This window comes from Scleropages formosus, chromosome 2, assembly GCF_900964775.1.
Source record: "Scleropages formosus chromosome 2, fSclFor1.1, whole genome shotgun sequence".
Lineage (NCBI taxonomy): Eukaryota > Metazoa > Chordata > Actinopteri > Osteoglossiformes > Osteoglossidae > Scleropages > Scleropages formosus.
In genome coordinates, this window is record NC_041807.1 from 5626286 (window position 1) to 5698374 (window position 72089).

At 43.6% G+C, this 72089-nt stretch overlaps 2 protein-coding genes across 2 annotated transcripts in view; one reads left to right on the forward strand and one right to left on the reverse strand.

Moving 5' to 3' along the window:
• The window catches only part of il10 (interleukin 10), a 3038-nt gene extending 2537 nt beyond the window's left edge, over window positions 1-501 (forward strand). The window contains exon 5 of the mRNA XM_018758557.2: window positions 1-501. This exon is cut by the window's left edge and continues 497 nt beyond it. The gene's annotated coding sequence lies outside the window, so the exon portion shown is untranslated.
• Window positions 502-20629: 20128 nt separating this feature from the next.
• On the reverse strand, window positions 20630-58118 carry mapkapk2a (MAPK activated protein kinase 2a). The gene is made up of 10 exons (XM_018758717.1): window positions 57473-58118; window positions 30596-30735; window positions 25189-25253; window positions 25017-25096; window positions 24745-24871; window positions 24575-24650; window positions 24264-24388; window positions 23501-23586; window positions 22803-22883; window positions 20630-22570 (listed from the first exon to the last, which is right to left on the reverse strand). The coding sequence occupies exons 1-10, from the start codon at window positions 57689-57691 to the stop codon at window positions 22421-22423; spliced, it is 1149 nt and encodes a 382-aa protein (XP_018614233.1). The 5' UTR covers window positions 57692-58118; the 3' UTR covers window positions 20630-22420.
• Window positions 58119-72089: the final 13971 nt, after the last annotated feature.

Sequence of the window (72089 nt, forward strand, 5' to 3'; positions counted from 1 at the left end):
CGAGAGTCATATTGACAAATGTTTTGTGTGCATGTGGCTTATTGCCTTTCAAAGGAGCAAACTTTTTTTTTAACTGCTGCAATTATTATATTTATTTAAAAGTTTACTTTTAATGTCATTATTGTTATTCCTGGGAGATTTCTTGGATATACTATTTTTGTTCCAACTGAATCCTTGAACAGACATAAGCTGTGGAAAGAGTCATATTTTAAATTTTTGTTTACAGAACTGTACATGTAACACTTCTTTCTTTGCAACTTGTAACTTTCATAGGATGCATTTTTGAACAGCTATGTGGCAAAAGAGTAGGGTCATTGAGGCTAACCCTAGACCACACTTTGGTTCAACAGAGTATTAGAAGGTGTGTCTTAGGCTTTCCAGCTGCCACAATGTCTACTAATTACATTTTTATTTAATACGAATTTTTATTTTTCCAACAAGTTCAGTGTTTATGCATTTAAGTGTTATGTTGAATATGGATGGTTTTCATGGATCTTTAGATGGGCATTTGTGTATAACATTGTTCTGTGTCTGTAAATTATATATATATTATGTTTCAATATTTATTTAAACACAAAATGACAATGTAAGTGCTAATAAATAGCTTTTTATGACAGTTTGTCTCACTGTCATGTTGTTGAGCATTTCGTTAAGATCAAACTTTGTGGTTTCATTTTTAGCAGACTTTTGGTGTTAAAACACACACACTCTGAAACGGCTTGTCCCAAGTGGGGTCACAGCAAACCGGAGCCTAACCCAGCAACACAGGGCGCAAGGCTGGAGGGGGAGGGGACACACCCAGGACAGGACGCCAGTCTGTCACAAGGCACCCCAAGCAGGTCTCAAACCCCAGACCCACCAGGGAGCAGGCCCCAGCCAAACTTGCTGCACCACCACGCCCCCCTTTCAGTAAAACTTTATCATTAAAAGTTATGTACTGTAGCAGGAATATAAGATCTTGAAAAAAATGGGAATGAGTGTGAACTTCTAGATAAGTCTTGCACTGGGTTTGTGGTGGGAGGTACAGTTATGCTTAATGACTTTGATTTAATATAACCAAAAGTTTGTGGATACCTACCCCAGAAAGAGCCTTGTTGTTGTGATTCACTGACTGCTTCAATGCAGTATCAGTTGTGTAAGTGATTTTTTTATTGTTAAATTAATTGTGAATGTACAAATAACTTTAGCAACATCTAAAACTGGGCAGTACACATTTGTACTTGCAGCTTAAGAAGGGTATAAGTTAATATCTTCATCCAGCCATTTTCAGAAACTGCTTTTTCCAGCAAAGGGTCACAGTAGTTCAGAGCCAACAAGGAAGCATGAAGCAGTTCATATCCTGTATGGAATGTCTGGCCAACACAGGGCAATCACATGCAGTTATATATTACATTTATTCATTTAGCTTTTCTCCCAAGCGACTTCCAATGAATAGTGTGTAGTAGTATCAGCCCACACCTTTTCACCAAACGTGACTTACATTTCTAGATAGACTACATACAATGAGTCAGTCATCCACACACCAGTGAAACACACTCTCTCCCACATACAATGGCCAACTGAGAATCACCAGTACAGTTCAGAGTGTCTTTAGACTGTGGGAGGAAATCCACATAAGCAGAGGGAGAACATGCAAACTCCACACAGACTGAGCAGGGATTGAACGCTATGCCCTCCTGCACCACCCAGGTGCTGAGAGACAACAGCATCACTGCACCAGCATGCCACCTTACATGAAGGATACTTAAGATCTGGCAATTCACCAAAAGTACAACTTTAGGAGGACTCGAAAAACATTCAGAAAAAAACTGTGCACTGAGATTTAAAGTGAAATTTCAGGCAAAGTGAGGCAGCGGTCTCATCCAAAAGTTAATAGCCACAATATATAGAGAAGCTGTCTGTTTCAACGGGAACTCTAGATCTGGTACGCTCCGTTATCAACGTAACACAGTGTATGATCTATGGCAAATATTGCTTTAAAAAGCCGTGGTTCAATAAGAAAATTATTTAAATTTTTTTATAGAATTATTTTGTTCAGTACACAGTTTTACAAGTGGAAACAAAAAGATAACCGACAACATATTGGGTTACTGTTCGCTTAGCTGTACATGTCTCTGTGTCGTCACCAACCCCAGGCACAAAACAACCGAGGCACACTCAGCTGATGAGCCTTGATGCAGGAGTAAGGGGCAGTGGCATAGCAGTTTAATGGTGAGTCATCTGCTTAGTTCATCTTGTCTTTTCCTACCTGAAAGGGTGTTTTCTGTTATTTCCAACTTTTTTGTTATATTGAAAAAATACTCTGAACAAGACCTCAAAACTACCTCAACAGTCCTACTCACCACAGTGTCACAGTCCACATGACAATCATTCTCAGCAGCAGGAAATTATCACACCAAATGACTGAAAATGTTTATACAGGCAAGCGCTGGCAGACTACAGTCCTTCCTCTTGAGACGAAAGAGTGACTGCTAATAATGCCCACAAAAATCACCTGCCTGCAAGGCACAAAAAGCACGTGCAGCCTTCCAACAACCATAGTGCCATGGGAAATAACACTTTTTGGGTTTTTACAGGCACATTGCAGTTACACAGTGGTCATGTAATATAAAACATTAATAAAGTTACATAATAAGTAATAAAGTTGCTAATAATAATAATAGCTGGTAATAAAGTTGCTCAGAAAAATTTTGGTTAAGCTGTCTCTGCTTAAGATTAATTTTTGAAGGGTAGTAAGTAGCACACGCACACTTTGTCTGAAACCGCTTGTCCCATGCGGGGTCGCAGGGAGCCGGAGCCTAACCCGGCAACACAGGGCATAGGGCTGGAGGGGGAGGGGACACACCCAGGAGGGGACACCAGTCTGTTGCAAGTTACCCCAAGCGGGACTTGAACCCCAGACCCATTGTAGAGCAGCACCATGCCCCGCCATAGTAAGTAGCGACATATGTAAATTTGTATTATAATGAGCTCTCTTCTGAAAAAGCTTTGAATCTCATACCCTTCAGTGTTACTATAGCCAGTGATGGAATGGGAGGACTAGGAGGGTAGTAACTGCAAGTTAGCAAAGCCTGGCTTTAACTACAGTTTTATTTTTATTTTAATGCACTTTATATCATTTGTTTACCTGCCCATAATATCCTTTATCATATTCTAAATGTGTTTTATTGAGACTGACTTTTTAAGCTGCCCAAAAACTCCAGCAAGCAGCTGACAATACAGTTCTGACATACCTGTTAAATGTCTCGTTGTCAGATAAGCCATTTCTGTGACAATGAAGCAGGCAATGTGGTCGGACCACACCACCAAAATAGCAACAAAGCAACAGAAATGCACCAACCACAACAGTGACCTAAAAAGGAGCAGTTCCCAGCAGGCATGCAGTCCTTCTTTTACAGTAAAGTCAGCCTCACACAGACCAAATGAAGTTTTCACCATAAGAAAGTAATGGCGTGTGTTTAAATCCACCTGCCACAGCACTGAGGACACAGATCATTGTGTGTCAGTAGACACCTACAATCCCTATAGGAAGAACCAAGGGTTGCTGGAACCATTTGATTTTGGACAGGATTTTGCAACAGATTAAAAATCCATTAATTTCTAGGTGTGAAATTTGCATGTTGTCTGCACGGGTTTCCTCCTACAGTCTAAACACATGCAGTGCAAGTAAATTGACAACACTAAATTGGCTGTACCATGTATGGCTACTCTGAGACTGACTAGGTTTCCATGCAGGGTGTATCCCCCAGCCATGGACACAGTGATTCCAAGACAGCCTCTAGACCACTGTGACCCTGCTCTGAAGAAGTGGTTACTGAATGGATGGATTATTATTTCAGTATGAGTACTGATACCACACTGTATTAATGCCATGTGTTGATAGCAAGTTGCTTACAATGAAGATATGATGTTTGTAGAGTGCAAAGGCATTACACTGCATGCTTGTGTTTTTACTGGTGTACACAAACACACTGTCTGAAACCACTTACCCCAAGTGAGGTCACAGCAGTGGGAGCCTAACCCAGCAACACATGGCACAGGGCTGGAGTGGGAGGTGAGACACACAGGACAGGACACCAGGTCATCACAAGGCACCCCAAGCAGGACTTGAACCCCAGACACATCAAAGAGTAGGACCCAGCCAAACCCACTATGCCACCATGCCTCCTTTTACTGGTATGGGGTGTGTTTAAATAAGAACTATAGCCACTCCTACCTCACACTTCCTACCCAATACATACAAACAAACAAAGAGGACTTAAACTAGGGGACAGCTGATAGCATAGTGGGCAGAGTTGCTACCTTTGAATACAAAGGTTACAAGTTTGATCCTCACGTTTGCCTGTAGTAACCTTGAGTAAGGTACTTACTCTAAATTGCTTCTGCAAAAATTACCCAGCTATAAGAATGAGTAAATAATTGTAAGCTTACAGTAATAAGTTCTGTGCTTGGCATAGCAAATAGTGCTGCTGTCTCACAGCACCTGGATGGTATGAGAGGACATGGGTTCAATCCCTGCTCAGCCTATGAGGAGTGTGCATGTTCTCCCTGTGTCTGCATGGGTTTCCTCCCACAGCCCAAAGACATGTTGTTCTGGTTCACCCATAGTGTGTGAGTGACAGTGTGTTCAACTGATGTATGGATGAGTGACCCATTATAAGTGGTGTATTAGCAGTGTACGTCACCTTGGTGAATAAGGTGTGTGGGCTGATAAGACTACATGGAATTCATTGTAAGTTGCTTTGGAGGAAAGCATCTGCTAAATAAATGCATGTAGACATGTAGTCCTTGAGAGGAAACACAATGTAGTCTGGCACCAGGGCCCCACAACCCAACTTCCCAAAAAGATACAGGATGTGGTGCTGACTGAGTTGTTGTCTTATCTTTGCTCAGAGAACTTCCTTCCTCATATCAGGTAATTATGGTGTTGGTTTATGGGGCAATACCCAATGAACAGAAAGCTAAGACACTATAATATAGCTACTGTCAGTTAATCATCTGCTTCCTTTACAGACACCTGCCATACTTCCTGGAACTTTCATTTCAGAACCGCTTGTCCTGTACGGGGTCACGGAGCCTACACGGTAGCGCATAAGGCCAGAGGGGGAGGGGACACACCCAGGACGGGACGCCAGTCTGTTACAAGGCACCCCAAGCAGGACTTGAACCCCAGACCCCCCCGAGAGCAGGACAGTGGTCCAACCCATTGCGCCACCGCACCCCCATACTTCCTAGAACTCTCTTGAGAAATATATTTCTTTAAATTTCTAGAGTAGAGTAAATCTATTTTCAGGGAGGCACTATTACAAAATAAGAGTGTGGGACTGCTCAAGTATTAACAAATCACCCATTAAATTAATCTGAAAATAAACAGATGATTTCCTTTGACAACAAATACCAGTGTTTAATGTCATTTTCCAGTTATATAACCCTCAAAATGGTATATGAGTTTTGAAAACATGAGGTGCTCGTGCTAACAAAAAAGCCATTCATATGAATTATCCTTTTTTACATGTGTAGCCCTGTAGCGCTACTAGGTTGCGTGTTTAATTTTGAAGGTTTAAATAAAGCTTCATTAATCGGAGTCCTAGTCTGGTTGAAGCCCTACCACCATTTGTTGGGACAGGTGCAACCTACCCGTTGTGCTAGTTCTGCCTGCACTGTGAGTTGATTGGGGGGTTCAGTTTGTTGCCGAACCAATGAGAGAACAGGGGGGATGGAACGAATGGGAAAAGTTTCGAGACTTTTCTAGAAGGGTCGGGAGAGAGAGAGAGAGCGAGATGGGTGTGTTCGAAAGAGCGCTCCAGAGTGTCAGGAGGGGATATTTTTCTGGTTGCTGGATGAGTAACCAGAGAGAAAATATCGCTTCTCCGCAGTTGGATTGTGTTGGCGAGTTTAGTTTCTGCGGTGTCCTCGTCGTGGTCCGACGAGACGTCCAGTTAAACCGGCAAGTTTAGCTCAGCCCGTCTCGTCGAACTGCTACGCCGGTGTGACGGAGGAGGACTGAGGAGAACCGATAGCGCTTCGTGCTACCGGTAACGCGCGAAGTTCCTCGGGCATCGCTGGAGTTTTCATCCGCCCCGAACGCGAGTGGACGGGGAAGGTAGACTGCGGGTTTTTTTTCTCCTCTTTTGCTCGTAAGAGTGAAGCGACCCATAATTCGGGTCTCAACGCACACGAGCTGCGTCCAGGCCTGCAACGAGGGGTTTTTACGTGTGTTAAATACTCCGGAGCATTTAAAAGTGTGTAGCACCAAGGTTATTCGTGCTTGTTGTAAGATATTGAGTGTACGTGTGTTTTCTGTTTGGTTGTTTTATTTATGTTTGCATTCGTTTTGAGGGGATTTCCAATTTGGGGTTAATAACTTTGAATATTTGGGGGTTTGGAGAATTTATTAAATTTGTTGTTGAAATACCTGAGTTTGGGTTTTCTGTTGGAATACTGAATAGAACCCAGGGCACCACCCTCATAATTAGGTGAAATGGAGGGTGGCGCTACATAAAATGGAGGCACTGCTGGGATAAATTAATTTAGGATGAACAAGTACTGGAAGCTAAATTGACTAGTTTATTTGTGTAGTACACATACATTTTTTGCAGTGTGAGGTTAAGGGAATAAAAGTGTGTTAGATTCCATAACTGGTTATTGGTGATAATTGGTACAGGCTTCTTAGTTTTGTAGTTTGAATGTTAAATCTAGTTTAGTACCAGACAAGGCACAGTGACCACAACTGAGACATGGCTGAGCTCCGTAATTGGTGTAGGGGAGAGGCCATTAACCCTGAGTACGCTCTGTTAGTGAAGGATATTCCTGAAGATGCGGGGATTACTCTTATTGAAGAGACTTTGCAATCCATCAAGGCTCTGGGACGAGTTAGAGTGCGGGGACGAAGGTATGATCCCCAGACTCAACATCTGATGGCTCTGTGTGAATGCCGTGAGCGAGTAAATGTCAAGGCAATTCCCTGGGACGTGTTGCCACAGGGCAGTGACCAGCCATGGAGAATCTTAGGAGTCTCAGATGAGGTTGCTGGAAGTCAACAATCTTCTGAGTCTGAGGAGAACACAAAGGTGCCCATCGAAGCCTGTTCTCCTGAAGCAATCATCCGTGCTGTTGGGGACTTGATGGAGAGGCAAGGCAGGCTGTCTGTGGATAGCAATGTGTATAGGAGGCTACGCACTTTCTCAGGAGTTGTCCTGACTCCACTGGGTGAGGAACAGCTTGAAAACTGGCTAGAGCAAGCACGTCTCGTGGTGGATAACTGTGAGAGGCCAGACAGAGAAAAGAGGCTAAAGATTATAGAGAGTTTGAAGGGTCCAGCAGCGGAGATTGCTCGGGCAGTTCGATTTAGCAACCCTGATGCATCTTCGGAAGAGTATATTGAGGCTATTCAACATACTTTTGGGTCTGCTGAGACTGGCGAGGAACTCTACTTTGCATTCAGGCTTCTGTGTCAGCATCCAGGGGAGAGGCTCTCTGAGTTTCTTCGAAGAATTGAGAGAACTTTGAGCAGAGTCATACAGAAAGGAGGTCTTGCAGCAAAGGATGCAAACGCCGCTCGCCTAGATCAGCTCATCAAGGGAGCTGTAGGAGCCGATATGATGCTTTTGAATCTTAGATTGAGAGAGCGACGAGACAACCCACCTGATTTCTTACAACTGTTGAGTGAGATTCGCACTGAAGAGGGATATGAAGCATCTCGAGAGAAACTGAAGTCCACCGTGAAGCCTGTCCAGGCCAAAACTGTAGTGGCACATGCAGACAGTGGAATGCAAGAGCTCCAGGCTGAAGTGAAAGCTTTGAAGCTTCAGTTAGCTGAATGTTCTGCTCTGCTCCCTGCTCATCCTGTGGTGGTCCAGAAGTCCAGCATGGTAACAACTGACTCCACTGAACATCCAGAGGATGATAAAGATGTGAAAGCCCTGAAAAAAGAGGTGAGAGAACTCTGAAAGCAAGTCAAGATTATGTCAGTTAAGCCTGCTACTGCAGTCATCGAGAAGTCAGATCCCAGACCACCGTCCTCAGCTATACCACAGCGAGGCTCACTTCCATGTCGTAGACAGGGTGGGTTTTTCTGCTATCGCTGTGGTGAAGACGGGCATACAGCCGCAAAATGCGACAGACCAGAAAACCCACAGAAAGTGATCCAAAAGTTCATTCGTGCACAACGCACAGTGAGAGTCACTAAACAGGGATCAAGTGTTTCAGCTGAGGGAAGCCCCTCAGATGTTCAAGTGAGTAGAGGTTTCGCCAGTACCCAAGCTGGTTCATTACCTAAAGGATTGGTGGGACCACCCTCCACTGTTCAGGTCAAGGTGGAAGGGAAGATCTGTACAGCCCTGTTGGACAGCGGGTCCCAGGTGACAATTATTTTTGACAGCTGGTATCATGAGCATTTGAGACATGTACCACTGTGTCCGGTAAGTGGATTAGCTATCTGGGATCTGAGTGATTCTGATGATAGTTATCCTTATCGAGGGTATGTGCAGGTGGAGTTGGCATTTCCGCAGAAAGGGATGACTGATGGGAATCCCATTACTGTTCTTGCTTTGGTTTGCCCCGACCCACGCTGCTCTGATAACATTCCTGTTTTGCTGGGCACTAATGTGAAAAGGGTACGCCCTTTTGTTTTTGGTGCCCAAGAAAATACGAGTGCTGATCCATCGTTGAGTGTGCGCACCCTTACGTCTCAAGTAATGACACCAGCTCAGGTGGGGCGTGTTCCCCCCGACGCTGGAGACAAAGTGGCCGATGTCAGATGGATGGGTCCTGACCCTTTGATTGTTCCTGCTGCTGGTGAGCGCGTTGCAGTCTGTAAGATTGCAGAAACCCAGCCTATGGGGAAAAGCATTGTGATTACAGAGCGTGCTCCCACTACTGCTGTATCTTCTGGTGTTCTGGTACAGCCCACTGTGATACTTTCATCAGCTGTTGATAAAGAGAACTTCCTGGTTATGTTGCGCAATGAGTCATGTAAAGATGCTTCCATTCCAGCTGGCACAGTCATCGCACATTTGCATGTTGCTGACACAGTGACTGTTGCAAGGAGTAGTGATGCCAAGGAGCCCACAAGGATTGATCCAGCCTTGTTTGACTTTGGGGAATCACCCATTCCTGAAGAGTGGAAGAGGAGGCTATCACACAAGTTAGCTGAGCGAGCCAATGTGTTCTCAATGAGTGAGTGGGATGTTGGTCTGGCGAAGGGGGTTGAATATATGATCAGACTTACTGACAATAAGCCATTTCGAGAGAGATCTCGGCGTTTGGCACCCGCTGATCTGGATGACTTGCGGCGTCATCTACAGGGATTGTTGGCAGCAGGTATCATAAAGGAATCCAGAAGTCCTTATGCATCCCCCATAGTTATTGCCCGAAAGAAATCCGGTCAGTTGCGCATGTGTGTGGATTATAGGACACTGAACCGTCACACTATCCCTGATCAGTATGCTGTGCCACGCATTGACGATGCACTTGATTGTCTCAATGGAAGCAAGTGGTTCTCTGTATTGGATTTGCGTAGTGGATATTACCAAATTCCAATGGCAGAGAACGATAAAGAGAAGACCGCTTTCATCTGCCCACTGGGTTTCTACCAGTTTGAGAGAATGCCGCAAGGAGTCACAGGGGCTCCGGCGACATTTCAGAGACTCATGGAGAAGGCAGTGGGGGACATGCATCTATTGGAAGTAGTCGTGTATTTAGATGATCTAATCGTTTTTGGAAAGACGTTAGAGCAACATGAAGAACGCCTTTTCAAGGTTCTAGATCGACTGGAAGAGGCCGGTTTAAAATTATCCATAGATAAATGCCAGTTCCGCCGCACACAGGTGACATATGTGGGACACATTGTGTCAGAGCATGGCATTGCGACAGATCCTGCTAAGGTTGAAGCGGTAGCTCAGTGGAAACAGCTAACTGATCTTCCATCCCTTCAGTCCTTTCTGGGGTTCTGTGGCTATTACCGTCGTTTTATAAAGAACTTCTCCATCATAGTCCGACCTCTCACTGAGCTGACCAAAGGCTATCCTCCATGCCAGAAGGGCCGGAAAGCTGCTGGCACTAACAAGAAAGACTATTACAAAGTGAGTGAGCCATTTGGTGATCGATGGGATGAGTCATGTACAAATGCTTTCAGGCAAATCATTCATTGCCTTACCAATGCACCCATTCTGGTTTTCGCTGACCCGACCAGGCCCTATATATTGCATATTGATGCCAGTTTCCGTGGACTGGGAGCAGTCCTAAACCAAGAGTACCCAGAAGGTCTGAGGCCCGTCGCATTTGCGAGTCGAAAGCTCAGCGCTTCGGAGAAGAACTACCCTGTCCATCAGCTCGAGTTCCTAGCACTGAAGTGGGCTGTGGTAGACAAATTTCATGATTATTTGTATAGAGTGAGTTTTACAGTGAGGACTGATAACAATCCTCTCACGTATGTTCTCACTTCTGCAAAGTTGAACGCAACGGGTCATCGCTGGCTTGCTGCGCTCTCTACATATAATTTTACCGTTCAGTACCGACCAGGTTGCCATAACATTGATGCTGACACATTGTCACGAAATGTGTTCTCCAAGGAGATTGGGGAGTGGCAAGAGTTCTCTTCTGAGAACATCAAGGCTCTTTGCAAACAGATTCGCTGTGGTAAAGAGCATGTAAGGTCGCTAACATGTGCCGAGTTCATGGGAGTTTCGCCTGAAGCCATCCCGGACTGTTATGCTTTTCCAACACGTCTCGATGTCGGGCGTTTGGAACTTGTAAGCAGCACCAAGCTGGGAAAGGCTCAAGACTCTGACCCAGTTATATCCCCAATAAAGGAGTCTGTCAGGAATGGGCACATATCTCCTTATGTGCGGGGTGAAGAGTGGCAAGTGTCATTGTTGCGGAGAGAGAGTCCAAAGCTGCGAATGATTGGTAGCCTGCTTTATAGAGTAGTGCAAAGGCCATCTGGTACTCAGGTACAGCAGCTTGTGTTGCCCAGACTGTATGTTCCAATGGTACTCCAGTCTCTTCATGATGACTGTGGCCATTTAGGATCGGAGAAGTCGGCAGAGCTCATCAAGGACCGGTTTTACTGGCCAAAGATGAGTGCGGATATTGAGGAGTATGTCCGGAATTGTGGCAGGTGCATTGCACGCAAGACTCTTCCTCAGAGGGCAGCTCCACTGAACAAAATTACAAGTAAAGGGCCGCTTGATTTGGTGTGCATTGATTTCTTGTCACTCGAACAAGATTCAAAGGGATTTGGGAATGTGCTTGTTGTGACTGACCATTTCACTCGTTACGCTCAAGCCTTTCCGACAAAAGACCAGAAAGCTTCAACTGTTGCTAGAGTACTGTTTGAGAAGTACTTTGTGCACTATGGACTCCCTGCTCGCATTCACTCTGATCAGGGGCGTGACTTTGAGTCGAAGCTGATCCGCGATCTTCTAGGGATGTTGGGCATCCGCAAGTCCCGCACGACACCCTACCACCCTCAGGGAGATCCCCAACCAGAGAGATTCAACAGGACTTTGTTGTCCATGTTGGGAACATTGGACCCTAGGCAGGAACAGAATTGGAGTCAGAAGATCAGTCAACTCGTACATGCCTATAACTGCACGAAGAATGAGGCGACTGGTTACTCTCCTTATCTGTTGATGTTTGGCAGGGAAGCTCGTCTGCCTATAGATCTGTGTTTCGGGGTGCCGCTGGCGGGTGATGACGAAGTGCAATATCAGCGATATGTCACAAAGTTGAGAGCAGATTTAAACAGAGCTTATCAGTTAGCTAAGGAAGCTGCTGAAAAGAATCATGAGCGGAACAAGAGAACACATGACAAATTTGTCAAGGACCAGGTTCTGGAAAAGGGAGACCGTGTGCTACTGAGGAATTTTGGTGTCACAGGAAAGCACAAGTTACAGAATAGGTGGAGGTCCTTACCATATATTATGGTGGGGAAAATGGAAGATCTGCCAGTGTACCAGATCAAACCTGAAAGTGGCTCTGGAACAATCAGGACAGTCCACTGTAATCATCTACTTCCCATTGGGTGCTTAGTGCGACTGCCAGGGAGCGTAGATGAATTGGATCCTCCGCAGAGACGAGTAACAAGGCTGCAGAGTCTCTCAGAGACGAAACAGTTGAGTTACAATCCGAGGAGCGATTCCAGGACGAGGACAGCTGTATCATCCTCCTCAGACTCAGATTCCGAGGTGGTTACTCAGCCCTTCACGTTCGATGGACGGAACTGAGAGAATGTATTACCATTAGCCGGAATATCTGGGGTGAGCCAGGCCCACTGTGGAAATGAAAGTCACAGTTCTTCATTAGCAGGGCTTGGAGGTGAAGTTGAGGTGGAAGAGGTTGAAGCTGCCAGTTCAGCAAATGCCCTCGAGATCGAGGAGTCCCCTGCTTCAGGTTCAGCGGTAGAAACCGATCTAGAAGGGGGAGCAGGTGACCAGGATGGTTGTGAGGCGTTGCAGGATGACGTGTTAGCTGAACGACCAAGAAGGGAGAGAAGACCAGTGGTACGGTTTACCTACGACGAGTTTGGAAAACCTTCAGATCGACCACTGGATATTCTGAGCAGAGGAGTACTTGTTGGCTGTGGAGCTTACGGAGATAACCGACGCTGTTCCAGCCACACTGTGTGGTGTCACCCTATGGCACTGTGTTCTTGTTGTGGTCTATTTAAGTAATTTTTATGAAGCCGCTATATGAGTTGATGAGGGCATCAACTTATTAGAAGGGGGAGAATGTAGCCCTGTAGCGCTACTAGGTTGCGTGTTTAATTTTGAAGGTTTAAATAAAGCTTCATTAATCGGAGTCCTAGTTTGGTTGAAGCCCTACCACCATTTGTTGGGACAGGTGCAACCTACCCGTTGTGCTAGTTCTGCCTGCACTGTGAGTTGATTGGGGGGTTCAGTTTGTTGCCGAACCAATGAGAGAACAGGGGGGATGGAACGAATGGGAAAAGTTTCGAGACTTTTCTAGAAGGGTCGGGAGAGAGAGAGAGCGTGGGGAGGAGAGTGCGAGATGGGTGTGTTCGAAAGAGCGCTCCAGAGTGTCAGGAGGGGATATTTTTCTGGTTGCTGGATGAGTAACCAGAGAGAAAATATCGCTTCTCCGCAGTTGGATTGTGTTGGCGAGTTTAGTTTCTGCGGTGTCCTCGTCGTGGTCCGACGAGACGTCCAGTTAAACCGGCAAGTTTAAGGCTCAGCCCGTCTCGTCGAACTGCTACGCCGGTGTGACGGAGGAGGACTGAGGAGAACCGATAGCGCTTCGTGCTACCGGTAACGCGCGAAGTTCCTCGGGCATCGCTGGAGTTTTCATCCGCCCCGAACGCGAGTGGACGGGGAAGGTAGACTGCGGGTTTTTTTTCTCCTCTTTTGCTCGTAAGAGTGAAGCGACCCATAATTCGGGTCTCAACGCACACGAGCTGCGTCCAGGCCTGCAACGAGGGGTTTTTACGTGTGTTAAATACTCCGGAGCATTTAAAAGTGTGTAGCACCAAGGTTATTCGTGCTTGTTGTAAGATATTGAGTGTACGTGTGTTTTCTGTTTGGTTGTTTTATTTATGTTTGCATTCGTTTTGAGGGGATTTCCAATTTGGGGTTAATAACTTTGAATATTTGGGGGTTTGGAGAATTTATTAAATTTGTTGTTGAAATACCTGAGTTTGGGTTTTCTGTTGGAATACTGAATAGAACCCAGGGCACCACCCTCATAAATGGAGGGTGGCGCTACACATGTATTTCTATTATTTTATTAATTATGTCTAATAATACTATGAATTTACATAGTACTGCACCTTGGTAGCCCACCAGGCTGGCTAACTGGCCAAATATAACTGAAGCACTTAGAACTCAGGAGTCCAGAAAAAAAAATGATGTGGGCAAAGATAAACTTTATGTTTCTCCACGGCTCGTTATGGGAATTAGAGCTAAAAGGTGGTCTTCTCAGAAATACTGCCTGTAGCATGTGTAAACCTATTTTTAATACAAAAAAATTATAGAAGTCCAAGGCATGAGCCTACCATAAAAAATCCTTTATATGTGGCTCAAACTGAGATGCATAGAGAAGGCAGACTGCTACGCCAGGCTTTGCTACAATTGGCTATATATGACATTTACTTATTTACCTGATGATTTACTCCAAATTAACTTTCAAGGTTAAGCTAAATAAAACTATCTCATAATTTATACAGCTGGGCAATTTTACTGGAGGAACTTATTGTAAGTACCTTGTTCAACTGTACTACAGCTGGAGGTAGAATCAAACCTTTGACCTCTGGGTACAAAGCCTGTAGCTGTCACCACTACACTACCAGCTGCCTGTATTATTACAGATAACTGAGTTTGAGGCAAGGTGAAAAGGCTGGGAGAGACAGTGAGATTTTTTTGTCATTTAGCCAATGCTTTTAGGATTTAGGATTTTGCTTTCAGGAAGGATTTGGAGCTGTAACTGCGGAATACAAAGGCATTACCACTACTCAATACAATACCTACAGGGAAACTCTTATTCAAGACCACATACAGATATGGTTGACCCAAATCCATCTATCCATTTTGAAAACCATTGATCCTGTTAAGGATTGCAGTGGCAACAAGCCCAACAAGGCAGACCATATTATCCTTTCCATAGGAACAGTCTCCAAATCCTTGGGATTCACAAGCATTTCCAGGCCGTTACCAAGATGCAAAACTCTCCGGCATGTTCAGACACTGCCTGGTACAGTACGAGAAATATGTAAGGGGTACTCTAACCAGATATGTAAAGCACCTCAGCTGGGTCTTCTCAATCTAGAGGAGCAATAACTCTACTCTCAGGGTTTCCCTGAGTGCTAAGCTCAACATTTTGTAACATAGTGTGTCCCCCAACACTCTGCAGAAGAACCTTATTTCCGTAGCTTATACCTGTGATCCTGTTCTTTCAGTCACTACCCAAAGCTTATGAATTGAGGATGGGGGATGAAAGCTGAAGAGTAAACCTCAAGGCCTGCTTGAGGACTGATGTCCTACTTCACATCACAGTCCTGTACAGCAGTTGCAATACTGCTGGTGCTGCACCAAGCAGCTGGTTGATCTTGCAATTAACCTTGCCATCACTCATGAAAATGCACCCAAGTAAATTTCTCCACACTGGGCAGCAGCTCCCCCAACTTGGAAAGAACAGTTTACCTTATATCAGGAAAGAACCATGGCCTCAGCTTTTGAGGTGCTGATCTTTACCCTGACAACATCATCCCCGGGCTGCAAACCACCCCAGTCATGGTGTAATGATGCTACAACCACATCATTTGCAAACAGCAACAGCCCCAGGGTCCCCACCCTGGACACTCTCCAAACCTCAAAGTGCACCTTGTTATCTTGTCTGTGAACAACACAGAGACAAGACAGGTCACAACACAAAACTGCAACTGCAGTTAGATTGTTTTGAAAAGCACTGTTTGCTGTTGTAGAATTCATTAAAGGTAATTTAAATAAAGGTAATTTAAATATATCATCATCACACTAAGCTATGAGCTGAAAGCTAACATCTCTTGGTAAATTCAAGTAATACCCTCATCAGCTATGTTTCTGTAGCTGATTGTGGTTTATTAACTCATTTTAGTTTTAGTGATGATGGAATTGAAAATAAGATGGTTGACACCCACTTCCACAATACTGTGAGATATGAAGACACAGGTACTCCTTGGGGAAAAGAGACAATGAAATTTCCAGATGGTGCAGAAGGAGGAGCTAATTGTGTGTGTTGCATAAAGTTAAATAAGTTTTTTGTATTACTTTGTACTTTTATGTACCTTAAATAGCTTTAGCATGAGATGCTTCTGTCATCTGTCACGTGAAGCAAAAACACAAAATGGTAAGAAATTATCAGAAAGACAGTGAGGCAGTATCAAAGTACATACAAGGTATTGCATCCAAATCAAATTTTACTATGAAAAATCCTTTCTATGAAGCTTTGCAGATTTGAAGCCAACAAATCATAGAACACAAGCCTGAGCTATAGCTGATGTCAGTGAATTCTGTGATCATGCTGTCTAAGGAAAAACAGTTGCCAGTTTAAGGTTCATGGCATACAGCACTTTTAATGGGGTATATTGTAGATAATCAGATGTCTCTCAGATTTACAATATCATATGCACAGCCTAAATGTATTTACATTTACACAGTTTCATGTAGTTAAAGTGAAAATTTGGTAAGAAAACAATAGAATTTGAAGTAAAAACATTTAAGAACTACATCAAAATTATGTTTATTTTAACATTATTGGTCAGGGATGTGGTGGCGCAGCGGGTTTAGTTGGATCCTGCTCTCTGGTGGGTCTGGGGTTTGAGTCCTGCTTGGGGTGCCTTGTGATGGACTGGAGCCCTGTCCTGTGGGTGTCCCCTCCAGCCTTATGCCTTATGTTGCCGAGTTAGGCTGCTGCTTGCTGCGACCCTGCTCGGGATTAGCGGCTTCAGCAAATGCGTGTGTTAACGTTATTGATATAGGTTCACAAATACTTATTACCACAATATTGTAGCTAAAACACCAGAAAATGTGACAAAAACAGCAGCAGCAATGAAAACAGGAGTGCATGCAGATGAAACCATGTGATTTGAAGCGTCATTATGATTGGGTAATAATGAGAGCTCTAAGCAGAGCATATTAAAAGTAAATTAGCACAGAGTTTTATCCTTGTAGGTATATTGATACATGTAAGCTGGGTTTACGAAAAATGTTTTGTTATAACTGACCACAGGGATATTTTTTATAAAAAAAATAATACATTTCTGCTGAAACACTGCACACAAATTTTATAGATAGTCATTTTGGTGTTATCCCCTCTGATGGTGTCACCTGGTGCAGTCCACACCCCCTGCAACCCCCCAGTAATGGCACCGATTGTCAGTAATATTATTCAGAAAGCCTCCAATTACTCATGAGATAAAACTTCTGAAACTACCTATGGGAACAGCATGACTCCAATAACAGTGCATCTGAGTCAATGCTGATGTGTCAGACTGCTCATGTGGCAAGCGGAAACACAGGAGGCACACAAATATTTGTATCAGAAAGTCTTGTCGATGACTTTGCAGGACAGCCAGAGACACACATCTTGCATTTCTTTCTAAGAGAAGTGATGTTTCAGTGTAAGATGTAATGTAAATGCTAGTACACTATTTCCTCTAACTTACCATGAGGGAGGGCCTGGTGGAACAGCTGCTAAAGCAGGTACCTCCAAGTAGTTCAGAGCCTGTCCCAGAACTACAAGGCAAGGGGGAGTTCACCCTGGACAAGAACAATCATTCATCATAGGTTTGTAACACATACTCACATACTACAGGTAAATTTACATTTACATTACATGTACATGTATTCATTTAGCAGATGCTTTTCTCCAAAGTGACGTACATCTCGTAGAAAATACAATGTGTTCATTACATTATCAGAGAGAGACATAGTTGCAGACATGTGATTAAGTACAGTTACTTTCCACCATATGAACCAATGCTCATCACACAAGTAGCTGCATAAAACTTTATCAGAATGTTGATGGTTCCTAATCATCATCCTAGTAATTTTTTAAAAATATATATAAACATTTACATCACATTACAGGAGTAGCTGCGGAAAGGTTTATCCAGGGATAATCTTAAAGTTACAGTGCATAAACATTTACACCATACATGAACCTAAGAGATCATGGGCAAAGTGAGTCTGGAAGAGGTGAGTTTGAAGACCCTTTTTAAATGTGGACAGAGATTATGGGACCCAATTCACCTGCACCGTATTTCTTCGGACGGTGAAAGGAGACAAGAGTACCTGGAAGGAATGTAAACTCCACAGAGAATGAGCTGGATTGAACACAAACCAGAACACCCCAGGTACTAAGGCCGCAGCATGACCAATTCATCATCCCAGATACCTGTCTGTGAACAGAACATCCATGTAAACTGAATTGAAAAAATAGCTTGTGAAAAGCACATACTTCATTTGATGGGACTCACTGTAAACAAGTAGAAAAATAGACCACTATCCCCATACAGAAACATTTACTATGTAATGTTTTGAAAAAACATTCACTTTTTGGAAAAGCATCTGCCAAGGGTGTTCAGGAAGGTCATGCTGTACATTCCAGATAAATGTAGGAAGTTTTTCCATGGATTATTACTTAAAAGTAACACAAAAAAAACTATGTCAATGTCCAAGGCATTTTTTCATTTCACACATCATATTATAAAAACACCATTCGCTGTTGTGTTCTATATATATGAATCTCCAAGGTCATGCTGTCTGGTTCAGTCAAATGTTGAGTACGCATGGTGCAAGCAGAACTTTTTGCTTGTGAAACATTTCTGAAGAAGCACAGTAATGGGACTGGAGTCATCTAACTGATAGTGAAAAAGAATGACGAGAAGCGAGTGTGAGAGTGTATGTGAGACCGAGAGATGGGAGGGAGGTGGGGGTGTTCCCCTCTGCCATACAGATGCATTTATAAGAAAGGGGGTGTTAGTCAGCGGCTAACTTGGCATCCCTTCCACTGAGATGAAACAAACATAGAAGCCGGACGGAACTGCATCACTGAGATGTTTCAGATTGTCCACAGTGAACAACTCGGAGGCAACTGGGACTATGTTATCTAAATGTCCAGCCATTTTGTATCATTTCAAAGCATTAAAGATTAATAAGTAGATGTAGGTCCTGACCAGAGTTTAGAGCAGGGCATTTTCAAACTTAAGGCAACGCTTCCTATTCATGGCTATTATTTGCTGGCACGTCAGGTGACACTTCGGTACATGATTTGAATAGCATTCATGCTCTATTTGCAAAAATTAATTTTAAATACTTCTGAAAAGAGTTTATAATGGCAAAAAGTTCATAAGTAGGGAACTTTTGCATTTATTACATTTTTATTAATATAGATTGAATATCGGCTCTGAATTTTGCAGATGTAGTCATACAGATTTGTAAAGAGCTGTGGACCCTGAGATCAGGTGGTAGAGGGAAATGAGGACAGTCCAAAGTGAGGCCTGTCACACACTTGTCATAGAGACGGACTGCATCTCCCCCCAAACGTGTTGCACATGCTCAACCCAAGGGGAAGGAAGGAAGGTCTTGCTGAGTTTCACGTGTCACTCAGCAGCAGGAGACTCCAGTCAGGCCACAACTGTCCCACGTGAGGTAAAATCAGATAAATGGCACACACTGCAAGTCAGACCTAACCACACCAGTCAGCTGCGAATGACACCAGTTTAAGGGCATTTACAATGATTCAGTCTCCATCTTCTCATACCACTTTTAGAAGTCTACACAACTCAGCAAAGCTTAAAACACCGAAAGAGCTTGTTTAAAGAACCATAGACCAGGACATTTCTGTAAACATTTACCAAGGTGGTGGTAAAAATACATTGCTAGATCCAGATTTAGTGGTTGCAACCAACTCGGCCATGTTTATTGCATCAATAGCGGTATGTCCCTCAGTATCCTTTTTATATTGGGGGTGTTTTTCATTTTAATTCTGATCTTCCCTTTGTGGTTGTAGAGAAGCGGATGTGAGTAAACTCTGTGCCTTTGCTCAAATCACAACGCCATGATGTAGTTTGTTAATGGCCCACTTCCTTCCATTTCCCAGACCTGACAGAACATACCCTCTACCTCCCCTAGCCAGCTCAAACCAGGCTGTGATGTGTTCTGGGACCTCATAATGTCAGACCGAGACTCCTGCTCCTTCAACAAATGGCACCTGAAGAATACGGAAAAGAGAGAGACAATTATGAAAAAAAAAAAAAAAAAAAAAAACTGAGGCAAAATGCGAGTAAAGCTATGCATTCCAAAGGCCGCAAGTTTACCACCACACACCCACTGAAGGGGCTGCCAGTAAGAGGCTTTCCTGACACAGCCGAGAATACTGAGGAGAAAGAGGCGTTTGATGCTCTAACACTGGGGGCTCAAAAGTCATGACAGCTCCACCACACATTTCAGTATGATTCTTTCACCTTTGGTCTACAACATTTAAAAATATGTATATACTGTAAATACATTTCAGAATATTCCAGGAAGCTGAGTTTTCAATACATAAGCAAATTGACTCTAAAACAGTAATATGCTTTCCAACACTGATGTTAATAAAGAATTGCTAACATTAGAGGCCTCTAACAATGTCCTCTGCCGGAATCCTACAATCAGACCATCTATCACTCACTTTGCAGTGTAGCTCGAGGGCGAAGCCATAAAGTCACTTTCCTCACTTGTATAACCAAACTTCATGTCAGTGTCTTCCACATCTCTCTTTGTTAACTTGCCAAGATATGCATCTTGTATTTTCTATGAGATGTATGTTGCTTTGGAGAAAAGCATCTGCTAAATGAATAAATGTAAATACAAGTATAATCTATGGACCATCTTCTCTTGACACCTAAATGTACAAAAGCAATGTATTCAATCACAAGCATAAACCTTTACTGTGATCATACCATCATCAACAAAGGGCCTCACCAAAGAGAAATGTGTTTAGCTTTGCTATTATTTAATGCATTTACTGCTCACTGTATCAGACAAAACACATCAGAACGTGGAAATAAAATATCTATTTTTTCCTGTAAAAATGCCATAGATTATTTAAAAAGGAGAGTGGTAACTACCCTAAAAGAAATGACGACAAAAAATTAAAGATTTTCTCCCCAAGTTTTAATCAAAAAGTAAGCAGTCCTGGACATTAGTAGTTGAACAATTTATCCAATCCATAATTCTGAGGCAGAGGGGGGAAAAAAAAGATAAAAATAAAAATTGTAACCAAAGGGGGAAAAGGGTAAGCAATAAACACACTGACAAAAAACATGTAGGGTATACAACATTTATACAAACAGAAATAAAAATCAAATCCAATCCAGAACAAAAGCAAACCAGCAAACAAAACAAAACAATTCTATTTCTGGGTGCAAGGTGAAGCAGACCAAAATAAATTTGTTTATGGCGGAATGCCAAGCCACTTGTTTCCTCTGTGTGTTCAGGCTTTCCGAGTCAACACATACCCGCTTCCTCCCATCCCCTGGGGGAGGGGGGGCTGTCAATTACCTGAATCAGTGAAAAAAAATAAATCAAGAAAACAAACAAACGTAAAAGACAAAAAGCCAGTAGCACTATACACCCTGAACTCAGGACATACGTAAACAACAAAGAATTTATTTCCCATCTGGCCAGTATTCCTCAGAACAGGTAGACAGGTATATTTCCACAGGACCGAAGGGAGAGCCTCTCAGAACAACAATGCAGCAGACATAATATTTTGCACATCGGGAATATGCCCTTATTGCTTGGATTGGTTGGAGAAAGAGGGCAGAATGTGGAGTTTCAGCTGTTATTCTACTGCTGAAATCCATTTATTTCAAAGACCAATTTGTAAAAAGAGCCTACATACAATCATTGAAAAAAATAATTCAATATATGAAGAAGGTGTACGCCATAAGATCCAAGTATAGAATGAATACAGTTCGGTACGTACAGTTCAAAAGGGTCGATTTCTGACCCCTCAAGGTATTTATGATCTTAAAGTAGCAGCCTAGAGAACATCTATACTTTTGGTATTAAATGGTGAGCACAGCCAATGTCATCAAGGCAGGTCACCCCACATAGGCAGTCAGTCCACTGTGGCTAACATCCACATGCTCAGAAGCTCCATCCTGACACCATGAGGGCCTCAAGGCCATTACTGTCTGAAACATACTCTAGCACACTGCTAGTAAAAAGAGCTTGTTTCTACATTCAGCAACTTGTTTTATACCCATTTAAAAACGGTCAATTTTCAATTCTTGGCATCAGTGTCATTTCATTTAAAATTAAGCCTTCCAGATTGAGTAGATTCAAAAACATGTAATACTCCACAAAATGATAAACTAAGCTAGATTTTACACCATCTAGGCCACAACCATAATTCTACTGCTCATAAAACAACCTCAAGGCCTAAATTCGCTCATACAATTTGCTGATTATGAATCTACCCCACTGAATTTAATAATATTAGAACCATGTTAGCATGGCAAAAAAAAATTTTAAAAAATTAAGCATGGTTTCTTCATAGACATAACTGGTAATAAACACCATTCCATGCCCTGGACTGATAACCCATAAGCTATGAAAATAGAAATATTAACAAGACTTGTGTTATCAAAACTATTTTCTTTAGGACTCCCTATACCTTCAATTTCTCTTCATAATCTCTTGGTTTTCCCTAAAATTCCTCACATACCCTCTTTCTGCCACATGAGAGAGGTTGATTAGTTAAAAAGACTGAGTAGTAAAAGAAACACTGCTAAAAAAATAAAACAATGAAAATACTGCCATTATTTAATAGGTTTTATGACATTACATATGCTTTATAACCTCCTTTCACTATTTTGTTTCCATTAGGCTGAATGTTATTGCTTCCTTTTCTTGTTTATATGTGTTCCTATCACTCTTCAGAGGCCAGGAGGTTCTGTGTCTGCTGCTGTGCTGTTAGCCTTCTTTCTCCTTTTCATAAGCAGAGGATTGGAGGAGTCTTCAATAGTCTTGATCTTAATTTGTTCATAGTCGACCCTCATTGTCGCCAGGGCACTGGTCATTTCCTCCTGCATGCAAAAACCCAACCGTTACAACACTGGTTGCTGTGTTGAACAAGCATGTTCATAAAACAAAAACTGAATCAAATTATACCAGAATACTGGTTACTTTCAGTGATTAACTTCAGACTGTTTCCTTCAGCACAATTAAGGCATGTATAGAAATGCAAGAAATGTGCTAGGCCGCTGAAAGTAGAGATGAACTTAGTGGCAAGAGCCAGAGATAAAACCATGTGCACACCTTCACGTTTTCCCAGGCATCCTGCTCCTCTTTTAACACCCGGCTGGTGTGAAGGGGCGTCTGTGGCACTTCCATTGACTGCTGTGGGGAGGAAGGTGGGGGGAGGGGGTGTCAGACCCATAGCAACAATGGTTTCTTTTACTACCAAGGAAATCTGCATCTGAACCTGACTTCATTTGTTTTAGCTTTGTTGAAAGGACTGCAGCTAAAAAAAACCCCACAAGTCATAACTATAGGTGCTAGTAGTGACATTTCATGCCAGAAAGTGTAGCGCCACCAAAGGAGCAAGAAAACAGTAACAGAAAGACTGAATCTTAATGATCCTTCTTGAACAGAACACTTCTAGTGAATGCCATGTGACAGCTCTTTCTGCTGTATGTTTGAAATTTAACAATGTGAAACCTAACCTGATGATTTGAAACAAACCAGTTTATATCTCTGCAAACAAACCAGCTGTGAAAACCTTAAACGCATAACCTTTAGAATTAAAACCACAGAATAAAGATGTATAAAATCAACCAAATTTCAATACCACTGTTTACCAAGTGGATTACATCTGAGTAAACGAGTTGAAACTATCTCCAATCTTAAACCTCAATCACGCTTTCTCCAACTAGATTACTAGATGTGGAGAAGTACATTAAATTACATAAGTCTTTCACAGAAGGGGTTCCACCGGAAGGGCTACAAGAACTTACATTAATCCAGGGGTGGTTCATAAACTCTGTTATAGTCATCCTCTGGGTAGGGTCAGTCTTCAGCAGGTTCCTGATCATCTGCTTAGCTAAAAACACAAACCAAAACAAAGCTTTAGTAGGTCAGCTAGAGCACTTCTGAAAACTTGTGGCAACAAATTTATCTGGAATCATCTGCAGAAAATTAAGTGTTTTTGCAGAAGACGGGTATGTACATTCAGGACCATTATTTAGACTTTACCTTACATTTTTTAATCACTGTAAAGAGAATGAACATTTGTTTTCTTGCTTCTGAAATGATTGGCCAATTTTTAGTATTTATCTTTATATATTGTAGCCAATATATTCAGTATGATATTCATAACCAAATTAAAATGTGTTTGTGTTAAGTAAAATTAACATTTCAGTATTTGTTCAGCTCTATTTTCTTCTGCAAAGTAATCATTTCTGTGCGTCGTAAATCAAGCCCTTCATTCTGATTGCACATCCTGAACCTAACAGCTGTTTACCATCTTTTTGAACATTCTTCTTTCTACCTAAACCACATGCGAAAACCAACTCCAATATGCTCAAAAACGAACTTGCCTGAGTAATATCCGTCTCCCTGCATGAAAACAGGTTATAAGACCTTTGTTTTAAAGTGCTCCCATGATCATGTTTCAATTTAAACAGTTCTTGAATTCCAAGAGGATTCAAGGCACAGTGCAACCTGCCATCACAAAACAGCTGCTGGTGCTGCACCAAGTCAGGGGCATTGCATATATACCTTCCTCTGAGACCTCAGACCACTCAGGGTTAGGGAACTCGTACTGGCCCATTCGAATTCGCTTCTTCATACCAGGAGATATGGCCAAACCATGGTTGGAGTAAAATGGTGGGTATCCGCAAAGCCTAGACAAGACAGTGTCAAGTTTTGAAAGATAGCGAAGGCTTAAGATAGAGACCAAACTCAGTGTAGCAGCAAAACACAGAGAATGTACCTGAAGGAGAAAGTAAATATGACAAAACTTCATTATAACTTATTCATTACATAAACCATTTAAAAAACTACAGAGGTAATAAAGGTCATTCGCTTACAAGATATACATGATGACCCCCAAAGACCACATGTCACAAGACTTGTCATACTTTTCTGGGCCAAGGACCTCTGGAGCTAGGATTAAGACACAGAGACTGACAATGAGTTTATACAGAACCCATAATACCAAAGGCACCAATACAGTCTAAGAAACGGACTGCTTCCCTACCCACGTAGTAAGGAGTGTAGCATGGGGTAGCGAGGGAGTTGTGTGCAGTGGTCTCTTTGGCAAACCCAAAGTCCGTCAGTTTAAGCACAGCGTTGGGCCTTTTAGAGGTATACAACAGGTTCTCTGGCTGAAAGGTAGAAGGAAAGGCATGTAAATGCTATATGAGTTTTTTTTTTCTTTTTCTTTTTAAAAATCACAGAGTAACAGAGCATGTATACACTCCTGCCATGTAATCATCAACATATACACCTCTACATATATTAAGGACTTACCTTCACATCTCTGTGTGCTATATTGATAGCATGCAAAAACTGGATGGCCTCCCCTATGCTCCTCATAATGTCTGAGGCCTCTGGGGAAGTAGGCAAAGGTTGTAATACATATTAAATCAGCAGGAGACATCACAAACCATCACCTCGAAAATGCTACTTTGGAAAAGCATACCCCTTTCAGTGAAGGCCTGGTCCCCTCGGTCTTGAATACGACTGAAAAGCTCACCACCATCCATGCTGTTGAGACAAATGGGGCCAAAAATAATTCCATCCTTAGTGCAGTCACATAAAAAGGATCACTGGTTTGGACCGCTGCAAACTTGAGCTAGACTATGACTATACAAAATGTCCTAATGTTTATTCATGGAATATGTAAGTAAAACAAAAAGTTTCAACACTTTCTCCATTCATAAACTCAAACACTCATAATCCACAAAATATCTATAGACTAATGTATAAGGTTAGCATTAATTGGAATTTTATTATTTACTTGAGAGTCACATGAATGCTGCAATGTGCCACTGCAGCACTTATGGTTATCTCCAAAACCTCTTCGACTCAAGGACCATCTCAAATTTCTGTGCTCATTTTCATGAAAGTCTGCTGACAGAGTAATGGTCTGTTGCAAAAACTCCAAGCCATGCAGCCTTCATTCATAATGACAGAAAAGGAACAGGGTGCATCTTTCTAAGGAATGACTCACTAAATTGACATGGGTGGAAATATCACTCAGTTTCGACTGACTCATTTTGCAGGGCTTGGTCCTGCATCTCTAGCTAGTTCCGCAGATAGAGAGTTCTGCACAAACACACCATATTCAATTTAATTTGCGTGCAATATCACAACAAAGCCTGTCTTCTCCTTATGGTTCTGCTTTTGCCACAAAAGTTACCCCATCAAAAAGGGTACTTTGCACATGTGTGGCTGGCCCTTTAGGTGAGTTCAGTTGGCCAGGAGTATCATCACTGGGTACATGTCAAACTTAAGTTCCATGCAGGCACTGAGGAGACACAATCAGTCAATTCAAAGAGGATGGCTCGCCTAAGAAACCGCAGCACGTTTCAACACTTTCAACATGAGTCAGGAAGGCTTGCAGATATGAGCAGCTCAGAGACAGCCGTGTCTCTAAGAGCCTGTTACCGTGTGTGATTGGCATGTCGGCCACCGTGGGAGGCAGTCAGCAGATTGGAGAACGGAGTGTGCTCCTGCTTTTGTGCATTCTGCAACTAGTCTTGCAGAAAAAAAAAAAAAAAAAAACCTTCCTTTGCAACTGCACAAACCTCACAATATCCTTCATTCTTAAAGTAGTAAACCCACCAGCATGTCAACAGACCACCATTCTTAGAAGACCCTACACAAAATAAGTGGTTTCCCAGCTTCTTAGCAGTAAATCTAATACAAAACTGGGATATTGTTTTTGGTATTGTGCTTTAACAGCGAGTCCTTTCACTTAAATTCAGCTCTCCAGTTTGGGTGTACTCATACTATCACAAAACAGTTTATGCTTTCGTATAGATTTTGATATGCCGTATGTCATCTTCCAGTTCAAGATTCTGCTCTTTACTGTCAGTTTTCTCGGCCTCTGCAGGCTCCAGTCATTGTATTGCTCTCTGAGATGTGCGTCACTTTGAAGAACAGCGTCTGCTAAACGAATACATGTAAATGTTGCACATTCAGACACACAAGTTCTCATTATGATGAGACAGCATGTAGCAATAGCAGAAACCCAGACCCACGCATTAGCAGGGTTCACCCTGGAGATGAAGTGAAAGACACATGAATGTACAATCTGAAAATCAAAGATGTACTTGTAATAACTTTTGGTAACTTCACTTACTGAACTAATGACTATGTGTATTATGGTCTCATACGTTTTATGCCAGTATCATTTTTCATGGCATTTATTTACACCAAGGGAATTCATTTTTCCATCATTCTATCTAACCTCAATCGTTCATACTTTGATTCCTTTTGACTGAGCACATCTTGAAAACAGGGTGGATAAGCTACGCAGTGAATTTCTATATTAATATGTCAGACGCACTGTGTAAGGGGTTGCGGTTGGTGTGACTCAAGTCTCAGATGAGGCAAGCGACGCCTGGGAGAATCACATTAAGCTGAAAGACGAGAAGCCAACATGGGGAGGGGGGTGGCTAAGAGAACCCCACTATACACGCGCCACTCCTGTGCAGCAGGGCCTGTGAAAATGCGAGTGATGCGTCAGATAGCGACCAACGGCAAAACATTCGGTCCTTCTGTGATTCCGCTGTGCTAAGCACAAAGTGCCACTCACAGTGCCTAAGTCTGGCCTGACAATTACACACAGGGCTGCTTCTGTATGCCCTAATTCGGGCAGCTTCAAAGTGTGCTGACCGCCAAGCCACGACTACTCAACGAGCCTTGTATGACAAAGTCATGTGAGATATTTTGTATTCTAATGTTGTCATTAAGTGTTAAACATGACAAGATTTATACTAAAGTATCAAGTGGCTGGATGCTGGACAGTGAAAACCATCACTCTCTGTACTGAAAGTTCGAAACCATGAAATACCTGAACCATATGGCTTCTTTGTAACTTGCGTCAGTGGACACACGTGTGTATTGTGAAATATGAAATCTTCTGCTGATTAATATTTATACATTTTACAATCTGATGTTTGCCACGTATGGAATGATACTGAAAAATTACCAAGACTATTAGTCTACTCTGCCTGTGAGGTAATAATGGAAAGGACCAAAATTCTTGATGTATCAAAGGCTTATTGTAGCCCAGCAATGCTGCTGACGCACGCCACTCTTAAGCACATGTGAGTGACCAGGGAGGGTGTGCTAGATGAAAACCACAAGAGATACAACTTCTGCAATATCCTACAGAGACATATTCAGACTTCCAATGATAACTTTCAGAAAATTACTATGACTCAGACTGAAAATATATATATTTATGCAGTAATTCAGTAGATTCAGAAGCATTAAATGTAACATATGTCATGTGAAAGTGCTTGCACTGGTGATAAAGGAATAATTAACATGATAGGGCTATAGCATCATTCAGACATATCAACATTTATGACTGCACACCTGGTAAGGCAGGCAATAGTGTCAAAACACATGCAGAAACACTTTTGAATTGTTCACAAACTTCCAAGTGGAAGGAAAGGCTGCATACAAACATGTCTTAGTGCCACATTCTCACACAAGCTCACAGGAAGGCACAACCATATCTTGCAAAATTGTTGTGTGCTTATAATTCTGATAAATGGTTTCCAATACACTGGAATTTAGGTAGGCAATACATATGGGGCACGTGAACTTGTTTGTATAACACCACCTATGCACACTGCATCCTGCTGTCAAAGTCAAACAGCAATACAACTGCAAAAGATGAAGAACCAGCTGAGGTTAAAAGGTCACTCCTTTTTCGTAATGTGAAGAAACGTGATTTTTGTGCAGTTTGGGCAGAGAGAAGGAGGGTCTTCTGATCAACAGGAATAGGTTTTTACAGCAGTATATGAAATAAGAACAGCCAATTAGGAGAAATGCAAGACGTGTAGCAGACAGACGTAATAGCCATAGAAAGGAAAAGTTGATGGAACTTGAAGAGTTTCATTGTTATTCTGACTGCTGTATTTCCTCCATTCTGTTAAACAGGCTATTAATTAAACAAAACAGAAAAGCCAGGACAGTACATTTATATCTGAACTTTGCAAGCACTCAATTCAGGGGAAAAAAAAAAAAGGAAATAAAGTGCAAACCTTAGGACTTAAACCATTCACATAGAAATATTACCGTTTCATCAAAGGGTGCTGAAATTTTCGCTAAATCAGAAAGCAGAATCCAGCTCTATGGGTTCATCAAAGTTTTCCTCCAAATGTTTTGAACAAGCTGAAGGACAGGAAGTCAATGGAGAAACTAAACAGAGGCTTCTTCCCATGGGGGAAACCAGGCAGAGCACAGGCTTCTGTTATAACTGGATCTCCATGGGATCTTCCCCCCAGGCCTCAACAACCTGGTCACACAGACTAAATGGGGCAAAAGGATGCCCAATGTAAACGTGCTGACTTAAGAGCAGAATTACCACTTCAAAGGCATTTAGTCAGCTAAGAACTACTGACGGTTTGATGTGAACAAGCGTAGTTCTGAAATGCCTACAGTATTTACAATAAACAGAACAAAGCTATACTGTGTGCTAGCTAATCCATCACTCCAGCAGCCCTACAACAGAACAGCTAAGTGTCTTCAAGGGCTGTTACAAGACAGAAAGACCTGACTCAGATTCCTTCCATCATAGTAAAAATATTTGCAGACCTTTTCATTTTTTTCACTTATGCAGCCAAAAATATGTGTTAATCATACATTTGCCTGTTTAGCTTTTTATTTCCCCTTACTAGCTGCCTCATTCTCATTCAGTCCACAATTCAATCAATCACCGGTTTCTGATGACGTACTAAATTTCCAACTAATCAAATCAGAGCAAAATCATGAATTACTGGCATGCGGTTGGCACTGAAGGGAAAGTGATTCAGGGACTGAAACTGCAAAAGTGTTGCTGGGGTCAGATGAACACCTTAAGATGACTGAAAAATGTTCTCTACCATACAAGTGGGGCAGTCCCCTCAGAGACAGACACGATGCCCTTCATTCCAGCTGCCAAAGTCCATCCTGTTTCTGAGCAAGCAAGCAGAACTACAATAACAATTTTCAAAGCAGAATTTAATGCATGCATGCATCTAAATTTCTCTCAATATATGAACTTGAACATGAGGGCACAAGACTCCTTTCATTCAGTCATTTAGCTTTTCTCAAAAGCGACAGACAACGCTTCCACTTCTGCCATTCAGAATCCTGGTCATACCTCTAAACTTGGCAAACAAACTCGGCTGACAAAAAGGTCTCATATAACCCCCTTTTCAAACCCTACTAAAACAATAAGGGCAAAAAGGACCCTTTAGGAATCAGTTGCACAACACGAAATCCATATTTTATTTTCTGACAACTAAAAAGACTGAAGAGGATCCAATAATTAGGGAGCATGTATTTGAGGAAAACAAACTGCTCATTTGTCAGCACTTTGAAATATCTTTTTAAAATGTGACAAAAAGCCTGAGGTATCATTTTTTGTTAATGAGAGCTGTTTACTGGCACAGTTTATTTTATACTGCTTTCTTGTTCAGTTTTATCCAAGTGTGCCAATAATTCTGGATGCCAAAGTACTTTGGGCTTCACACACATTATAACTCATTCTAACCGCAAGTAGCGCTGTCTCTAAGCGCCTGGATGGTGCGAGAGGATGTGGGTTCGATCCCTGCTAAGTCTGTGTGGAGTTTACATGTTCTCCCCATGTCTTTGTGGGTTTCCACTGGATGCTCCGGTTTCTTCCCACAGTGCACAGACATGAGTGACCCATTGTAAGTAGTGTATCTAGCAGTGTAAGTCACCTTGGTGAATAAGGTGTGTGGGTTGATAACACTACATGGAGTTCATTGGAAGTCGCTTTGGAGAAAAGCGTCTGCTAAGTTAATAAATGGGGGGGGGGGGGGAATGTACGCGTAGGGTTTCAGGAAAGAGGTAAAACACACCATTCCATGACAATGAGAAGGCACTTTCTGCTCTGGTAGAGGTTCTCGTAGACATCCACAATACGCACAATGTGCGGGCAGGGTGATGCCCGCCAGTGCAGCTCAACCTCCCGCCGGGCCTTCGGGCAATCCTGCAGCATCTGTACCAAAAGAGGAGAAAGGCCATTACACACTTGTACTGCGCCAAAACTACAAAATATGGGTGTGGAAAAGACAATTTTGGGGAAAGCCATTTGTCTATACTGTGTTTTGAGCCACATACAATCAAAACTCCTAATAGTCCTCCTAATATTTCGTCACTACCACTAATCCAGAATTCATCCATCCATCCATCTTCCTCCGCTTTTATCCGGGGCCGGGTCGCGGGGGCAGCAGTCCAAGCAGAGTCCTCCAGACTTCCCTCTCCCCGTACACCTCCTCCAGTTCCTCTGGGGGAACCCCAAGGCGTTCCCAGGCCAGCCGGGAGACATAGTCTTTCCAACGTGTCCTGGGTCTGCCCCGAGGCCTCCTCCCAGTGGGACAAGCCTGGAACACCTCCCCAGGGAGGCGTCCAGGAGGCATCCGGAACAGATGCCCGAGCCACCTCAACTGGCTCCTCTCGATGCGGAGGAGCAGCGGCTCTACTCCGAGCTCCTCCCGGGTGACTGAGCTCCTCACCCTATCCCTAAGGGTGCGCCCAGCCACTCTGCGGAGGAAACTCATTTCTGCCGCTTGTATCCGCGATCTCGTTCTTTCGGTCATCATCCAGAGTTCATGACCATAGGTGAGGGTAGGAACGTAGATCGACCGGTAAATTGAGAGCTTTGCCTTACGACTCAGCTCCCTCTTCACCACAACAGACCGGTACAATGACCGCATTACTGCGGACGCCGCACCGATCCGCCTGTCGACCTGCCGCTCCATTTTTCCCTCACTCGTGAACAAGACCCCGAGATACTTAAACTCCTCCACTTGAGGGAGCAACTCCCCCCTAACCCGGAGGGGGCAATCCACTTTTTTCCGACTGAGAACCATGGCCTCGGATTTGCAGGTGCTGATTCTCATCCCCGCCGCTTCGCACTCGGCTGCAAACCTCCCCAGTGCACGCTGCAAGTCTTGACTTGATGAAGCCAACAGGACCACATCGTCCGCAAAAAGCAGAGACGAGATCTCGCGGCCACCAAAACAGACACCCTCCGTTCCCTGACTGCGCCTAGAAATTCTGTCCATAAAGATAATGAACAGAATCGGTGACAAAGGGCAACGCCAGAATAGTGGAGAGTCCACCCTTGATCGAGAAGAGTGGTTCCAGAACCCAAGCTGTGAGTGGAAGTGAGCCCGACTATATCTAGACGGTATCTCTCAACTTCCCGCACCAGCTCAGGCTCCTTCCCTGCCAGTGAGGTGACATTCCAAGTCCCAAAAACCAGAGTTGGCGCCCGAGGTTTGGGTCGGCCGGGCACTCGGCCCCGACCACCGCCCAAATCGCAATGCACCGGCCCCTTACGGTTTCTCTGGCAGGTGCTGAGCCCACCGAAGAGCGGCTCCACGTCATGGCTTCGGGCTGAGCCCGGCCAGGCCCCGTGGGCATAGACCTGGCCACCAGGCGCTCGCATGCGAGCCCCCCCCCCGGCCTGGCTCCAGGGTGGGGCCCCGGTGACCCCATACCGGGCGGGGTAAACAGAAGCCTTGATTTTTTCTTCATAAGGGGTTTTTGAACCGCGCTTTGTCTCGTCTGTCATCCAGGACCTGTCTGCCATGGGAGACCCTACCAGGGGCATATAGCCCCAGACAACATAGCTCCTGGACTCATTCAGGCACTCAAACCCCTCCACCACGGTAAGGTGGCGGTTCACAGAGGGGTAATCCAGAACTAATAACACTATTAATGAACGATATAGGCAGCAATAACTTTCAGTGCTAAAAATCCATCCTATTGGCAGAACCTGGATATTAGAAATTAAAACTAAAGTTACAACTCTGCTTCTACAAAAGTGCCATGAGGAACACAGCACATGCACTGCAAACTTTAAGCGAGCTGTTCAATTACGGAGAAATATCGCCATCTATGGATGAAGTGTGTCCATACATCATGACACCTAGAATCCTGAGTATCTTCACAGAACGACTGTCAAAACATAACACAATTATAACACTCAAACCCCCTTTTTATGCTGCCCCATGAACTCAGAGAAAGTGTTTCACCAAGTTTTGGAGTACAGAGGTAAGGCACTTCTCACATTGCATTTTTCTGCTGGTAACTTGAATTGTCAAGCAGAAGTGGTGGGCAAAATGGGAAAAATTATTAAATTGCAGATCACTGAAAGCACGTTCTGTGCCCAGGGTTATCCAAAAAAAAAAAAAAAAAAAAATTTGCCATGCTCTTTCACAACAGGCGTTACATCAGTTAGCCAACATCTTCAGGGCTCTTGGACAATACAGCTCATTGTAAAAGGAAAAGTCAGGAAAAAGGCACACAAATACTGCCTGGCCTGTGTTTTATGTGTAACAGTGCCATTGTTTCTTACAATTTCTTTACATTCCCAGAGACAGTAGTGGTTTTTATTCACTAAGCAGAATTAATTTCATCTGCTGCAAGTGAGGAATTCAGTGTAGGATGACAAATGTAGAGCACAGCCATGGTAGACTATTTCAGACTGAATGAAGCAGATTTTTTTTAATGGCAGGATGTTTAACTGAACGTCAGTAGTTATGATGCAGGCTCTATGCTAGACAAAGTCGCCACAGTCATCTTTTTAGCTATTCACCAAAGCCTGGGTAAATCTCACTCTGCAGGGAACAGATGTGCCATTTTCACGAGATTTACATGTTCAGAAGCGAAGTGCCTGCAGGTAATCCATCCCAAAGCACATTCTTAAGCAGGCTGTCCGTAACTGTTCTCAATTTTTAAGCTGCAGACCTTGCAATCATTTACAGTCATTTGTATATATGGCATTTACTCTGTTATTACCTCACTTGTTGGACAGATTATATGAAGAAGCAAGTAGGCAACTATGAAGTGAAGGCATACATACTGCTTAAGGAAAGACTGTCCATGACTACAAAAATTATCTAGCGCATTATATTTGCACTGGAGGATCGCCATTGTCGCGTACTGTAGACTGGATGTCACTGAGGCGTTTACATCAATCATAATGCCCCTTCGTTTTGATAGATTTGATCCTAATTATGGAGTAGTTTCAGTTTTGGCTCTCAGCTGAGGTGAATTAGCCTGATTCAAATTACAGCAGGTGATGCATAGCAGCAGCCTCAAGGTGTGAAGACTCAAAGTGCAAAGACAAGGGAGTATATCTGTGGGAGTCCACCAAAGGAGGCCTCCTCTACTACATGGAGTTCTGCCGTCAACATTACGTTCTGCAAGGAATCGTGCACGGAACATGTCTGACATCAAAGCTATCCACGGTAACTGAACTGTTCGACATCACTATCATGAAAGACCCCGAAGTTCCAACTGATACAGCATCCTGGTCTGGCCTCATCTACAAACCCTTCAATTCTGTTTCAACCTCTCTATGGGACTTTGGAATTGCCAGGCTGCTGTCAAGAAGGCTGACTTCATCCTGGCCTACACCTCCCGCTTCTCACTGGACATCCTGGCCCTACCTGAAACTTGGATCAACCTGGATAACACAGCCACACCCACAGCCCTCTCATTCTCACAAACTCCTCGTTCCTCTGGCAGAGGTGGAGGCACAGGCCTGCTCATCTCTCTCCAGTGGGAATATTCTGTTCTCCCTCTACACCTTCCTGACCAGCGATCCTTTGAATCGCATGTTGTCTCTATCACTGCGCCAGTCACACTTCTGGTTGTTCTCTATTGTCCTTCTGGCCCTCCCAGCTGGTTCCTGGATGACCTTACCATTGTGTTGAGTTCTCTCCCAGGGGACAACATTCAGTTGATTCTCCTGCAGAGGCCATTCATGCAAGTAGCCTTCTGTTTCTCCTGCAGTCCTTCACCCGCTCTCTGTCCCAGTCCCTTGCTGCTCACACAGCCAGCAATCACCTCAACCTTGTCTTCTCTCGTAAATGTTGTTGTCCTTTCCTCTGTTACTCCGCTGCATGTGTGTGATCATTTCTTCATCTCCTTCCAGCCCTGCATGACTACTAATACCTCTCCTGCTTCTGCACTCACTGTCACTTTTCGCTGCAACCTAAAGTCTCTGTTGGACTCCTCCTCTCCTCTGCTACTCTATCCTTTTCTGTTCTGCTGCACAGTTCTCAAAGCTGTAAAGAGACAGTGCTACTAATGTTCTCCTCCCTGTCCGATCTTCCTCTGGAGAGCTGTTCAACATTTACTGGTGTAGTCAGCTTGTCCATTACATTTAGATTTATTCATGTAGCAAACACTTTTCTCCAAAGCAATGTACATCTCAAAGAAAATACAATGTGTACATTAGGAGAAAGAGACATAGTTGCAGACGTGTGATTCTTAAGTACAGTTACTTTGTTTCTTTCCACCATATGAACCAATGTTCATCACACAAGTAGCTACATAAGACTAAGAATACTGATGATTCCTGATCATGTTCCTATTCATTTTTTTTGATACACACAAACACTTTCCTACATTATAGGAGTTGCTGCATAAAGGTTTATCCGGGCTTGATCTTAAAGTTATGGTGCATGAACATTTACACCTTACTTCACCCATGATCTAAGTTCATGTGAGTCTGGAAGAGGTGAGTTTTCAGACCCTTTTAAAATGTGGACAGAGCTTCAGCAGTTGAGTGAGAGGAGGAGGTCATTCCACCACAATGGAGGCAGAACCTCCGTGCTTTACCTTTCGTGCACAGGACCACCAAGTGGGCAGATGTGGAAGAGCGTAGCAGTTTGGTTGGGGTGTAGCAGTTGATCAAGTCTTGCAAATAGCTAGGCGCAGTTCTATTGATGCATTTGTAGGCTATAACCAGGGTTTTAAATTTGATCCGGGCAGCTATAGGAAGCCAGTGTAGAAAAACAAGCAGAGGAGATGCATGGGAACACTTCGGCAAGCCAAACAACTCGAGCAGCAGCATTCTATATCAGCTGTAGAGGTTGGATGGCAGTAGCTGGGAGGCCAGACAGGAGAGAGTTGCAGTATCCAGACAGGGTGTCACCATGGCCTGGACAAGTAGTTGGGCAGAGTCTGTTAGCTAAGGACGGAGCCTGCGGCTGTTATGCAGGATGCATCTGAAGGTCCGGGTTGTGGCTTCAAAGTGTTGAGCAAAAGATAGACTTGAGTCGATTACCACTTCCAGTATCTTAGCAGAGGATGTAGGCAAAATGAGAGAGTGTTACCCAGTTTTATTGAGAGATCATGACAGGAAGACAGGCCAGCTGGGAGGTGTAGGATCTCTGTTTTGGAGAAGTTGAGTTATAGGTGGTGATCAGACATCCATGCAGAGATGTCCAACAGACAGGTAGCGATGCGCAGGAAAATGTCTGACACTCCAGGTGGAAAGGACAGGAAGATGTATCCATGTACAGACACCTCACACTGCACTACAAACAAACAAACAAACATCTTTCCCCAAAGATGAGCACTGTATGGAAGCTCTTAAATGGTCTGCATGTGCATGCATGTGTTCATAAGAAAGATTCACAAGGAGTCATAATTTAAATGTTAAACAGATCCAGAACAACAGTATTGCTATTCAGAATTTAGCAAGAATTTTCATTAAATAATTGTCCCAGCAAACAGTCAGGTTTCAGGCAGAAAAATTATATTGCAGGGGACAACGGACAAACAAACCCTTGCTTTCCAATCAAAGGACCATGTTCACATCCCTGGTTCTGCTGTATTACCCCAGAGAGGTACTTCCCTTGCACTGAGACAACTTCAAGAGATGGTGCCGGCGTGAGGTGACATGTTGATTGCTTCTCCTCACAGGCTTGTTAGTTTGGTGTATGTTATTTTGTTTGTGTCACTATGACTGTTCTACCTGCCCAGGGAGTTCTCAGCTGTGCTCATAGCCGCAGTTTACATCCCACCCCAAGGGAACACACACAGTGCGCTGAACGAACCGTACCCGGTCGTCACTAAGTATGAGAACAATCACCCAGATGGACTGTTCATTATCCCTGGGGACTTTAACTAAGCTGATTTCAGGAACGTGTACCCCAAGTACCATCAGCACATCTCCTGCCCCACCAGAGGCTCAAACACCCTCGACCACTGCTACACTTCACACAAAGTTATGTACCGCTCCCTGCTGTGTCCACACCTCGAGCAGTCAGATCACCCCTCAATCCTGCTGCTCCTGGTCTATAAGCAGAAACTCAAGCGAGAGGAGTCTGTGACGTGCACTGTGCAGTGCTGGATACCAGAAGCGAAGGAAAGGCTCCAGGACTGCTTTGACGCCGTAGACTGGGACATGTTCAGAAACTCATCCTCTAATCTGGACGAGTATGCCACAGTGGTCACGGACTTCATCCGCTACTGTGTTAGCGTCTGCATACCCCATAAAACAGTCCGCTCATTCCCCAACCAAAAACTGTGGATAACCACCGAAATCCGAAATAAGATTCACGCGCGAACTTGCGCATTTCAGTCTGGAGACACGGACATGTACAAGAGCAGCAAACATGAGCTCCGCAAAGCCACTGCCATCGTGAAACGGGAATATAGCAGGAAAGTGGAATCAGAGTTTAACTGCACTCAAGATGGGCAGGGAATCCAAACTTTAACAGATTATAAAGCACAGAGGCAGTCACTGACAGGTGTGTTTCTCCCTGACGAACTGAATGCGTTTTATGGCCGCTTCAAGTTCGAGAGCAAAGACCCCCCCTACCCCCGCTCATCCCCACGCAGTGTACTCATGATAACGCCGGTCTCACCGTCTTTGTGGCACAGGTGAGAAACTTTTAGCCGAGTCAACGTTCCCAAAGCTGCTGGTCCGGACGAGTTTTAAAAACATGCAGTGGGCAACTGGCTACTGTCTTCATGGACATATTTAACACCTCCTTAAAAAGCTCAACTGTACCCACTTGTTTCAAAAACACTACCATCATCCCCGTTCCTAAGAAAAACAAAGTGAGCTGCCTTAATGTCTCTCGCCCAATGGCACTGACCCCCATTGCAATGAAATGCTTTGAGAGGCTGGGACACATTAAAGACACCACTCCAGACACTCTGGACCCACTGCAATTTGCCTACCGCCACTACAGATCAACTGAAGACGCAATATCACACACATTTCACACCATTCTGTCTCACCTGGATAATAAAAACTGCTATGCAAGGTTATCGTTTGTAGACTATAGCTCAGCATTTAACACTGTCATCCCAACCAAGCTGATCCAGAAACTACTAGGGGTGGGACTGAGTGCTGCATTGTGCAATTGGATCCTGGATTTCCTCACCAACAGACCCCAGCGTGTGCAGATTGGCAGCAATACCTCCTCCCCACTGATCCTCAAAACTGGCACTCCACAGGGTAGCGTCCTGAGCCCAGTGCTATACTCCCTGTTCACACATGACTGTGTGGCCAGTCACAGCTCCAACAACATCATAAAGTTTGCTGATGATACCACCATTGTGGGTCTGATCACCAACAATGATGAGATGGCCTACAGAGATGAGGTGAGGCTCCTGGCAGAGTGGTGCCAGGACAACAACCTGTCTCTCAATGTTAGTAAAACTAAGGAGTTGGTGACTGACTTCAGGAAACAGGATACAGTTCAGGCACCCATCTACATAGGAAGGGACATTATAGAGAGGGTCAACAGCTTCAAATTCCTCAGGGTCACCCTCACTGCCAAACTCACATGGACTGAGCACACAGCATCAACCATCAAAAAGGCCCGTCAATGTCTCTACTTCCTCAGGCATCTGAAGAAAGCCAGGATGTCCACTACAGTCCTCACCACTTTCTGCAGGTGTGCTGTGGAGTCCATCCTCACAGGGTGTATTACATCCTGGGCTGGCAGCTGCTCCATACAGGACAAATTAAAAAAAAGCCCTACAGAGGGTGGTCAAAACGGCTCAGGAAATCATCGGCACACAGCTACCAGCAGTCAAGGACACCTACACCACACGCTGCCTCAAAAAGACAATGCACATCATGAGAGACCATTGTCACCCCACACAGGCACTCTTCTCTTCCCTACCTTCTGCAGAACGGCTTAGGTCTACTCGAACCCGCACAGCTAGGTACAGGAACAGCTTTTACCCCACTGCTGTAAGAGTATACAACACTAACCAATGTGCTACCTTTAGTAAGCAGAGTTGAACTGCTCCACCCAAGCACATTGGTAAATTACACTGCCACTTGAAGCATTCTCATTCTCTCGTTCTGAGTTCTCTGACTGTCAACTGGCATTACCATTATTTATTGCTGTTGCACTACTCACTGTCATTGTCTTGTTTGTGCAGTGTTTCTATTGTCTTTGTCCATAGTCTGTGGAGAAGCATTCAGGAAGATTTTCATGATACATGTACATGGTACTTGTATCTATGACAAACTTGAAACTTAAATAAGCAATACAAAGAGGTAAATACTTAGCATAAGTAGCTTAGCATGCAACACTAAGTCACCTTCGACAAAAGTGTCAATAACAACGGAGGTATAGAAGTTAAGATGAATCAAATTCTCATTTGTGCTCATAATTACACCTGGGACATCTTTCTAAATCTTTCTAGGGTGGCACAACAAGTAGTGCTGCTGTCTCACAGCACCTGGGTGGTACAAGAGAACATATCTGCATGAGTTTCCTCCAGGTGCTCCGGTTTCCTCCCGCAGTTCAAGGACATGCTTTTCAGGTGGATTAGTAACTCTAAAGTACCCACATTGTGTGTGTGTGTGTGAGTGTGTGAGAGAGAGAGAGGGGAAAAAAAAAAGTGTTTCACTGTTGGATGAGTGATTCATTGTAAGTAGTGTATGAGCGTACCTAGTTTTCACTGGAAGTCACTTAGGAGAAAAGCATCTCCTAAGTGAATAAATGTAAAAAATACAGTTATTGCTAAGAGAATGTGAAAGCAAATGATCCTTTTGTACATTAATTCAATGCCAACATTGCTTATATTTTACTGACTCCTCACATACTGCAATTATAAAATCTTGCTTACATAGAATGAGAAAGCTAGAAATATTTATCTGAAATCTGTCTGTGAAAACAGTGTATAACAACCAAATATTTAGGAAAATGTCTGACTCATAAGAGAAACATGTTAATCCAGACTTGAACACATGCCAACTATATACATTTCAAATTTGCTAGATTTGCTTAATTACAATATAGAAATAAATTAAGTGCCATTCACTTTGAACTGATTTGGTGGTATGAAATTCAGGTCTGTTAGACTTAAAGTTTATAAAAACAATATATTATCACAGCATTTGAATGTTCAGTGAGAGGCAAGAAAAGGTTCATTTGCACCTTTTCAAACAAGCTTTTCATTATGCATAGCCAATCCTTTATTTCTTTTCATTTTCAAATTGTACTGGGTAATTTTTCTCTGGGCCACAGATGACTAGTACAAAAAAAAAAAAAAAAAGTCAGTAGGATTAGCATATTTCAGGACAAATGGAAAGGGGGCGAGGGCTGTTGATCAAGCTTTACTGAGAATTGGCCTTTCATGAAAATAAACTTCTAATTTAAACATTCACATTGTGGGTTGAAATTATAAGGCACACTCAAAACTGTACTCTGGCCAAGTTGCATACAGCCAGAATGTCATGTTTCTCACTGCACTTGTCTCCTCATTCTGTAATTACCCTCTAAATTTCCTGCCTGAGCTAAGGAAATTGTCTAGCAACATGATCCAAGCCTGCCAATGCTGACGTGCCCCAATAAGATCAGCAAAGTCGATATCTTTGAGTTCAATGCACTTAACAGAATGAAAAATCTGCATTTAGAACGTAGCACAGTAAATACTTATTTTACTTCATCAGTCTCAATCAGTGAAAAATCTGTCCTATAGAAAGAAAGCTAGGAGGATTGTGACACAGGACAACAGGAGTAGATTATGTTCTCATGCTTGAGTATACAGCTCTTCCTGAGCACACACAGTAACCAGGTCACTAAGGGAATCCCTTTCTCTAACACCAACTACACTGAAACAGAGTTGCTCATGAATGAACAATGCCAGCATTAACTGTAGTAAGGGTATCCCGCCAACAATTTTATTTTTTGTAAGTAAATGGATTTTCCTCCATTTTACAAACACAAGCTAGAGGTTACATTTGTGTGACTTATCTACATGGGGTAGATCAAAAACTAGATCCTGTGCACACGATTGGCCTTCAGAAACACAGTTAGGCTAACCACTCTTGTTAAAGTCACTTCTGACAAAGTATGAAGGGCAGACTAGTTCCAATTTTTTAATAATAAAAATGACTGCAATGCTTTCCTGGAATTATAGTTAAAAATTTTGGTTTTACAGTGAATTCCGGGTTTCCCACCTTTTCCTTAGTATGCTGTGGTTTGTTTTCTCTAGTCTGATGCCCAATCAAATACAAGACGCTGGTCACAACCTACAAAACCATCAACAGATCTGTTTCTCAATAGCCACAGGACCTGATCACCTGCGACACTCCAAGTAGACTCCCATGCTCCTCATGCACAAGTGGTCCAAAATCAAAAGTGGGAAGTTCTGGCTTCAATGTGGTGAAATGACCTCTTCTCACTCAGAACTGCTGAATCTGTCTCTATATTTAAGAAGGGTCTCAAAATTCATCTCTTTCAGACTCACTTCTCTCGTACTTGTATATGTTTTATCAAGCATTTTTTCTATAATTCCAAAAAAAAAAAAAAAAAAAAAAAGGCCTAAACGCAACTACTCACATGATGAATACTAGTTTATAAAATGGCATGAAATAATCAGACTGAAGCCAAAAAGCACGTGTCTGCATCTAGATCTCTCCTTCTGTCTGTGTAACATGGGGACAACTGGCAGCATAGTGATTAGAGCTGTTGCCTTTGGACCTAAAGGTCACAGGTTCAATCCCAACCTCCGGCTGTAGTACCCCTGAGCAAAGTACGTACCGTAAAATTGCTCCAGTAACATTACCCAGCTGTATGAATGGGTAAATAATTGTAGGTAGACTAACACTAAGCTGCTCTGGAGAAAAGCATCAGCTAAATGTAATTCACTTTTGTATTGTTCTTGGAAACATATGTCACTTTGGAGAAAAGCATCTAAATGTATAAGCGTAAGCATCATTCACTTATTACCGTAACCGAAGGCAAGGCACCAGTAAACATAAGTGTTCAAACAGATACCGGATTTCCAGTTTTTCATAACTTCCTCACTAAGCCTGAAATCAGCTCCCTTTTACTGAGCCACCCGAACCCCACATGGATGCCCACACAACAGCACTGCATCCCAGGGAGCTCAGAATCCATTGATCTTTTTAGAGTTGCTACAGAACTGTGAGCACTGTCATCTCATAGGAATGGATGTCAGTGTGGTGGTGAGGTGGAAGCATCTACTGGTCAATCAGTCTCAACTCCATGTCTACTACTACTGCTGCTAAACTATTTCTTCTTGTTGAGCATTGTCTCCCTACCTAAGACCTGAGGAGGCTGGCCGGCGGTCACAGTCACAACCCCATGCCAACTGCAGACGATGATCAACTGCCATAATGGACAAGACGTACCATGCTGAGCTGGGATAGGCTTAGAAATATCTCGAAAATTGGCCTAAATATGTTTCCGGAAATTCACCAAAAAAAAAATAAAAAATCCTCTGAACATCCCATAAAATGTTCCAAATATCCTGAAAAATGCCTAAATATTTATATACATAACTATTTTATTTTAAAGATGTGTTGTCTATGAAAGGATGAGACTGACAAACACATAAAAATGGTTATATTACGTACCTGAAATTACTTTAATCCCAGAACTTTCATGCCTGATTCAGATTCCAGTGTTCCAGTGGGTTGGCAGAGAAGTTACTAAAGTGCGTCAATCCAAAACAGAGAACACGTTTACAGAGGCTGACGATTGTTGGATTTATACAGTAAGGATCAGCATTCAACCAATCATTACTGACAGCCTAATAATCATTCCAACAGTAATCAATGTAAATGCGTAGCGGACAACTAGATTTGAGTCCTGTTCTAACAACCGTTAATTTGTAGCATCAATGCCGTCTCAGTGTAATCTTCTAGAGCCTCATACTGTTGATCACCAAACATGGTGGCCAGTAATGAGAAAACCCTCTCAACAATTCTGGCGCTTTGAGACGATCTAAAAAGGGACAACACTTCGATTTCCCTCACTGCTGAAGTTTGAGCTTCGGGGGTTTGCCTGTCATCACAATCTGTATCCTCCATGTTGGACTGTACCAGGCATTGCGGGATACATTGTGAAATAGTAAAGCTGCTGGATGATTAGCTTGCCAGCTCAGTAAAACCAAGTGAAATGCAAAGAAACCTCAAAGCAGACTCAAAACTCTGCTTCATTTTTCTAAATATTCCAGGATATCAGTTTTTATCTAAAGATCCTGAAAAATTCTAAATATCTCCAAAAATATCCAAATATTTGTATCTAACCCTAAGCTGGGGATTCAAGCTACCATACAGCAACAATATCTAGAAGGCCCAGGAGGGATGGGCAGTCACCAGCCCTTGGAGCCCCAGAGGTTTTTCTCCCTCAATTTTCAGCTGGGAGTTTTTATTCCCTTGCTCCATGGCCAGTAGGCATACTTATAGCTCTATAAAAGCGTTATATTACTATAGTCGATAGTCAACTGTGTTTCTTTATCTGATGTATTTGTTTTTCTTGCCTAATGTATGTGTTAAAGCACTTTCTGTCACTGCATGAGAAGAGTGCTCTATAAAAATAAATTGAATTGAATGTCAGGTCATCGAAAGTGCCTGCTACCCAGTCCAAGCATGCAAGAAAAAAGTTTTACGCCACCATTCCCACCCCATTTACCTGCAAGTGTTCATGATGTACACAATATCTGAAAAATAATAAATTAAGGGGGACACTCAAAAGGACAGCTGGTAGCACAGTGACCTTTGGACCAAACGGTCGCAGATTCAACTCCTACCTCCGGCTGTAGTACCCTCGAGCAAGGTATTTAGTCTAAATTGCTCCAGTAAAAATTACCCAGCTGTATAAATAGGTAAATAATTGTTAGTACCTCAACACTAAGTCAATTGGGAGAAAAGTGTCAGCTGACTTAAATGTTAACGTAAATGAAATTAAATGTTGTATAATCACTGCTACCTCCGGTGTTTTTTCTCTCACACACACATACAAAAACAAACAGTCTTCACCTTAAACAGCAGAAGAAGGCCTGGAAACCAGGTCCATCTGCTGCTGGGCCTTTCACTCTGCAGCCACAGCCACTTGCGGGGAAGGTGGCAGATGTGTGGTCTATGCACCTACCAGCAGTTCAACACAAAAGACCATCTCCACCTCTTCACAAAGGGACAAGAGTGGGGGATGGCCATATTTTCCACCTGCTGTGGGGGGGGGGGGAGAGAAACATTTACATAAACCCTCTTAGCTTACCTAACCTGAAAAAATAAAGCACAGCACTGGCTCCCACACCATGGTCAGTATGGTCATTTTGGTTTTCAGCAATGTACATCTGGTGTTTAAAAATACAAACATGTTTACACTCAAGAGGTCTGATCTGATCCGAGTACACTGGCTTAAACCCTTTACCAACCACCTGTAGCTGGCCCCCAGTTGTCCTAGCCAGTCACACAGAGACTGAGACACTAGTACAATGACATCTTCCCCTTAACTTGGCTAAATCATCCATGAGAAAATGAGCTACATCTAATTACTGTTTTCACATAAAGCCTTTGAATGAAAAACTATGTTTGTAGACATCATCATTCATTTTACAGAATGGCATGATATTGGAAATTCTACCCATCCACATATTCCGTAACACAAACACTGTGGTGACCAAGTGGTTGCCTGTTTAATTTCTACTTTAGCTGAAGGGGCATTTCAGTTCTGTCAGAGTGGTGTGTTGCTCTAGAGACAATGGGAGAAGAAAACACTGGCTTCTATCCTATATGATTTCTACATATAGGCTTTACAGTGTGTTATGAATGACTGAGAATGAAAGGTGCAATTAGACACGTATGCAATTTTAGGCTAGGTGCAATGCCTCCCCATTTTTAACTAATCACCAAATGCTAGGATTAGACCAAAGTGTTCCTACCAATCTGCACCCATAGAAGTTTTAGACAAACTCAGAATATGCATTACCTGCCAATATGTTACTGGGTCAACATGCACTGAGCAAAGTGTGAGCTTGCAAGTTCTTGCCCAACACAAATGGAACCCCTGGAAACATAAGTAACAACAAGATGCTAAAATTTAGACTAGAGACTGATATGGTAACCCTAAGAACAATGTGAAGCGATCACCGTGCAGGGCAAAGCAGCACAAGGGACCATCTCTGCTGTTTCCTTTCATGTGAAGCACACAGGAGCTGCAAAATGCCATTCACGGGAAGTAGAACAGATGAGCAATAAGCTGATACAAGCGACACCCGACACAGTCGCAGACCTGAAAAAAAAACTGAAAAACAGGTCTCTGCCATTTGCTGACACTAGGTGACATCCAAACCTTTGTAAAATACTGCTTTCAAGTTCAGTCCACTGAGGTTCTTATATGTGAGCAAGCATTTTTTTCAATTAAAGGGAAAGATTTAAATTCCATTTTATTACATTTGGTCATCCAATAAAGTTTTACTTGATCTCAGCTCCTAGTGACAAACTTTAAAAAATTAGATTTCACAAAAGCAGCTGTAGTGTTCTTAAATTAAAGCAAGGCCCCACAGTAATTAACTTAAACAGGCCAATGGGCAATTAGTCAGGTGTCTGCAAGTGGCAATATGCCAGTTCCATGGTGTAATAGGCTATGATTGAGCATGGGATTTTGGGGTTTTTTTTTGTCATCTCACCAGCTCACTTAGTACTTCATTTCACAGCTAAAAGTGAGAAGAAACCTTGATGGCTGACCTGAGTTGGAAGGGTGTGGAGATACGAGGAACTGCTGGCACTGCACCATAAAGCAGTGACAGATCGTTTTCATGAAAAATGTCACAACTCTAACCATTTGAACACCAGAGAATTCAAAGACCAAACATATAAGATACTTAGTTGAACACTTCAACATACAAAAATGTGAGTCTTTACTTGGCCCCAGAGATAACAAAAGATGATAAAACTGCGAACACTTTTCATCTACAGTGGAGCTTATACATTGGTATCAGCACTAACAAAAGCTTATGCTGGAGGGATAAGAAAAACAGAAGATGTCTGTTTAACACAAGGCAAAAAAAAGTGCTGTCAAACATGAAACCATCCACATCTTTCTGTTCTGTGTATCACATATTTAAAGAGACAGACTGAAAGTCAGGGTCATCAACATGTTTCTTGTGGCAGTGCTATGGACAGGAGAAAATACCACACTGCTGGTTTGCTAAAGAGGCTTCAGAAGGGGAGAATGCATGCAGCAAATATTTAGAGATTGATATTTTGTTACTTTTGCAGAAACAGTTTGTAAACAAATGTGAAATGAAAACAAGTGTGACTGCCAACATTTCTGGAGAACAAGGATATCCAGTTTGCCTTACACATTTTGCAGAATACTAATAAGAGTGCTGTAACTGACAGATTGCTCGCTTTGTCAGCCTTTATGTGAGTATCAATAGGAAGTAGTCCAGCAGTGGGTACTTCCCATTTCCTTTGCTGTTGAAACTCTTTCTTAAAGCATGTCTGGTGTGAAGGCCTGAAGACTTTTGTATCACTCAGGAAATAACCTACAACGGCAACGTGACACCAGCATCAGAAAGCAGAAGTTCCCTAGCCGACGTGGTCTAGCACCAGAAATGAGAGAGTGCTTCTCCTAACATACTGTGTTCATTCTTTCTCCTAGCATACATGTCACTGAACTGTGTTTTCTCCACTAAGAAAGCCTCTCCTGCAGCGTCTCCTGCCATCGCTTGTGTGTGGAGGTGAACTAGGTACTGACTTCTTATCAGTAGGTCAACGCTGCAATGCTAGACTGACCCAGCATTTCAAGTGATTGCCCTGAAATCTTTATCAATCAAAAACAAAGCACCTTGTGGCTGCCCTTCACTTGAATATACAAATTTCTGAATGGGAAATTTCATCACTCACGGCGGGGGGGTTGAACGGGCAGAGAGACCAGAAACATCATTTCCCCATTGTGACTGTAAAACAACATATCAGCAAAAAAAAGGAGAATGCAAGAAAACGCAAAGAGATATCAAAACCCGTAGGCTTCCGTAACTGGTGTCAACTGACTGGGGATTTAACTCTTCTGGATTCAACCGTGTCGTGTAGGACACTGGTTCCAACGTTTCGCTTCCCCTGTTGGAAGCATCATCAGGGAGCTGCCACATGTTGTAAAAGCTAGATGTGAACTGCAGCGTTCGACGAGGGTGGGTGTATTTATGTGCGGGATTGGAGGTCATAGCGGGTGGTCCTGATAGGTGGTGCCCCTGTTGCGTTTTCCACTTGCACTGTATCTTTCGTGTTACAGGTCGGCTCGTTGAACTGAGCTTCAATGAGAGGCAGCAGGGTCGTTGTGGGTCTGGTGCGAAGACTCAAAATGAGAGGTGTCCAGGTTTTTGATAGCTTGAAGCCCTCCTCCCCACTGAAGTTGTCAGGGTGCTTCTCAATCTCGATAGCCTCTCTTACTACACGGTTCCTGTATCTGGGAACAGGTGGAAGCACTGTGGTTTCTTCAAAATTGATCTCATAACCGGTTTGCAGTGAGTGTTGAGCCACTGCTGAGTTGATGTTTTTGTTTTTTGTTGCTCTTATGTGTTCTTGGAGCCATGTTGAGATCAGTCGACCTGTCTGCCCGATGTAGGTTTTTCCACAGCTGCAGGGTATTCGGTAGACTCCACTAGTCTTCAATGGCAGGTTATCTTTTACTATGCCGAGTAATCTTTTTGTAGTGGAACCAGTAGTGAAGGTGGTCTATCGGCATCGAGACCACCCTTCAATGGGGAGGAGGGCTTCAAACTATCAAGAACCTGGAAACTTCTCATTTTGAGTCTTCGCACCAGACCCACAACGACCCAACTGCTTCTCACTGAAGCTCAGTTCATCAAGCCGACCTGTAACACGAAAGATACAGTGCAACTGGAAAACGCAACGGGGGGCACCACTTATCAGGACACCTGCTATGACCTCCAACCCCTATCCCGCTCATAAATACACCCACCCTCGAACACTCCAGTTCACATCTAGCTTTTACAAGATATGGCAGCTCTCTGATGATGCTTCCAATAGGGGACGCGAAACATTGGAACCAGTGTCCTACACGACACGGTTAAATCCAGAAGAGTTAAATCCCCAGTCGATGCAAAGAGATGTTCAGAGTTTTCCCCTCATGCTAAAATAGTAAATTGTGTTTCTTCATGTGAAGTTGTTAAATTACCTCGCTCCTCCACCAAAACGAATATATCTAATGATGAAAGACTGAGAAACTCAGCTTTTTGTTTGTCTTGATACATGTCAAGGAATTAAAGTTTTTGTCCAAACAATACTGTTCATTAATGCACTGCAGGAAAAATGTAAAGCATTCATCCTACCCTATCATTTTAACTTGCAACCATGTTAAATCTTTATAAAGCCTGACCAAAAAAAAAAAAAATCGATTAGGTCTAATACATGACAACAACAAAGAGCGAAGACAAATCAATGTACAATCAGAATATATTTTTGCACAAACTCCATTCTGAGGTCATTTAATGAGTCACCAACCATTAACTGTCAGCAAAACCTGACAGCCACTGGCAACCAAAAGATATGCTCACTGGAGGAGGACTGACAGCACATAGAGAAGTTATTCTTTGTTCCCGGTTAATCAGCAACAATGCACTGCACTGAATAACAAATGTGTAAACAACCACCACATCAAAGCAAGCCTAACAAAACAAAAAATACTAAGGGACTAAAAATGTTGTTCTTCTGCTCTATAAAACAAATGCAAGAAAAATCTAAAAACACTCCAAACCTGAATAAACCATAAAAACAGAATGAATGAAAATATCTAATGACTGAGGCTTCACATGGTTACTCTGCTGTGACGGCAGACATGTCCCAGAATGTCAAAGGGACTAAACATCATTTCTACTGGGACACTCACAATGAAGACTAAGTAATGAAATTGAGTTTTGGAAAACAAAACAGTAGCATACACTGCCAAAGTGTTCCACCTTATCTTGGTGATAACAGGAGGTGTTAGTAATGGACTAAATCAAATCTTCAAAAATCAGCCTAACGGTCACTGCAAACATGATGAAGCTCCCAATTGGCAACTCCATAAGTACCGAGGAAAAGGGCTCATAGGAACAGCGCTAATGCATTGACATGTTTTACTTCTCCAAAATAAAACTTTCTAGTGGGCTTGTGTGATTATGTGAAACAACCTGCCTACTGCACACTTTTTATCCATCCAAAAATGAAAATGCATTGTGAGAGTTTAGGAAAGGAAAAATCTGATTTTTCTAATAAACACAAGCTGCTGGATTGCTGTAGAAGCAGATTTTTTTTTTTTGGGGGGAGGGGGGGATATCTCAAAAAAACTTTAAAAAAAAAACTCAGTCATCTTGAAATGGCCATAAAAAAATGTTGCTGCTAAAATAAAGAAAAAACACTTAAAAAAATCTGAGTTAAGAAAATTCCCAATAAAGGTGTCAACAGGTTTCCTGGAAAAATTTTCCAATGTTATAAATCAACAAAACAGTCAAGAAATGTTAATTCTGAAATGGAACAGCATAATGGTAATCTCGAGTTGTTTAAAAATATTTCTGTACATGAATCTGGCTTATCAGTGACACAGCAACACAAAACAACTAAGTTCAACCACATAGTTTTATAAGGTCTGAAAAGGTAAAAAAAAAAAAACAGTTCAGTTATCTTACATAAAAATATGGAAGTTCTGTTTTGTATGTTTATAAAGAAAAATCTAAAATTACTCTGTCAATGCAAGTTCAAGCATGCCATCAATGCTGCAGAATTATTTGGGTATACAGGTGGTCCTCAACTTACAATGGGTTTCCGTTCCTTGAAACCCAACATAAGTCGAAAATGTATTTAATACAGCTAACCTAACGAACATTATAGCCTAGCATACATGCGATGGCCGTTATGGGCTTGCTGCCTTCATCCTGGGCAATAATCTTGAGTTTCTCCTTATGAGTAATTGCCTTCCTCTTCCCACCAGTAGCAGGAGACAAAGATGGGCATTTCTGTGACATTGCGAATGCACAAAACACAATGTAGATACAGAGGGGTATCTGTATAGCGGTCATGTGACAGACCGGGGGATGCGGATGACTGCCGCTCCCTAGCATCATAAGAGAGTATCGCATCGCATATCACTTGCTGAGGGGAGGAAAAAAAATTCACAATTCGAAGTACGGTTTCTACTGAATGTCTATCACCAACTCACCATCATAAAGTTGAAAAATTGTAAGTTGAACCATTGTAAGACAAGGAGCATCTGTGCTTATTTGACAATGGTGGCCAAGGTACAGCATATTGTCAAATACCAAATTACACAGATAGATCAACAGTGTTTGAGAGACTCAACTGCAAGCAATGCAAGTATGACCTGCAGAAGCACAATCAATTTAACCCAGAAGGAAAACCCCACAAATGATATTAAACCACCCTCTCTATTTACACAAGGAGACAACAGCTGATGCTTCAGGGTGAGTAATGCCATTTCCCATGCTTTGCCAGGCAGAATCACTCAAGATATGGTGGGATGCTTCCAACAAGACAAGAGAGAACTGTCAGTTTTATCAAACTGACTCAATAGCTGCTCATCAAGAAGGCCTGTCATGCTACAAGCACCACTGCTGACCATGGGGGGTTGTTAGTGTTGGGAAAGAGATGCTGGAGCGGCACTGGGCATGGAGGCTGTCAGATTAGTGGGAAGGTGATAGCTAGACAGTCTCTTCCTTCTACTCCTCTGTGTGTATAAAAAGTTTGTCAAGGTTACAATCACTGAACTGGCTTTTTTCCCCCCAAATTCTGTTTCCGTGAGTAGCACTGGAAGGAAGACCTGGTCACAAAGGGGAGGGGGGAAACTGAAAATTTGTCCTAACAGAGAGCTAATAACTTCCAAGGCTAAAGGTGTTAAGACTGATAAAGTATTGGTTACACAGTGACCTCAACAACCACCCCCCCCCCCCCCCCACACACACACACACACACACACTGCTTGTCCCAAGAGAGGTCAGGGCAAACTGGAGCCTAAACCAGCAACACAGGGGACAAGCCCGGGGGGGGGGAGACACACGACACGACACACCCAGGATGGGATGCTAGTCCACCAGAAGGCACCCCAAGCAGAACTCAAAAGCCAGACCCACCAGAGAGCAGGACCTGGCCAAGCCCGTTGCGCCACCGCACCCCCTTCAACAACCACTGGATCTAAAAACAGCTTTATATCTGCCATCATAAGAATTCAACCAAAGCTTTGTAATACTATCGCCACGCAATTAATACTTATTTTACAACCGAAAATAGTTTCCCAGATGTGCCCTTATTTCATATTGTTATACAACAGGCAATTGACTTAAAACTTTATAGAACATGAGAGCAGACAATCTGACGTGGCTCAAGAGCCACAGTCATTTTAAAGTGGATGCCAAATCCATTCACATTTCTGCAGCACAACTCCGACAGTAGTAAACCACAAGAATTATAGCACAATCGACATGATTTTCTGCTTTACAAACTTTAATATGATATGTGCTTAATATGATCTCAGCCATGGAAGCACACAAATTAACTTATGAGTGCGCTCTCCAAGCTGAGACCGCTAAATCAGCAAGTGGTCTACGCATACATCATTTCCTTGCACATTATCAGCAAGGCTCAAAGGGATCTTATGCTCCTGAGTGCTGCTTCATCTCCACTGATTCAGTAAACAAAATAGCCAGGGAAACAGGTGAAACTAAGATGATTTGGACAAAATCACAACAGTAAAAACAGATAATATAAAATCATCTTCAGGGCTATTTGCTGGCAGAGCGATTTATGGACATTAATCCCCCCCCCCGTTCTACATAATGTTGCCATTTAAGGAAATTTTACTTAATTTATATAAATTTTTTTAATGAAAAGTTAAGATCACTTCCAAGCAGTTTGATACAAACCTTTTTTTAAACCACGTTAAGAAAAAGGTTGCAAAATACATTATGCCTCTGAGCTTCACCCCAATTTTGTGAGCATTTTATTTCTGAATCACACAAATAAATGAAATGTATATGCACAATGGTACTGTAAAAACATACTGATGAAAACAGGAACAGGGTTCCAAAACAAGTTCTGTACTGCCTGCAAGATATCCAACTTAAAACAACTGGTGTACAGAAAAGAATTCTCCCAATCAGCCCCATGGCTGAGTCCTTTGGCAAAACCCATACGGAAAACAAACAGATGTCAGGCAAGATGGGGCACATGTAGTTTTTTTTTTTCTTCTCACATCTGATTAACCCTAAAAAAAGAGCTGCCACTGGTTCATAAATCACCATGTCCTGTGGACAAAATTGTTGGGCACTTGAAGGAGCACCACCGGATATGCAGCCATAAAAAAACCCTGATCCTAATCACTTCTTGGTAATTTTCAGAAGGTAAGTACAATGAGAAAAATACTCCCACCGTACTGTTTGAATTAAAAGTGTTACATAAAATTGCCAGATGGCCCAAATACTCTGATGCAATAAAACAGGATGGTGCAAAATATTTGTATAGCTCAATAAGAGAGAAACAAAAAAAAAAAAAAAAAAAAAAAAAAAACACCCAGTATCCCTCCTTAAATACAGGCAGTTTTCATTTGTTGTGGCTATTACTTTGTTCAAACAGAGAAGTACTTTAACATAGACATAAAGGAAGAGATCTTACAGAATCAGGAGATAACCTCTCCTGGTAACAGCTGATTACAGCATCACAGAAGCATCTCATCAAGACATTATTGTCATGCCCATCAATAGTGCTTTAGCTCACTGCTGATCAAGTCCTGTCACAACTACAGGTGTTGCAGTACAGATGGTTTACCAAAGTCTATCATTACTGGGCCTTAGAGAGGGTAAGAGCTTTTTAGTGTTGGTCACGGGTCTTCTTTTAAAAGATAAATACAGTAAAAGGCCAATTAAATGGGAATTGATCTATAACTGATGGGTCATTGAACCCTTTTCGGAAAGTGAGAAACTAAGTTACAGCGCAAGTGGGTTAGAAATGCTGAAATGCCTCTTAGTCCTACAGCTGTCTCAGCACCTGCCATCAATTCATTGTCAGCAAATCACACTTAACAGGTCAAACAGGGCAAAAATAGAGTGATTTAGGATGTTCAGTCAACATTTGGTCAGTGTGAACACTGATTTTCGTGAACTCCAATTCAACACGACCCCGCTTTTTCGTGATGACATTTTGTGGACCCTAATGATCATGTTATGAGGTTTAACTGTAGCTCTACAACTGTGAATTGGTTCAGGGAGACTTGAAGAGCTTGTGGTGAAGTGAGAGGAAAAGAAATGAAAGACTCAGAAGGGAAATTCACACATACAAAAACTTCACAGGTCGTCTTCCCCAGATATTCAGGACCACAGAATCCATGCTAAAAACATCAAATAATTCAAATTAAGTGTAAACCATTTACATTTATTTATTTAGCACATGCTTTTATCCAAAGCAACTTCCAGTGAAATAACTCCATGTCATGTTAAATGTATAGTCTTATTACTAAGAATGTTTGAGTCCTACCTATCTGACAGATCCTATCAAGTGGTCTGGCGGAGCTCCCATTCTGCTCCTCTACCCCCCTCAACCGGTGTCCCGCAGGGCTCGGTACTAGGTCCTTCCTCCTCGACACTTCCTCCTTCGGCCTGGCCATAGCCTCCCATGGATTCAAATACCACTGCTATGCTGATGATACCCAGCTCTTCCTCTCCTTTCAACCTGGAACATCAGACATTTCTGCACGCATTGCTGCCTGTCACATCTCTGCATGGATGTGTGATCACCACCTCTAACTCAACCTCTCCAAAACAGAGACCCTACACCTCCCAGCTGGCCTGTCCACCTGTAACACTTTATCAATCAAACTGGACAACTCACTCATTTTACCTACCTCCTCTGCTTAGAGTCTAGGAGTAACAATTGACTGAAGTCTATCTTTCTCTCAGCACACCAAAACCACAACCCAGACTTGCAGATACATCCTGCATAATATCCGCAAGACGCCCTTACCTCACAACTGACTCTACTTGTCCAGGCCATGGTGACATCCCATCTGGACTACTGCAGCTCTCTTACGTGGTCTTCCCACTACTGCCATCACACCTCTGCAGCTGATATAGAATGCTGCTGCATGAGTTGTGTTTGACTTGCCAAAGGGTTCCCATGTATCTCCTCTACTCGTTTCTCTGCACTGGCTTCCTATAGCTGCCCGGATCAAATTCAAGACCCTGGTTATTGCCTACAAATGCATCAATAGAACTGCTCCTAGCTATTTAAAAGACTTAATCAACAGCTACACCCCAACCAGACCGCTTTGCTCATTTACTTCTGCTCGCTTGGTGGTCCTGGGCATGCAAGGTAAAGTGCAGAGGTTCTCAGTTCTGGACCCACTGTGGTGGAATGACCTCTTCCTCCCACTCAGAACTGCTGAAACTCTGCCTACATTCTGAAAACTCACCTTGTCCGGAGTCACTTTGCCCATGATCTCTTAAGCTCCTCTATGGTGTAAATGTTCATGCACCATAACTTTATGATCATGTCCAGATAAGCCTTTACACAGTCGCTACTCCTGTATTGTATGTAAATGTTTGTGCAAATTTTAAAAAATAAAATATTCGTAGAAAGGTGATCAGGATTAGTCTATCCTGCACTTTATGCACCTACTTGCACTGGGCGGCATGGTAGCACAGTGAGTAGCGCTGCCGTCTCACAGCACCTGAGTGGTGTGAGAGAACAGGGGTTCGATCCCCGCTCAGTCTGTGTGGAGTTTGCATGTTCTCCCTGTGTCTGCGTGGATTTCCTCCAGGTGCTCCGGTTCCCTCCCACAGTCCAAAGACATGCTGTTCAGGTTCCCCCATAGTGGGCGAGTGTCATGGAGTGAGTATGTTTCACTGATGCATGGATGAGTAACCCTTTGTAAGTACTGTATCTAGCAGTGTAGTCACCTTGGTGAATAAGGTGTGTGGCCTAGTAACACTACATAGTATCCATTGTAAGTCGTCGTACAGAAAAATCACACACTTTTTTTGCACAAGCTGGTAAGATTGTTCAGACAACCAGCAGCCCACAGAATTAAATGGGTTGGAAAAGTAAGAAAAGAAAAAAAAAATCCTATATTCCATAAAAATGTAGGAGAAAGACCTCAGATCACTGAATTGAGTGAATTGCAATTGGAACCACACCGACAACAATATGCACTTAAAAAGACAAAAACCACTGTAAGAAGAATTTAAAACCGCAGCTTGTAGTAGCACTTCTGAAAACCACTAGCTCCTTGTTCCCTTACTCGGTGTCAAGATACGGGGGTGTAGGGCAGAACTATTTAGGGATCCGTGCACCAGCTGCAATGCCAGAAATAACACCAAGCACTTATGCGGAGGAGGAGCAGACAGAAAACACCTCGTGCACTCCAGTCAGAACAAACACTGGGCAAGTCTCCTTAGTGATTTTTACCATGAATGAGCTGAAAAATAAGTCTAAATATGGAGAAAATTTAGGAGAGAACTCTGTCAGCAGTTGGATTTGAGATCAATGTGTGACTGAGTGAGTGTGTATGTTGTGGCTGAGGGGGCACAATATACAATGAAATGGGGTCTATAAAAATAAGTGACATGACAGTTAAGTAACTCTAGAGACTAACTGTAAAACTACATAACCCATGACAAAGTAAATGAGGATCACAGCAGCAAGATAGCATCTCACATAAACAACAAAATATGAAAAAAAAAATAGACAGAAACAAACTACAATGTATAATTTAATACTGGAAGGTTAGCAACTTTCAAGGACTGGACTGTCCAACCAAAATACACTCAAAAGCAGCACTGCTGCCACTTTGATATGATGTTGCATCTCCAGAAGATTTTAAATTTTTACACTAATGATCGCAATCATCCATAATTATCCACACATAAAAAGTCAAAAACTTAAGAAAAATTCTCTGTATAACATTTTATGCATTAAGTTGAAAACATTGAGATTTTTCATAACAAAGCTTTTCCCACTGTCAGATAAAAGTGATTTTTCCCATGAACTCTTAGCCATGAAAACTATTAAACATTAAACTATTAAAAACATTAAAATTATTCTTAAGACCATTTCAAAATTCCATGACACTCTGCCCCACCATTGATAAGCCAGCTTCTGACGACATTTGGTAGAGAAATTAAATGTTCCCCAAAGTTACGAAAAACCAATGCATTGCAAAAGGCATGTAGAAAACAAATGGAGCAAAGCTATTTCTCTATGTATTTTTTCCTTAAAGTAAGGATGAGGATCATTATTTGCCTGGAAAAGACACATTTACCTGTGCAAAACCCTTTGTCCTCTAGGCTGACAATACTATCAAAAACAAACAGCTTAAGAACAGAACTATTAATCTTATATTTTCCACATAAAGATGCATAACTACATAAAGTGGAAGCTCCTGAGCTGAGAAAGCAACACAGACAAGTGCCCAAAATTTCCTGCTTAAAACACTGGACATCAGCCCTTTACAACTTATAGCTTAAACAAAAAAGTGCTGCAAGTTAAGCTTTCTTGTAACAATTAGCACAAGGAGTGATGGAGGGGTACCATTACCCAAGTTCAAGAGTGCCCAACTCTTTTCTTTCTTCCCTGTTTCTATACTGCCCATACATTGTTCCCACATTATATCTATTCCCACAGTATTTACATTGTTCCTTTAACATCTCTATACCCTTCATATACTATTCCTGCACTGATACCATTCCTCCACCTTTTCTGTACTGCTACTATACTGTTCCTGGACTGTTACTACACCATTCGCACTATGGTGCGCACAACAAGTTATGCTGTTGTCTGACAGCATCTGGACAGTGAGCAAGGACGTGGGATTCCCACTCAGTCTGTGTGGAGTTTCCATATTCTCCCTTTGAGTGGGTTTCCTCTCACAACCCAAAGACATTCGTTGTGAAATATAAGTGAACTGGTTACTCTAAATTGTCCATATTGTGCAAATGTGTGCGAAGGACAGAGATAGTATTGCTCTGACATACAGCTGAGTGATGGACTGTATGCAGTGCACTGTGTCTACTGCATCTAGCACTTTAAGTCACCTTGATGAGCAAGTATTGTACTCATTGTGTACATGATGATTCAAATCACTATGAGAAAAGCATCCGCTAAATAAATGCCAAATATACCATTCCCAGATGGTTTCAATACTGTCCTGTTACTACAGTTCAGACTCTTAGTGCTAAATGGTACAGTAGTAACAGTGCAGCATTTGTACTGTCCCTACGTACTGCTAGCATTTCTACTGTCCTTGCGTATTGCTACTATTACAGTTCATATACTCTTGGTGCTGGAAGTAACAGTGCAGCATTTTTATACTGTCCCTACACTGTGTAATTATAATTATGTATATCATCATAATCATACTCTTGCAATGCCATAGTGTTCCTGCATTCTTCCTACCCTAGTAATCATCATGTGTCCCAGGCATGCTGCTTACCACAGTTACATACTTCCTGCATATCCGATCGTATCGTACCGGTTCCGTTCCCTCGTGTCACTTACGTTACGGTAAAGTTAGTGACAGGAGCGAACTGACGGTGGTTTTACCTAGAAACTCGTTTATCACATGACATGACTCACCGCCCTCCGGGAGGGAAAAAAGAAAAAAAGTACAAATAAAAGAACAAAAGTCAGGCTCGCTCACCTTCAGTGCGAACTTCTCTCCGTCTTTCTTCTGAAATATTTCCAAAACCTTGCCATTGATGCCCAAGCCAAGGACCTGGCTTGTGACCTTGTAGTCGTCGGTGATGGCGTTCTTCTTGATCTGTAAAGTGGCTCTGACATGAAACGGCAGCAACTGCACCGGATTCGGGACGCTCTGCGGCGGCTGCTGCTGCGGTTGGTTTTGCGCGTTCGACAACATTGTACACCACACAAGAACGAGGGTTTTTCCTTCTCCTCTCCGCAACTTTATCGGCTTCGCTTCGTGTTAAAAATCGTCCTAGAAGAAGCAGCAGGGCGGGCAGCCCGCGAGCTAACAAGCTAACAAGTTAGTTCTCCTCCAGGTGTCACTGTGGCCAGCGCGAGACCGCGGCCGAGGCCACCAATATTCGATCTCTTCAACGCGAGCGCTGTGCTATTCTTCGCAACTAACATCCATTTCAGGCATTGGTCTTCAACTTCAACTGCCTGTGAAGACCACTTTCTATCGTTCTTGTAAAACAGTAACTTTGTGTGCGATCTAGCGAATAGATGTAACTTTAAATTTTTAAAAAAAGTGAACGCACTTTCAAAACGAAGAATGGAAGAAAACAAGACACGAGAACACGGGCTCGCTCGCGCACGCGCCACCGTCCACTTTCCGACCTCTCAGCAGCGACTCTTCTCCTGACGTCAGAGGGCCTCGAAGGCCCTCTTAAAGGAGACCCGCTCGAAACTCTGTCCTTCCCTCGGGTGGAGGGTGGTCTTGTTTCCCGTTGCTGCAGTCGGGCAATACCTGTCCGCGTGAGTAAGAAAAATCACTATGAAAGACTAAGTTCATTTAAATATTGAACATTGTAGCGAGTGCAGGTTTGGGCTCCCCTGGAGCAAAAGACGACTAATGTCCATGAGAAAACGTTCACTGGAAAGCTGGCACACAGCGAGTGTATTATCCGATCGGCGCTATGCATAGTGCTGTAGATAATGAGGAAATGCTAATACTTTCTGTCTCCTTGGTCCGTTATGGCGACAGATACAATACTACACTTTGGTTTAGGCCAGGAAGCGAAATGAAGAGAATTTTTATTTTTTCCCCCAAATTATCCAATAAAGTTTAAAATTCTACTGTAGGCACTTGTTCATAAATACGTTCAAAACCAAGACATTATGATTATAAAATAGACATCCCAGAACGAAGTATACCAAAAACAAAAACGGGGGGAATAAAAAAAAAAAAATACAAAACTAACAAGACTATTTAGAGTCATTTAACACACACACACACACACACACACAGACACACACACACAAACAACCACTGTCAGAACTGCTTGTCGAATACAGGGACGCGGGGAACCGGAGCCCAACCCAGCAACCCAGGGCGTAAGGCTGGAGGGGACACACCCAGGACGGGACGCCGGGACGCCAGTCCGTCGCAAGGCACCCCAAGTGGGACTCGAACCCCAGACCCACCGGAGAGCAGGACCCGGTCCAACCCACTGCGCCCCCCCATTTAACAAACATTTATTTAAAGTCAGATAAATCCATCAGTGTGCAATCAGTACTTAAATAATACAAATCCAAGGAGTAAAGTTAAGGGAGCAAGCCATTTATTCTACTCCACACCAGCACTACTTATCCAGTCTCTCATTACAGCTTAGGGGATATGGCAGTAAATATATTACACAGTTTAGACACCTGATAATACCACCCTTTTAAATTAAAATACAACACAATTTTAAGACCAAGTAAAAACAAACCAATGAAAAATGTGAATAAAATTAAGACAAATATACATAAGTATAAAATACATGCACAATAAAATCCTGTCAAATACACCTTTAAATAAGTAACGCAGTACATAAATATTAAAAAGGACCTACAGTAGATGCCTGATTAGGAGCCAACCTAAGGAAGTTTGGGCTACAGCTGAAAGTCCTTCCATTTCTCTCCAGCCTCAGTGAAGCTGCAATAATGTCCAGTTGGATTCAGATTTTTCAAGTCTGCCTTTTTTTTTTTTTTTTAAAAAAAAAAAAAAAAAATTTAAGGCACACCCCATATTCCAGGTCCTTCCCTTTACATACAAGGTTGATGCTAGGCCCCAGTTCACACTTTGTGATGCTCACCAGCAACCACAAAATTGTACCTTTAATGGGTGGTTTTTTTGGGGCCAACCCTTCAAGACCTTACCATGGGATAAAAGCCAAATCCTTATCTATGGAAAAATGGGATTGAGTACAGAAGTTTAGCCATTTTCCTCCCCGCCTCCTTCAGAAGAGAGAGAAAGGAGGAAACCCCCCCGACCCCCCACCACACACACTCTCCAAATATACCATTGCCAATAGACTAGACATCTCAGTAAAATCAAATTACCAAGACATCACAATAGAATCTCATCACTTCAACAAAATGATCCTTCATGAACTTACTCATTTAGCAGACACTTTTCTCCAAAGTGATGTACATCGGAGAAAAATAAAATGTGCGCAGTGCATCATAGACTTGCAGACATGTGATTCTGAAGCCCCATAACAAGTAGCACTGCTGTCTCACAGTGCCTGGGTGGTGAGAGAACATGGGTTTGATTACTGCTCAGTCTGCATGGGTTTCATCCCACAGTCCAAAGACATACTGTTCAGGTTCACCCATAGTGTGGGAGTGATAGAGTGTTCCGCTAACATATGGATGAGTGACCATATTGTGTCTAGCAGAGCAAGTCACTTTGGTGACTAAGGTGTGTCAATAACACTACATTGAGTTCATTAGAAGTCACTTTGGAGAAAAGCATCTGCTAAATAAATGTAACAGCACAGTTAATTTGTGCCATACCACCATATGAACAATGTACATTGTGAGTATCCATTATTCAGTTAGCTATTGAACATTTAAATTTCCATTCAAATCAACTTAGAAAAAGACAAACATTAAGTTTAAACATCTATTACAATTCAAATAAACCTTGCATCCATCATGTACAACACTTCAATTTATTCTCTAAACATCCTACAAGAAAACTTTACTTCATATACCACATCAATATTCTATTACAATCCAATCAACAAATCACCTACAAAACAAAAATCTGTTACACAAATACAACACCCTACAACCATTACAACAGAAAACCCCATGTAATTTACCTTTGCACAACACCCCTCATCTCATAAGCACTCCTAAATCATACAGAACACTTAAGTTACAATTAAATTAATTTCCCACCAAAACAAACCATTATCCAATCAAAACAATCAATCCCAGTTACCAAAAAAAAAAAAAGTACAACTCCACACTTGCTTTCAACATGACACAGAATTCAAAACCCGAGTCTCCAAAAACCCACCAAATCACAATTAACCCTCATCTATGACACCCCCCCGAAAAAAAAAAAAAAAAAAAAAAATCCCATCAAATCCTGAAACACAAACTTACACCAAAATTTAAATTACTCTTCAAAAATAAAACCTTCCATAAGGTAACTGGGTTAAACTCAAACACCCATGTTACACAATCATTTAAATATACAGTCTGAACAAATTAAGAGATTAAACTACTTAATCCCAGCATATTAAAATCCATTAAGCAAAAAATAAATTTACCAAGTCCCATCCTCTCCAGATCCCTGGTCTAACTCCTCAAAACCATGTGAGGATCTCTCAACCTGGGAGGAAGGCTGAAATGGCTCCCCTTCTAATGGGGTTGATGTGCCTTCTCTGTATTCTTGCGTAGCATCTGCAGACTCTTCTGTAGCACACTGGGGCAGTTGGAAGAGGGGGCAGTCTCGGGGATGGGCCAGCACCAGCAGCAGCTCCTCCATTTCTTCCCCTGGACCTTCGAGAGAGAGAGACCCGAGATGACCACAGCCACAACCCCCCCCCCCCCACCCACCATGGTCTACCCGTTCCCTGTCCCCCGCCCCCTGCCGTTCTCCCCCACACAATCCTCAATAAATACCCCCCCCCCCCCTTAAAGACAAAATTCTTACCTGTCCCGGCACATCCTTTACACCTTCACTTCAAGTGATTTAGACCCAGACTTCTGTCAGTTACTTTCATTACTTTTCATAGCAGATATGGCAAGGATAGGTTCTGAACAGGTGTAACAACTGAAATATCACATTTGGAAAGTGTTGACTATCAAACATAGGTAAAGTAGTCCAATTGGCTAGGTCCTCTAATCTTTAGAGAGACCCCAGTAGTAGTTTAATGAAACAGACTTACAGGGGTATAACAATTTATCAGGTTTATTGAGGAGCTTAAGTATTAGCAATAGTTCTCAGCTCTACAAATGTGATGAATGAGGGACAATCTGTTGAGGTGACTATGGCTTAAGGCAAAGAAAGATACATAGCTGCTGCCCATGCAAAACATTTATTGGAACACCAAACATACACACACACACACACACACACACACACACACACACACACACAGTGAGAGGTAGCAGTATCAAGTGGCAGAAGGGCTTGCATGATCTCAGGATTTCCAGCACTACATCAGGAGCAGTATGCTCCTGGTAGGGTCTCCCAGGAGAAACAGGTCTGGAGTGAGGAGCCAGACTAACATGATCCAAAAACCACCATGAAAAAAAGCAGACAATGTTTACCCTGCCTAGAATAGGGTCACCGGGACCTTTCCCTGGAAACAGCCTTGGGTGGAGTGTTCTAGGAGAGCGCCTGGCAGCAGGACAGCCCACGTTACCCGACTGGGCTCAGTCCAAAAACGCAGCGTGGAGGCACCAGGCATCATGACCCCTCATGGCAGAAGCTGGGTCTTGGCACATGGAATGTAACCTCACCTCACAGAACTGGTGCAGGAGGTTGCAAGATACCAACTAGATATAGTTGGGCTCACCTTCACTCAGTGTTGGCTCTGGAACCAAACTCCTCAACAGGGGGTGGTCCCTCTCCTAGTCAGGAGTTGCATGGGGTGAGAGGCGCCGGGTAGGTGTGGGGATACTCGCAAGCCCCCAGCTGGCTGCCATACAGTTACAGCTTATCCCGGTGGACGAGAGAATCACCTTACTACAACTTAGGGTTGCAGAGAGGAAAACTGACTGTTGAGTGTGCTTATGTATCAAACAGCAGTTCAAAGTATTCGACCTTCTTGGAGAGAGTGGGTGGGGTTCTAGACAGGGCCCCACCTACAGACTCCATAGTCCTGCTGGGGGACTTCAACACTCATGTTGGCAATGACTAGGAAATGTGGCAGGGGGGTGATGGGGAAGAACAGCTTGCCTGATCTGAACCTGAATGGTGAAATGTTATTGATTTCTGTGCTAGTCATGGTTTGTCCATAACAAACACCATGTTCAAACACAAGGATGCTCATAAGTATACTGGGTACGAGAGCTCCTTGGGCCAAAGGTCAATGATCGACTTTGTAGTCATTTCATCTGACTTGAGGCCATGCGTTCTGGACACTCAGGGGAAGAGGTGCTGAGCTGTCAATCGATCACCATCTTATGGAGAGTTAGATCAGATGGCAGGGAAAACTGGACAGACCCAGTAGGCTCAGATGTGTAATGAGGATGTGCTGGGAATGTCTGTTGGAGGACCTGGTCTGGAATGATTTTAACTTGCACCTCCGGGAGAGCTTCTCCCATGTCCCAGAGCAGGTAGGGGACATGGAGTCTGAATGGACCCTCATCAAAACCTCCATTGTGGAAGCAGTCAGGCATAGCTGTGGCCAAAAGTTTGATGGTCCCAGACAGGGCGGCAACCCGAGAACCTGCTGGTGGACACCGGTGGTGAGGGAAGCCATCAAGCTGAAGGAGGCCTTTAGGGCCCAGTTGGCTCTGGGACTCCTGGCTCAGACAGGTACTGGCAGGTGAAAAAGGCAGCAGTGGCTGTGGTTGCAGAAGCAACATCCAGGGCATAGGAGGAGTTGAGAGGCCATGGAAAATGACTTATCGGTTGGCTTCAAAGAGATTCTGGAGAACCATTCGGCAGCTCAGAAAGGGCTGGAGGAGCTTTGCTCAGGCTGTGCTCAACAATGGTGGAGAAACTCTGACCTCAAATGAGGACATAGTCAGGAGATTGAAGGAGCACTTTGAGGAACTCTTAAACCCAAGTGATATGCCCCCCTTACAAGAGTCAGGGCCAGAGGCTTCTGGGCTGCCAGAGTCCATTTCCCTGGTGGAAGTCACTGAGGTAGTTGGTAAGCTCCACAGTTGCAAAGCACCACTGGATGAGATGCACCACTGGATGGTGGATGAGATCTACCCAGAACTGCTTAAGGCCTTGGATGTTGTAGGGCTGTCATGGCTGACACACACCTCTGCAATGTTTCATGGACCTCAGGGACAATGCCTTTGGATTGGCAAACTGGGCTGGTGGTCCCTATCTTCAAGAAAGTGGACTGGAGAGTGAGTGAACTATCAGGGTATCACACTTCTCAGCCTCCCTGGGAAATTGTATTGACATTGTGCCGGCATGAGGCAACGTGTTGATTGCTTCTCCTCACAGACTTGTTAGTTTAGTGTATATTTTTGTTTGCGCCACTGTTCTTCCAGCCAGTTTATTCTCTTATTGCTAATGACTGCCAAACACTTCTGCAAATACGTGAAAGTGCAGTTAGACGCAATTCTCAACGTTAGAGCACCAAACTCGCTACCTTCGCTCTGCCGTGAACAACATCATGACCGCAACCCACCTGAGACCATGCAGAAGATGCGATCTTGGAAACGGGGCCACAGGGCCAGCGTACAGTTGAGAGTGAAACGCCGCGGGCTACGACCTCCGATGCCCAGCATTTTCCTGTCCAATGGTCAGTCTCTGGACAACAAACTGGATGATCTCAGAAGGTGACAAATTCTGAAGAGATTTACAGAACTGCTGCGTTTTCTGCTTTACGGAGACGTTGCTCACTGCCAGAACACCAGACCGCACAGTCCAGCCTGAGGGCTTCTCAATCTACCGGGCAGATCAGACTGATTATCGGGGGGGGGGGAGAAAGAGAGCGTATGCTCTTAAGAACACATGGTGCACAAATGTAGAAGTGATTGCGCAGAGCTGCACTCCAGACCTTGAATACTTCCTGATCAAATGCTGACTGTTCTACCTGCCCAGGGAGTTCTCGGCTGTGCTCATGGCCGCAGTTTACATCCCACCCCCCAGGAAACACACAGTGCGCTGAATGAGCTGTACCACGTCGTCACTAAGTACGAGAACAATCACCCAGATGGACTGTTCATTATCCCTGGGGACTTTAAGCTGATTTCAGAAACATGTACCCCCAAGTACCATCAGCACATCTCCTGCCCCACCAGAGGTTCAAACACCCTCGACCACTGCTACACTTCACAGAAAGGTGCGTACCGCTCCTTGCTGTGTCCACACCTCGGGCAGTCAGATCACGCCTCGATCCTGCTGCTCCTGGTCTACAAGCAGAAACTCAAGCGAGAGGAACCTGTGATGCACACTGTGCAGCGCTGGACACCAAAAGCGGAGGAAATGCTCCAGGACTGCTTTGACTCCGTATACTAGGACATGTTCAGAAACTCATCCTCTAATCTGGACGAGTATGCCACAGTGGTCACGGACTTCATCCACTACTGTGTTGGTGTCTGCATACCCCATAAAACAGTCCGCTCATTCCCCAACCAAAAATCATGGATTACCGCCGAAATAAGATCCACGTGCGAACTTGCACGTTTCAGTCCAGAGACACAGATGTGTACAAGAAGAGTAAGAACGAGCTTTGCAAAACAGGAATATAGCAGGAAGGTGGAATCAGAGTTTAACTGCACTCAAGATGCACATAGGCTGTGGCAGGGAATCCAAAATGGATTATAAACCACAAAAGTGGTCATTGACAGGTGCTGCTGTGTCTCTCCCAGACGAACTGAATGCGTTTTATGGCCGCTTCGAGTTCGAGAACACAAAGACCCCCCCTACCCCCGCTGATCCCCACGCAGTGTACTCATGATAACGCCGGTCTCACCGTCTTTGTGGCACAGGTGAGAAACTTTTAGCCGAGTCAACGTTCCCAAAGCTACTGGTCCGGACGAGTTTTAAAAACATGCAGTGGGCAACTGGCTACTGTCTTCATGGACATATTTAACACCTCCTTAAAAAGCTCAACTGTACCCACTTGTTTCAAAAACACTACCATCATCCCCGTTCCTAAGAAAAACAAAGTGAGCTGCCTTAATGTCTCTCGCCCAATGGCACTGACCCCCATTGCAATGAAATCCTTTGAGAGGCTGGTGCTGGGACACATTAAAGACACCACTCCAGACACTCTGGACCCACTGCAATTTGCCTACCGCCACTACAGATCAACTGAAGACGCAATATCACACACATTTCACACCATTCTGTCTCACCTGGATAATAAAAACTGCTATGCAAGGCTATCGTTTGTAGACTATAGCTCAGCATTTGACACTGTCATCCCAACCAAGCTGATCCAGAAACTGCTAGGGGTGGGACTGAGTGCTGCATTGTGCAATTGGATCCTGGATTTCCTCACCAACAGACCCCAGCGTATGCAGATTGGCAGCAATACCTCCTCCCCACTGATCCTCAAAACTGGCACTCCACAGGGTAGCGTCCTGAGCCCAGTGCTATACTCCCTGTTCACACATGACTGTGTGGCCAGTCACAGCTCCAACACCATCATAAAGTTTGCTGATGATACCACCATTGTGGGTCTGATCACCAACAATGATGAGATGGCCTACAGAGATGAGGTGAGGCTCCTGGCAGAGTGGTGCCAGGACAACAACCTGTCTCTCAATGTTAGTAAAACTAAGGAGTTGGTGATTGACTTCAGGAAACAGGATACAGTTCAGGCACCCATCTACATAGGAGGGGGCATTGTAGAGAGGGTCAACAGCTTCAAATTCCTCAGGGTCACCCTCACTGCCAAACTCACATGGACTGAGCACACAGCATCAACCATCAAAAAGGCCTGTCAATGTCTCTACTTCCTCAGGCGTCTGGAAAAACGCCAGGATGTCCACTACAGTCCTCACCACTTTCTGCAGGTGTGCTGTGGAGTCCATCCTCACAGGGTGTATTACATCCTGGGGTGGCAGCTGCTCCATACAGGACAAATTAAAAAAAAAGCCCTACAGAGGGTGGTCAAAACAGCTGAGAAAATCGGCACACAGCTACCAGCAGTCAAGACACCTACACCAGATGTTGCCTCAGAAAGACAATGCGCATCACGAGAGATCAGTCACCTCGCACAGGCACTTCTCTTCCCTACCATCTGCAAAATGGCTTAGGTCTATTTGAACCCACACAGCTAGGTACAGGAACAGCTTTTATCCCACTGCTACAAGACTATACAACACTAACCAATGTGCTACCTTTAGTAAGCAGAGTTGGACTGCTCCACCCAAGTGCATTGGTAAATTATACTGTTACTTCATGCATTCTCATTCTCTCATTCCGAGTTCTCCGTTACCATTATTTGTTATTGCCATCACTGCTGCTATTGTTATTTACTGTCATTGACACTTGTTTGTGCAGTATTTCTATTGTCCTTGCCCATAGTCTGTGGAGAAGCATTCAGGAAGATTTTCATGATACATGTACATGGTACTTGTATCTATGACAAACTTGAAATCTGAACTTGGAAAGTCTGTGCCAGGGTGCTGGAAAGGAGGTGCTGGCCGATAGTTGATTGTTCCTCTTCAATCTGGATTCTGCCCTGGCTGTGGAACAGCGGGCCAGCTTTTTACCCTCACAGAAAACTGAAGGGGCATGGGAATTCGCTAATCCTGTCTACATGTGTTTTGTAGACGTTGAGAAGGCCTAGGACCATGTTCCCTGGGAAATTCTGTGGGAGGTGCTTAGGGAGTATGGGGTAGCGGGGCCACTACTGCGGGGCATTCGGTCTCTACACATGGAGTGAAAGCTGTGGCCGCATACTCGGCCTTAAGCCAAACCTGTTCAATGTGGGCGTTGATTGTGCCAAGGTTGTGCTTTGTCTCCACTCCCGTTTGTGATCCTGTCCATAAGAACATCAAGGCACAGTTGAGGCCAGGATGACATTCTGTGTGGGAGTCAGAAGGTGATGTCTCTGCTTTTTGCAGATGTTGTCCTTTTAGCACCATTGCATTCTTTACCTCCAACGCGCACTTTGCAGCCAAGCGTGAAGCGGTTGGGATGAGGATCAGCACCTCAAAGTCTGAGTCCATGGTTCTCTCATGGAAAAGGATGGCATGCCCCCTCCAGGTAAGAGGAGTAAATATGGGAAATTCTGCCACAGACTGGGAGCAGCGGCAGCAGTAATGCCATTGCTGTACTGAACTGTAGTGGTGAAGGGGGAGCTGAGCCATAAGGCAAAGCTTTCCATTCACCTGTTGATCTATGTCCCTACCCTCACCTGTAGTCATGAACTTAGGGTAATGACTGAAAGATAAGATTGCAGATACAAGCGGCTGAAATGAGTTTTCTCCGCAGGGTGTTGGGACTCGCTCTCCGTGACAGGGCAAGGAGAGCAGACATCCGGGAGGAACTCAGTAGAGTTTCTACTCCTCCACATTGAGAGGAGCCAGTTGAGGTGGTTCAGGCATCTGATAAGAATGCCCCGTGGGCACCTCTCTTTAGAGGTATACCAGGCACGGCCACCTGGGACAAGAGCCTGAGGTTGGCCCAGGACCAGCTGGAGGGATTCTCTCTCAAAGTTGGCCTGGGAATGGCTAGGGATCCCCCAGGCTGCGCTGGAAGAAGTTGTGGGAGACAAGGGTGGCTGGGCCTCTCTGATCTCCCTACTGCCACCCTATTAGGAAAAGCAGGATAGAAAATGAATGGATGGATGGCAAAAAGAGCCCTTTTTAAAATGCCAGATCCAAAGATACACACACACACACACACTTTCGGAACCGCTTGTCCCATACAGGGTCGCAAGGAACCGGAGCCTATCCGGTAACACAGGGCGTAAGGCCGGAGGGGGAGGGGACACACCCAGGACGGGAAGCCAGTCCGTCGCAAGGCACCCCAAGCAGGACTCAAACCCCAGACCCACCGGAGAGCAGGACCGTGGTCCAACCCACTGCGCCACCGCACCCCCTCATCCAAAGATATGATTTATCAAATAACTTTGTATAGCAATAATCCTCCCTGTTTTCTACCATCACTTGCTTAACTAGCAAACACCAAGATAATAAATGTAATTCGGCTTCCATTAAAGAAGGTCATTCTTATAATAAATTGGATGTCTGGATATTCTCCATCGTACCCTCTACTTCCGTCCAGGCCACTGTAAGCAGTTCTGGCAATATTATATGCTTTCCACACCATTTAAATAATCTCCTCTATAGTAATTAAGTTGAAGCTACTGTGCCAATGTCATACCCGCCACTTCATCTCACCAAGGAACACCTGCGGCGGCTCACAAAATGGGTGCATAAAAGGAGTGCTCAGCACCCAGGCAGACATAGAACCTTGTTCAGCCTTAGTACTCTCTTATGTGCATTACCTCGGCTCTCCTGCCTTTCCCGATTACCCTGTCCTCATTTCCCTGTCCCATAGCTCCACTTGTTCCTGGTTTTCTTTGATGTATTGCCTGCGTATTGTATTACAACTCTTGGTTTTTCCCTTTGGAAAACATTTGCTCATCAGTGAGCATTTGTTTCTTCAACCACATTTTTTGGCTTTCCCCTCGAGAAAACTTTCCTGTGCTCCGCCCTTAGGTCCAGTGTTTCCATCCCGGGTGAAAACCATGACAGGCAATTTGCTCAATGAAAATTTACTACCTGCCTTCTAGACCCAATCCCCATTAAGTTTTAAATTCAATCATCTCCTCAGGGTCCTAGTAAACTAGGGACTCTTGGTGTACCTAGATGACATTCTCATTTACTCCCCTTCTCTAGAGCAGCTCGTGGCACTAGTGCGACAGGTTTTGCGGCAGTTACCACCTTTGTCAAGACAGAAAAGTGTCAATTCTATCAGACGCAGATAGGCTTCATGCTGAAGAAAGACGGCGTTGCAATGGACTCTGGCAAGGCAAAGGCCATTCTCCAATGGCCCCGTCCCACAACGGGGCCTGGGGTTTGCCAACTTCTATCACCAGTGTATCAGGGATTTCAGCACCATCGCCGCCCCATTGATGGCCTTGACCGCCCGTAAGGCAACGAGACTTTCCTGGACCCAGGAGGTGCAACGATCCGCTGACGCCCTCAAGACTCGGTTCATGTCTGCACCTATCCTCCATCACCCAGACCCAGAGCTGCAGTTTGTCGTGGAGGTGGACACCTCGGAAACAGGGGTGGGGGTCATCCTGTCTCAACGTCAAGATGTCCCATCCAAGTTATACCAGTGCCTTCTTTTCACAGAAAATGTCCCAGGCAGAACGAAATTATGACATAGGGAATCGGAAGCTCCTGGCAGTTAAACTGGGCCTCGAGGAATGGAGGCACTGGCTTGAAGGGGCCAGACATCCCTTTGTAGTCTTCACCGACCACAAGAATTTGGAATATCTCCAATCAGCCCCTCGATTGAATCCTCGACGAGCCAGGTGGGCCCTTTTCTTTACCCGTTTTAATTTCGATATCACCTACAGGCCTGGTAGTAAGAACACTAAGGCTGATGCCTTCTCCCACACATATGAGCGGGAGTTGGCTGAACGAAGGCCGGACTTCATTTTACCCAGAATCTGCGTTCTTGCACCTGTGTAATGAGACTTTGATCAGGACCTTGCCCAAGCCCAATCCTCAGAACCTGAACCACCTGGTAAGCCCGCTGGAAAATGTTATGTTCCCCCCAGTATGCAAACCACCATTCTACAGTGGGTCCACGATCATCCTGCGGCCAGTCACCCCGGGTTCAGCAAGACCCAGGCCCTCCTGAAGAAGCAATTTTGGTGGCCATCCCTGCAAAAAGATACATGGGACTATGTCAGGGCATGCCAGGTTTGTGCCCAAGCAAAGCCCTCACCCCAGAGACCTGTGGGGCTCCTGGAACCCCTGCAGGTGCCCAATCACCCCCTGGTCCCACATTTCACTGGACTTCGTTACCTTCCCACTTCCGATGGTGGGACCATTATGACTGTGGTGTACCAGTTCTCCAAGGCCTGCCATCTGATTACCCCTTCCCAAGCTCCCTGCAGCATGGGAGACAGCTGAGCTTTCTCCATGTGTTTTGTCTCTTCGGTTTGCTGGAGGACATCGTCTCCAAGTTGCAGGCCTCAGTTCACCTTGAGGCTTTGGAAGGCCTTCTGGCAGAAGCTGGGTGCATCCATAATCCTGACGTCCGGGTTCCATCCGGAGGCAAACCGACAGGTAGAGCAACTCCAACAAGATATAAGCCAGTTCCTCCGCAGCTATTGTACCAAGAAGCCTCGACACTGGGTCTGGTATCTTCTGTGGGCTGAATATGCACACAATGCACTGACCCACACCACCACAGGCTGTTCTTTTCAGTGCACGTTAGGCTACCAACCCCTGCTGTTTCCCTGGCAACCCGGCTCCGGTGACGGACCGACGGTGGACTCCTTGTAGAGGACCAGGTCTGAAGCGTGGTGGAACGTCCAGAGGCCTCTCCTCCGCAACGAGGCCAGGGTCAAGCGTCAGGCTGACCAACACTGACGTCCCCTCTCCTTACCTGAAGAGAGGGTCTGGCTAACCATGACAGGCCTTCATCCTCAAACCCTGCGCTACATCCCTCCGTGAGCCACAGCTTGACACACCACTGCCCCTTCCCGTGCAGGATGGGAGAGGCCCCTGCACATACAGTGCTTTCCAAATTGTTAAGTATCTTAATCATAAGCTAGTTGAAGGATTTTTTCTGGCCTGGTCACAGCATTGAAGTGGCACTCGTGCATTTCATATTTTTTGTGTCCTCCCATGCTGGTCATATGTTATTGTACTGGATTTGAGTGCTGCATTTGATACTGTTGACCATAATATCCTACTGTGTGGACTTAAACCTGGTCAGGGTAAGGAGTACTTTTCTGAAGTGGTTTCAGTAGTTAACTAGCAATTTGTATTGAAATCTGATGATTGCACCTCTTCCTTCTTGTCTCTGGTTCAGGATTGTGTGCTTCAAGGTTTTGTGTTGGGTCCATTATTATTCTCACCCTGTTACATTGCTTACCAATTCTGCCCAAGGGTAAGTTTCCACTCCCATGCTGATGACAGCACAGGTGATGTCTCTAGAAAGTTGTTTACCAATAGAAAACTTGGTTAATTTATTGAGTGCTAGTAAAGAGGTGATGCTGAAATTCTTGACACAATTACACCAATCATTTACCACCACTGCTAAAGCGGCAAGCATAGAGGTTGCATTAAGGTGGCTGTTAGAAAACTAGTTTGCATCTCATGGTAGATGGACTAGGCTGTGCTTCCTTCAGCAGAGAAACAGCTGAAGTAAGGCAATTTCTTACATAGGCAAGATGCTGAGAAACAGGTTAATAAGGAGATTTAAGATGTGGGCTGTAGAAAAAAGTTGCATTAAGTATGTTAGAGTGACTTACTGCATGTTGCTGCCACCCACAGAATGTAGTGAAGAGTTTTTTTTTTTTTTTTTTTTTTTTTTTTCTTCAAACGAAGAGCAAACCCTTGAATTCTTTGCCTTTGGGCAAAGGAAATACCATCTGTGTGTGGTGATGTGTAATACTGTGCAAAAGCAGACATGTCTTGGCAGGAGGGGTGATTCACAGCCCTGGGAG

Coding starts and splice junctions, on each gene's coding strand:
- mapkapk2a (XM_018758717.1), bottom strand. CDS start 57,691: ATGTTGTCGAACGCGCAAAACCAACCGCAGCAGCAGCCGCCGCAGAGC. Junction 24,389..24,574: donor GGGGTCATCATGTATATCTT/GTAAGCGAATGA, acceptor TGTCTTGTCTAG/GCTTTGCGGATACCCACCAT. Junction 23,587..24,263: donor GTCTGAGGTCTCAGAGGAAG/GTATATATGCAA, acceptor TTGTGTTTTTAG/CTAAGCAGATGATCAGGAAC.